We start from the raw sequence: 72089 nt of genomic DNA on the forward strand, positions 1-72089 counted from the left end.
TGGTTTTCATTAAAATACCATTATGAACCATTAGCTTTTTCCATTACAACCACTAAAAAATTCCTTTTTGTAGTGTGTGTTGGACATTATCCTATCCAATAGGACTTAATTGTCTTCTATTTGTTCCCATCTGCCAGATAACATCCTACTACTATACAGTAGTTTCTTTCCTGCTCATTGTCATAAAACCTTTGTATTACAGTAACTTTATCAATACAATCAACACATCCACATGATGTGACCACAATCACCTCCGCCAGTGACTTTCAATGAGAATTGCCACAAACCGCTGTAAAAAGCTCCATTAGGTCTCTCGAGTTCATTGAAGATTGTTGTCAAAAAGGGTGGTGGTTGTGACTGATAATTCATCACATGATGTAATCGTTTTCAATTCAGTTTTTGTTGAATATTTTTTGCGGTTTATCATGTCCGCTTTTATTTTTCTCCTTAAATGTTATACAGTACTTCCGAGAACATGATGAATTGTTCTTTCGACTCGGAGCATATAGCACGGGTGGGATCCTTCCCCTTCCTGTCTCCTGTGAGTCAGTAAGCCAGCCATTTTTTAAGCTGCAAAATTGGATGGAAATTCACAGAGGTATGTGCTGGTCATTTGATTAGCTCATATGATTTATTGACTGTCTGCACAATAACAACAGCACAGCCCTATTAAGGTTAAAGATTGATATGGAGCCTATATATTAGTATTTGTAACAAAGAAACTTTGAAAGTTAAGAGCGTTGGCTGTGTACAATAAATAACCTCTGTAACTCAATTGAAAAGCACTTCTGGATCCCTAAAAAAGTGTTAGTATTCATTGTCTTTTGTTAGATTCATCAAGCAATATTACTTAATCATAGGAAAGGAAAAATATACCTTTGAAGGCAGCTGCAGCATTTTTCGAACAAAGCTATATAGGTTTAAAGCTGCAATCATTAAAGTGATAGTTCACCAAAAAAATGAAAATTCTGTCATCATTTACTCACCCTCTTGTCATTTCAGGGGTGAACATAAAAACAGAACATAAAGAAGATTGTTACTTAACCGGCACCCATTCACTTGCAATGGTTTTGTGTCCATACAATTGAAGTGAACGGGTGCCGGCGCTGTTCGGTTTCCAACTTTTTTCAAAACATCATCGTTAGTGTTCTGCAGAAGAAACTAAGTCATATATGTTTGAAATCACAAGAGGGTGAGTAAATGATGACAGAATTTTCATTTTTGGGTGAACTATCACTTTAACTTTTTCTTTGGTTTACAATAAACAGAAATCAGTTCAAAGCAAGTACATGGTGTGTTAGTGTTCAAAACTGATTCTCAATTGTTGCGGGGAATATCAGTTGTTTTTTAACACACGTGAAAATAAGTACAGAATATGAAGCAACCGGCAAATTTAAATTTCAAACAGAGATGGCGATAGAGAGGCAAAAGTTGCATCTTTAAATAGATATGCCATTGTTGCATCTTTTCTCTCATGTTCATTCCTTTATGTTTTAGTTGCCTTGTGTTTGCTACTGCATGACCCACACTGTTTACTGCTGTTATTTTTTCTGTTCTTCCCTCCAATCCAGTCATCACCGGATTGTTCTTTTATGATTTAAATAATCTGGAAACATATTCTTATCTGGATTATTTTTCAATTCGTTTCAAATCCAGCATTCAAGGTTAGCATCGGTCCGTCTGTGCCATCTGGGTGAATGTGTTCAAAATGCTGAGCCGGTCTCCGGCTGCCAAAACAGGCAACAGATGGAGGGCGCAAACAACCAAGAGCCTGTGTGCTTCAGAGGAGGATTAAGAAAAACCTCAGCGCCTGCACTTTGTATATTCTTACCATTTCCAGCAACATCATCTTGTACGCATTGCAGGTACGGCTGCGCAGACGCACACTTACACGAGTGCCGATGAGCTAATCTGCTGTGGACCCCCCTGATTCCTGAGCTCCACCACCCACCGGGACTTTCCACATTCTCCGCCTCTAAATCAGACAGCCATTGACCAATGAGACAAAAGTCTTTTAATCCCTGAATCAGGCCCGGTTCCTTGTGAATGATTCAATTTCCCTCTCATTGTATCCAAACAAGGGCTCAACGTGTTCCAAGCCCCCGTGTCCTTGTTTCATTGCTGTCGTCTTTCCCAGATTCAGCCGTTGTTTGACAGTGATGCGTTCCCTTAGGGATGGCAGTGTAGGCGCTATTTGGAATCTTGTCATTCCCTGCTCAACGTTATGGACAGGGAAAGAAAAAACCTATGCGCTATGAAAACATATTGGTTTCTGTTTTGATGTTTCTACTTTACAGATTCCAGAACATGATGGTGATGAAAGGCATGATTTATTAAGAAAAGGTCAGAGGTCACATTATGTACTGTAGCATGGACAGCATCTCATGGTGCGCACTTAAGTGAATCCCCTAGCTTTGTCATGTAGAGAACGCTCATATTATGACCTTTCATCTTCTTCATGGACCCTCAGACGGTCTTCACCAGAAGCAATTTTGCAGAGAAGAACCACATGGATACAGGTTCAAAAATAATTGGCCTTGGGCTGACCGTATTGCTGAATTACCTCCCATTACACGGAATCAGCCTTGATGTACGTATGTAAACAGCATATGTCCTACAGATGCTCGCTCACAAACCCTAAAGAACTAAGAAGTCAATGTCAAAAATAATCCCGTGCATATTTTCACACAGTAATTATAACAGTCAAGGAGATACAATGCAAAGGATATGGAGGAAAGAAATCAATTTTACAAGTATTGACTTTCAGGACTTTTTCTAATGTCATGGTGTCTGTGTGAGGGGTTTCCTTTTTCTCGTGCCAAATGCAAAGCAAAACCAACTTGTATAAAAATTTGTCCTATAATTACTGATAAATAATCCATACGTGAAGGTCACTAAAGCAAACTAATCAATTGGGAGTAATTGGCCAGCTGTTTCAGTTTAACCGGGGTAATTTTAGACCTAATTGTTGCCAACACCTATATAACCTTGTGACCTTAAAAACTCAGTAATTGAGCAATTGATGAGAAGAATCAATAGAAGACATGTGCTACCACTCAGGCTAATAGTGCTATCAATTGCTTTCTAAGCATAAAACCATCTGGGACTGCGCAATCCTTGACCGTGGAGATTTTGCTTGAACGTTTCAGACCTTTGACTTCTCGTAACATGATTCATTTGGTTCAAACATGTGAACCTTCCTAATAACTCTACAAAGGCTTTGTCTCTTTCTCTAATGAGCAGCTTCAAGTCAACCCGCAAGCGTTGACTCAAGAATTGCTCTTGGCTGAGGCTGGTTAGAGCTGTACTCACATCAGCATATCTGTGGAGCGTAACAGTAATTTATGGCTTCCTTTAGCCTTCTATAAAAAGCAATAAGGTGTTATTGTATAGATCTGGCGCACAATGTAATGGATTTCTTTTTAGGGATCATACCCACTAAAATCCCCTCTGAACTAAGGTGCACACTCGCATGGCCCATAATAATTTATAGTGGTGCATACTTTATGAGTTTAAGGCAACCTCATTTGTTAGAAGTGAAGTGGGTTGTCTACGTAGCTATCTGAAGCGATTGTATGATAATAATAAAAAAGATTTTCTTGATTTACAGTATCTTTACTTTATAAAATTGATGTTCAACATCTGAGTGAAATGATATGGCAAGTCCTTCCTGAGCCTTCGGTGTCTTCCCACATTTCATTTCCACCCCAATAAACTGATAACACAATATAAGTCAGACTATACAGTATAAATTTAGGTTGCACATTTATTCTGAAAATAAGTTATCAGACCTCAGATTCACAGCTTGTAAGTGGACACCACATGGAATACATTATTACTACAATGAATCTATCTTACTGTATTACATGCAACTCATAATTCATTAAGGAGAATGATGAAACCGTTCAGCTTGGTCATTTGAAAAATATTTTAATCTAAAACATCTGTCGAGGTGTGTCAGCCTTGTACGCTTTCATTGTTTCTCTAAGATGAAAATCTAAGAGGACATGTTAAGACAGGATTTGCAGCAAAATCCGTTGTAAAGTGAAGAGAAATGAACAACATGTTGACTTGTATTATCCATAAAATACATCGTTTCCATTTATATGATGAAAACCAGCTGTTGATCCGACTGACATTTGGCATTGAGACGATTCAACAAATGATTACCTAAATTCCACTTAGACCCCATTCACTGATTGATTTTGTTTGTAGCCCTCTTAAACTAGCATGTAAGTTATGGATGTTGTCAGAGATAATGCATAAGGCTGAGGCACAATTAAAGGGACAGTTCACCCAAAAGTATGAATTCTGTCATTATACTGACCCTTGTGTTATTTCAAAGGCATGCGACGCCAAAGAAAAACTCATGCAATTCTCTTTTGTGAGGTACAGACTAAAAGTTCATTATTTACCGATTGTACTCTTAATTTTATCCTCCATTGAGCTGTTAACTCGAGAACCTCTGCGATCGGAAGTCAGTAAGTTGAACTCGGGAATCGGATGAGTCTGATTTATGAACGAATCACTCTTTGAGCTGGTTCTTTTTAATGAACCGGTTAATAGTTAACAAATCACATTGAACAATACCTTCACAAGTGGTCACTGTGAACTGTCATTGTATGGAAAAGATGGGTTTGGATTTAAATAAGAGAGATTAAAAATGTCCTTTTTGGGTAAACGATGCTTTTAATACTCAGATCAAAAATCATTTTAGACGCTACTGGAATTCCACGCTGTGTTGAGTGGCCTCCAACAGTCAGAGTACCCTATGCCCTATGGTAGTTTTGCCCCAGGTGTAGAACACCACGCTGGGCTGCCGTTGTCAAGGGCGGGCTGCTAGGGAGATGGTAATGATGCCCTTTACTCAGAGGGCCTTGGGAACTCCTGCTCCCTGTTCTTTCAGAGTTCTGCTGAGTTCTTGACCCCTGGTGAGCTTTATGAAACCTTTCTACAAAACACATGCCCTCCCTTCTGGCTAAAGGTAGTCTAAACTTAGCCTGTCTGCCTCCATGAGCCCTGCAACAGCACTCCATATCTCAACATCATCACGGATTGTACAACAAATAAATCAAAAATATATTATTCATAGACGATATCACAACTGAATTATTGCGGCATTAGCACGTTATCAGATGAGATCGGAATGTTCTTTTTGGCTTTTTTAAGCTACAGTATAAGTTTTCTCCCAAGAATGCAAAGCCTCTGTGTCTGGCATGCCGATGAGATAGGGAAATTAGTATTTATGATGTGTTTTGGTGAAATCAACAGCATGGGGTACAAGGATTATTTTAACTCTGATATCAAGCTCTGAGAGACTATTACGACTGAAAATTCAGCAGTATCATTGCATCTACCCCAATGTTTTTTCTTTAGTTAAGATTAGCTCCAAATTGGAATCAAACTATTATAAAAATCAGATGTTTAAATGTTATTTTATTTATTTATTTATTTTTAATTATTAGTGCTGTCCAGTCGATTAAACATGTTGTTAAGATAATATATGTGTGTGTGCGTGCGTGCGTGCGTGGGTGCATGCATGCGCGTGTGTGTGTGTGTGTGTGTGTGTGTGTGTGTGTGTGTGTGTGTGTGTGTGTATAATAAATATTTTATTATACATACACACACATATACTGTATATACAGTATATATATATATATATATATACACACATTATGTATAAATATGAATATATATATATTACTAATATTTCTACAAATATACATGTATGTTTGTGTATTTATTTATATATAAATAAATATACACTACACACACACACATATATATATTACATATACACAAGCATTTATTTTGGAATCACGGTCAATCGATTTGCTAGCATTATTATTTATTAATAAATTTATTTCGCGAAAATGTAATTGCTAATAATAAGGTAGAATGACAATAATTATTGTGAAATTATTATTATAAAACCGGCAAAAGATACGTTTTAAACATTTTTTTAATTGAGTGTGTTTCTGCTAAATGTAAAAGTGAACTTAATAAATAACTCCACCAAAGACACAAAACAGTTTCTTGTGATGGGCTCTTCTCATTTCTTTATTTTAGGTATTATAAAAATGTTATAAATGCAATTTACCAAAGAATGCAACAATTGGGCACCTACTGTAGAGAGTAAGGATGAAAGTAAGCATTTGTTTGTCAGTTAAGCATTAAAGGGATAGTTAATCCAAAAATGAAAACAGTTATAATTTACTCATACCACTATTTCAAATTTCTTTGTTCCATTGAACACAGAGCAATATATTTGGAAGAATGTTAGCAATTTTCAATTCTGGGACAGCATCCACTACCATAGTAGGGAAAAAAATGTATTTTTTGTTCTGTTGAACACATAATGGGATATATTGAAGAGTTCTCGTGCACCTTTGACTACCATTTAATTCTTCCTACTATGGTAGTCAATGATGTCCCGGAACTGAAAATTATTAACATTCTTCCAAATATCTATCTCTGTTTTCTGTAGTCATTTATACAGGTATGAAATTACATGAGGGTGAGTAAATGATGACAGAATTTTCATTTTTGGGTGAACTATCCCTTTAATTTTTAATAGAAATATGATGTTCTCAACGCCTCTGCTCAGTTGTACAGTGCACAACAACCCACCCCAATTCCTCCTGAACAGTGCGATTTACTGCAAAACATGCAAAACCCATGAGAGCTAGTTGAACATGGTCAGAATCAAAGCGCTGATAAGTTAGCCTGTAGACAATAGGGTGCTGATAGCAAGGAGTGTGAGGGGAAAGAAAGAGTGCTAGTGTGTCAGCGGTCCGTACCACTGCACTCCTGAATAGGAGCTTATTCCATAGTGAATGAGCTGTTCGATATGGAATTGAATTAGAGTAAATTGGTGTCTCAGAGACAGAGGCACTCACAGAGAGAGGGTAAATGACAGTGAAAGGAAGTATAAAGCGAACGAAAGAAACATGAAAAGGTATTCAAAGTGAATTTGAGCTATAGAGGAGAGATGGAGAAAGGAAAGGAAGATAGATCGAGCGAGGATCATGATTGGGCTTTTAGGGTTCAAGGAGGTGCTGCGTTGGTCACCAGCGGTAGTTTTATCACGCCGTGACTGTAATGAGATTTGACTAGTGGTTGCTGAGAGAGTCTGTAATTACAGACACTCTTAGCGCACCAGTTTCCAGTAACACCCCCAATCTTTCTCTTTATCTCGCTCACGCTCTAGTAGGCTACTTGGTCTTTTTTTAGTCGGTTTTATCAGTTTGCATGATTATTTGTTTTAATTTCGTGCGGTTGGCCATGCTGTACGCTCTCTGCCTAATTAGAAGCTCATTTGAAATGTCTGTCCTCTGGCTGAGGACCAAACTACTTTGCTTGGTTTTTGGTATCCATTATTTTTGGAAAATTAAATAACTGTCAGCTGTGATTTAGTAAGCTAACACTAGCCTTTAGTCAAGCTAATTACAGCAAATACTTCATGGCCATGCATGTAAACAACATGTGCTATGTGTAAATATAGAAGAAAAGAAAACGGCGCTGTACGAAAGCTGAGGACATCCGAATAAGACTTTTGTTTGGAAACCATTTCAATACCTTTTTTACACAAACACCCCTAAGGCTCTCGATTGACTCCGGTCAGTGATTTCTGAAGCCACAAACTGTGAATGACACATGCGTCGCGCCCGTATGCTAGGCAGTCTTAAAACTTGGTGATTTTATTTCACAAATGGTTTCGAAAGCATTGCTGGTGCCAGAAGTATGAGCTCCCGAGGAGATGATATATAACCTATAAATTAAGCTTAGAAAGTGAAGGCTACTCTCTGTGGGGCTAGTTATTCGCAAGGCATTTCATTTGGCCTGCATTCCATGGTCATTTGAACAGACTCTCCATTTTTTTTCCCGCTTTCTTTCTGGCAACAGCTTTTGTTGTACACTCTGCCTCCTTCTATTGGAAGCAAAGCTTGGCATCGTTTGGAGCCAAAGTGTGCTACCAAGCTAATAAAAAGAATCAAGGTCTTTCAAACAATTGCCTTTCAGAGAATGTGTGTTTGTGAGTAATTGTGTATGTGTATGTGTGTGAGAGAGAGAGAGAGAGAAAGAGAGAGAGAGAGAGAGAGAGAGAAGCAGGAAAAGATAAAGAAAGATAGAACTGACAACCAATCATGAAGATAAGAGGTATATTTGAGCATCCATTTATTTTGCTCATTTATTGTTTTTCATTCAGGCCAATCATAACTCAATCTCAGATTTTCTTCAATTACTTTACTCCTCTGATTATAGAAACCGTGGAAGTGCAGAGTGCAATTTCTGCTTTGTTCTGTTTTGTTTTTGTTTTTTGTGTTTCTCATATCTCGCTCTGCTGATGGGGTCATCTGTGATGCATTTAATTATTGTTCCCACGATAAATCCAGCATCACACGCCAGATGTTTCCTGCGGAGGGATGGCATCAAAACCAGGGCAGAGACAAAAAAACCATGACGCTCATTTTCCCAACATTTCCCAAACCGGCTTTAAATTTTACATTGTGCACAAACAATGTTGCGAGCCTGTTCGGAAACTCTCAGCTCTCAGTAAAACGTCTGACTGATGGTTGCCATTCTGCTCAGATGTCCATTGAGAGGTCCAGTCAGCTTTCATAAGCCTTACTTATATTCCACCTGATCAAAGCTAGAGCTTCTCATTAACCAGAAAACCCTGCCTTTCCATTTTCTTTCCATGTGTTCGGTGCTCGCATTCGGGCGCTGTACCTCAAGAGTTTAATTATGAATGTTTGAATGTGGCAGGGGGGCGAAAACCGTTTTGTAATTGACATGGTCTGAAAATATGTATTGCAGCCTTGAGGAAATGAATTGACAGATGTGAGAGAGGATCATGTGCTGAGCGTAAGCAGTTTAGGCTAACCGGCTCTCAATGAAGACATCTGGTGAGATAGTGAGGGTGCATACTGTATAGTGTACTTACTTATGTTATATATATTCGAAGAAAGAAAATTAATTTTATGTTAACAATATATATTTTTTATTTTTTAAAATGTAGACCATCTACCTGTCTGTCTATAATAGTGAGCCTACACTGTCAACAATGACTGAAATGGTCTAAAACCTGTTTGAATCATAGGACAGAATGTTAAATTAATGGTAAACCTGACGTGAAACAATAACAACAACATCTGTCAATAATGCGACTAGACCTCAAAGGCTCCCCACAGTTTGCGAATAGGGGTGCAAATAAGTGCCATTCCATAGGGAACTCTCCATTTGGGAGCTCGCACAACTTATTAATGCAAACGTCTTGTCTCACGCAGGATTTTAAATGTCATAGTCAATTTAGAGCCAGAGCGAGAGGCAGAATTCATTTCATCATTATACCTTTCCAAGACCCCTGAGCCAAACCCCCATGTTTGTGTGCATATCCGTCTCGACTAAATGCCCTGAGACAGCTGACATGCTCGACAGAATGTATCTTCGCACACCACTCGTGTACAGACAGTAATGGTTCGGTTTGAGACAGGTTGTCTACGATGCCGGCTCCTTCACCTCAACCTCCCTCCCTCCTTCCTTCCTCTGAACAGGCCTGATCAATTCTACTTATTTTTCACCTTCAAAATTGATACCAGGCCTAACCGAGTTGTGTGAGGAAATTGACTTTGGCCGCAATCTCCACGCTGTGGTGTTTTCTTGGGTAGAGGAGAACAGACCACACCAGTGTGCTCTACTGCCGGTCCATACTGTGGATAATGCCGTAATGTGCATGACTGGAACAATGAGATCAGGCAGGTGAGAGCATGAGCACAGAGAAGAAAGTCTAACATTCACCTTCCCAACATGTAGGTCAGTGTCTCTTTGTCGTGTATTTAATATGTTCTTGGTATTTAATAATAAACGTCGCAAACCTAGAACGCTGAGTAATTATGTCCACTTAAAATGAGAAATTTAAAAAAGGTGGATACACAGAGAAGGGCGAAAATCTTTTTGAATATTTAAAAACAAGATGACTAAGGTATTCCCTCACTCATATTTTTTTGCACAACATGATTAATTCATTTCCAATTAAGGTATGTGAGATTCACCTCATTAAGCTTACACGTAAATATATGTTTACACGAAAATTACATTTCTCTCATTGTTTACGTGCCAAACCTGCGTTAGTCTCTTTTTTTGCATTTCTGACTGTCCTAACACATCTGATGTTAGGTTGTTTGCAAAGATCTATGACCTGAACTGAGCGTGTCAGAGCGTAAAAAATAAGGCAACCTGCCATAAGATTTTTGAGTTGTCTCAATTATTGTTTTAACATTTGTTCATTCACGCAATGCGGATTGCTTAATTTTGCTAACCAAGTTGCAAGTTCTCTCAATAAAAAAAGGTTTTATTTAAATTTGTAATATTTTTGGGTTATACACATTCACACTGATTTAACAAATGCCAACAGTGGCAAGCGCAGATGGATGGAACCGATGGAGGTCCAGAGCCACTTTTTGTCCCATTCCAGCCCTGATTATGATGACAATCTTTAAGCATAATTTCATTAAAAAACAACTCTAAATACAACAGGCAGCTAACAATGCATACATAAAGCCATAAAACCCTAAAAACTGTATATGTTTAAAAATATGAACCACCGAATTGGCAATGCTGGAATGCATGGACATTTCAAAGCCCTTGTGTAATGTAAAATGTTTCGTCCAGACAACTAATCTTGTTCAGTAGACGCACAATCTTAAGTTTATTCTCCTACTAAAAAGTCTTTAAGTGACATGTTGGAATCAGATTTTTTAAAGTGTAGAAAATGTCCATATTTGATCCAATATGGGCTAAAGAACCCAACACTTTTTTGAATGATAAACATATAAAATTCCCAGGACTGAGGTTGAGAGCCACTGAGCTATAGTAACAGATTGTCCAAGCTCTTTTATTCTATACAATGAGAGTGAATAGTGACCACGTCTGTAACTACAACATTCATCAGCCCAGGCAGCTCTTACCCAGAAAACCTGTTTTGGCAACAGCTTGTTTAAGCCACTGTGACGGTGGCTGTAATCTAAAAAGATAGACATGGAAATGAAAAAGAGAAGCAAAAATCCAATCAACACATCATTTAGCACCGTATTTCCTCAGTAGTTTCACTTGTCTCATCAGAATTATCACCCTTTAACTCATCTGATATATGACAGCCAGGGCTTAATTTGTGCCGGAATAAGCCAGATCCGGCATCTCCGAATCACCCCATTTGGCAGATCCCCCTCCTCAAGCGCTAATGGAAAACGTTCGCGCTGAGCTGTTGCGCGCATATATTTCATTAAAAGGCATGCATAATAATTATAATGGCAATAATTTTTGTACTTGTATTTGTTGTTGGACAAATGCTGCGAAAAGACGCAGAAGAACTGATGAAATACGGTTAACGGATGATTAAATGCTTAAATGCCTGTTGTGCACGGCAGCATCCTGTACCCGCAGATGTCATTTAAGTTTAACGTTAAACTTCTGAATTCTACACAAATGTTGAGGGCTGCGTTTTATAAGTTTACATGATCAAATATTCACAACATCATCATTATGACAATAAACTGTTTCCATCACATTCCGCGCATTTGAACTAGGTAAAATCCCGTTAAATTTCTTTGATAATTCTGAGATTATCTTCACATGTGCGTTTCCATTTAGGCTTTTTTATGCGCATTTCAATGCATCTAAGTAGTTAGATAGAAAAACCCTCAGAGATTGCACATTCCGTTACTTCTCCCCACTAACTTGCCGGTGTTCTGCCACGCTCGACCTGATTTTGCCAAGTGGTTGATGTCCTCAGGGCAACATATTTTGATGACCTAAGGACAACATTTTTATAAATAAAACCTAAACCCACACCAAACCCCAACCCTAACCATAACTTACCCCTAAAATCAGAGGGAAATGATAAGTGAAAAACAATGGTCTAGAAGCACCTAATCCTGGTTGGAAGATTAACTTTAAAATAAACTGTAAACTTATTTCTGAAATCTGATTGGTTGATTTAAATGTACATGATATCGCCCTAAGGACATCAACCACTTGGCAAAAACAGGAGAGCCGTTCTGCCAAGCCCCCTTATTCCGGCACCTCGGAATTGACAAATTAAGCACTGATGACAGCAGATCTGATGTCGTCCTATTGTTGCAACTGTAACTCCAAAAATGACAAGGAGATAAGTGGAGGTTGGGAGGACATGTTCTCTGCGACCATGTGTCAGAACCTGCATTGTGTGGAGCTTTATCAGCTCCAATGTGATCCCTCTGGCAAGAGAAGACACACAATCACAGAGTACTGACAGTTCAATTTCACACTTCATTATTGGGCTGCAGAGTTCGGAGTCACTCAAAGAACTAGCATTGTTTTGGTTCACTTCTGTGATGCTGTTCATTTTTCTCTCCAAATTGATCTGGAACACAATATTATCCACGAGGCTTTGAAGAATCTATTCCAAAAATAGAGAGGTTGTGCTTTTATTTAGGCTAGATGCTCTCTACATGTCTGCGTTCTGGCATAAACCATAAGGGGGGTTGTGCTTTACGCTCACAAGCAAGGTGAGAACTAATATACGTGTCAGTACTTTTCAACAGGGTTTAAAAAATGCATTCACAAAAGAATGAGAAGATGGTGTGCTGCATAAGCGGTCAGAAAAGTATGGTCACTTTGATGACTGTGTATGAAATGCATGTCATATGTTTCATTTACTGTTGAAGTCATGGTAGTTTATAGGCTGGTTATATAAGTGATTCCTGTAGCTGAACTGGTAACATGCTTCATGGGTTTGATTTCCAGGCAACACGGAAATGTATAAAGTAAGTGTCTGCTATATGTATATGAATGTAAATGTACTGTAGTTTTGTATGTATATTACTGTGACACAAAATGTGTGCTTCCATCCTTTAATGCATGTATTATATAAACATGCAGTAGTATTGTAATAATAATTTGGTCTTATTTTAGAATGACCCCTTTTCCACAAAATAAGAATCTTGTTATTTTCACTGGCCGACTGATGTAAAATATTGACCATAAAATTAACATCAATAAAGTTTCTCTCCTGACAAACAGTTTCCTGAGAGATGTGGCTGATTAAAGCGCACTCTCATTGAACCTTCTTTTTGAAGCTCCTTGAAAGTGCATTTTCCATTTCTGATGCTGTTGGTGATTGGCCAGCAAACCCGGCTTAGATCTACCAGAGCGAGCTAAATCAAACTTGCCGGCGAATACTTTCGCCCAGCTAATCAGACACATCAAGTCAAAAAATCTGCTCCTTGATATGTTCATTCATTAGTTAAAGGTTCATTTGAGTTTAGACGGTTTTATTTACGGGTACAAGAGTGTATGTGCATACTGAGTCAGAGTTGAGAACATAAATCGCGTCTCACCGCAGAACATGAGAGGGCTTTAGATTTTAAATGAAATAGTTGTAATTCATTTTTCTGCATTTATATTAAAGGTCCAGTATATGACATTTATCGGCATTTACACTATGTAAATTTTACTTAATTTTTTTGTGTCAAGTCTCTGCACACAGTTTTTTAAGTAAAATAAAATAACAAAAAAATGTGTAAATCTTACTAGTTGTTTTTAACGGTGTAGTGGTGAGGTTGTGAATGGCAAGCAATGACTCACCACACCCCTCCCTCCTCCCTATCAAAGCATTACGGTGGCTGACCCAGAACCAAGATGTCGTCACGTTTTCGCTTCTTTCCTGATGGAGATAACGTATTTACAAAACATGCTCTGTAGAGCAGTTTGTCCGTTTAGGGCTATACTGTAGAAACACAACCCGTTCACATCGATTTGCGTATAAATAACACGCTGTTGCATTATCGTGAAATACGTACGCCAAAGTTCGATTTTGCGTGCATAAATACGCCAATGTATGCGTGCACCTCGCTGGAGAGCAGCCATTTTGAAACGTACATGAAGAGGAAACACTGAAATAATTACAATAATACTGTTAGGTTTAGGGTTTGGGTTAGGGTAGAGGTTATAATATGCACACACGCTAACATTAGGTTTAGGGTTTGAGTTAGGGGACAGGTTAATAAGACAAATTGCCGGTTAATATGCACGCGCGCTAAATTGGCGTATCATATGCACACAAAAATAGGCGTATTTATGCACGCAAAATCGAACTTTGGCGTACGTATTTCACGATAATGCAACGCGCGTGTTATTTATACGAAATTCATGAGAATGCCCTGAGAAACAACATGGTGAATTCCATGTAAGGGGACCCGTGGTGTATGTAGATAGAAATAGCTCATTCTAAGATAATAAAAACATAAGGCTTCATTGTGTGAGGTCTTTATACACCTCTGAAGACATAGTTATGTATATTATATTGCATTTCTGTCAATAGATCCTCCAGAAAATTACACACAGCCCCTTTAAATAGCAGTTAACAGTAACTCTGACTAAACCTTATTTTTTTGCCAAAAATTGTGGCTATTAGATGAGCATTGCATAGTCAAATATTTAGGTCCTCTTAAGAAAGTTACTGTGTAAATCAAACAGCATTCAAATTTAGCTTAGGATACATTTAGATAGGAAATGTAGCCCCCCGTAGCTCTAACTGTGTATCATCTATCTTATCCACTTTAGTGCTCCATTGTTCAGTCCTCAACAGAAGATAAGTGAAACAATGCTAATCAATGTCACAGAACAAAAGTACACAGACATCAGTACTCCACCACTGATAATGGTGGACATCAGACACACAGCGTCCACGCTCAGCCTGTCTCCCCTTTCTCCGTATCTACGTGTGGAGGTGGAGGAAGACAAGAGGATCTTTCTCTGACCTCTCCAAACCACGTAACAGCAGATTAATCAGCCTGTCTCACCGTGGTGAATAGAAAAATATACTATTTTAAGGTAACATCATGAAAAAGAGAGCATCAGTGATTATCACGGGGGTAAAAGTCCAATGAGTCAAAACTATGTTTCAATACAGCATGATTAGAGGGTCTTGTAATCCCATTATATCCCAGAAGTAAATGAAAGTGTGTAGAGTTCAAACATGAGCAAAACACAAAGAAAACATTGTTTTGCTTATATAAAGCCTCTTAAAAACACTTGGCTTTGTAGCACAATACTGTAGTGTGACTTTACGCCGCCAAACCTCATGACAACCCGAGAAACGCCGGTTTTTCATTTTATGTCTAAAACATAACACCAATATCCCACGATCCCCTCTCTTTCTTTTAAAGGAGGATTGTCAGACGTGTTGTTTCGCTGCAACTGATACTAGTGCTCACTTTTAAAATGGTAAAATATATCTGGCTCGGCATATCTCTCTAATGAGCTGGCAATCAAAGAAGAAATCCTCAAACAGAATTCAACATTTGTAACAAACCTTAAAATGACAATCAAAAGAACTACATTCATATTTAGACATCATATTTAATCCAATATGATGGGTCTCCGAACAGGTTCCCTATAAATAACATTTAGAGGTGTATTTCAGTGCAGAGTTCATTAAACTGAGTTGTGTGGTCGGTCTGCTATAGTCTGTTTAATGATGTCTTGTGGATTAAAGGGGTAGTCCGCCAAAAGATGAAAACAGTTTATTAACCTGTACGTCTTTATTTCTTTCCTCTGGAGAAAGAAATGCTGCTGTTTCCCCATAATGAAAGTGAATGGGATCTGAGGCTCCTGCCTGACATCTCCTTTCATGCTTCACAGAATAAAGAAAGTCATGCGGGTTTGAAGCGGCACGTGGGTTTGTAAATGATGGCCGAAATTTTAACATCAAAAAGGTGTCATTTTACTAAATGCAACTTATTAGTGCCCACAGCATAACTATGATCATACTATATGAACTATAAGCAAGGGTAAGACTAAGTCCAGGTTTATGATAATGAGAACAAAAGATGGACCTGTGAAGATAACAAAGTAAAACACTCAGGCAGCTGACAACATTCTCCTTCAGTGGGGCAATCTCTGCCAAATACGGATGCTTTTAAATTCCAGGAAAGGAAGTCAATTAATTAAAATTAGTTTGCAGCGTTTTAGTTCTGTTAATGCAACTGTTCCTCTTTGAGCTTTCATCTAACATTTTATTGATGCTCATCTTTGAACAAATGAAATGTGTTTTAGATATGAGACATGTTCTACAGATAGCACAGGGCAGTGCGGTTAGTTTCTGTATGGCATCACTGCTGCAGGTCTAGTGGGAGGCTGTTGTTGAAGTGCTGTGGCAAAAGAATTGCAGGGTCGAGTGCTCTCTCCAACCAAAGGTTGCCCCAAAGTTAATTACCGTAGACTGAAGTTATTTTGTGCTCCCTGTGGGATTTCCTTGGTTTGAAAATAAAGCAGTAACTTGCGAATTCATGCCATTTCCTGTAGCCTTCCACCTCATTTTAAAGGAACCATTACTAAAGATTTTCAGCTGTTCCTTTATCTTTATTGTAGCCCTTTCGTTTTATTTTACCTGAAAAGTATTTCTTGACTAATCCCCTGATTATGTTCTCCTCCATCAAGACAAAGGCTCTGCTGGTTGTCACCCCTGGGTTCTTTCATACGTGGTCCTTGCCACTTAGAAAAGGCAGATTCTGGGGCACTTGAAAAAAAAGAGGATTACGCTCCGTGGCTTTGTAAACCGTCAACACCTGAAAGGATCTTTTAACGGGCCGTACTCCGGCTAAAGATTTTCTCATTTTTGCCTTGTTAATTTGAAGATGGATTTAAACATACCTCTTGGATTAATCGACTGAACAGTCTCTAAAGCTTTAAAAATGCCAAGTGCTTAAGGGTAGTCTTCAGACAGCCGGAACCGCACAAGTGTGAAAAGTGATTTTCCTGAGGGACGGGACAGAAATATCCTTATTTGCATTTAGAAAATGCATCAACTTTATGAAATGTTTAGCAACTGTGAAGCAGCGCTTGTGTTGATGTCACACCACAATTTGGCTTTTAATAGGACCGGAGGCTTAAGCAGGGCATTACATCTTTCCTTCCTCTTGAAATTGTCACTCTGTAATCCCTTGGCAAAGAGTAATGCAGCTAGATTAGTGGCTCAACCCCAGATTTCGGAGTGGATCATCAGAGAACCCAGAGAATGCGCTGAGCAGACATTGCGCTCTCTTTGTTTAACTAAAATATAACGAATATTTTTTAAAGTTATGTGTTCGTGTGTTGAGGATGGGGCTGGGAAATGTGTTGATGATCACAAAACGCTTAGGGATTTTATAACAGAGAACAGGCTCTGTCCATCTGGGCCAGCGAGGAGGGGGTATTAATCCTTAGATCTGTGCAGTGCACGAGATGTTAAGAATGGACAATTGAAAGCAGGCCGGTTTAAATACAACGAAAAATGATTTTTGAATTGGCTTATTTTACATTGTATGATTGATTTGATTGCCTTTCGTCCTTAAAATGGTAATTTCCTCAACCCACGTGAGATTCCTATTAAGTATACTGTATAAACAAGACTAGATCTCGTTCAAAATACGACAATAATTGCCTGTTAATTCACTTTTCAAAAGTTGTTAACACCTGTCAGCATCTTCATCACTGAAAGACTGTAATGAGGTACTGTAATTGGCATTAAAACTACATACAAGTCTACCACATTAATAATTAATTAGTGCAAACAACATTACCAGTGACTTAAATTTTGCAATTATTATTACAACTAAAATTGCATATTGTCCCGTGACTGTCGCATTCTGTCGTTTTGCATGCGTATTAAAAAATTGGCTATTTTGCATGAAACAATTTAGTCTTTTATTCTTTTTGTGTGTGTGCATTTTAATTTCGATTTTAAACACATGCACACGCATACTCTTAAAACATCCTTCTGAAACTCTCGAGGCCAGTGTTTGTCTCTTTTGCTCTTGCTTACCCATGACAGTAGGCCTATAAATGCAACATGACAAAGTCTATTGAGAGGCACGTCTAATAAATTTCTTCCCCTGCTGTAGTGATGTTGCCCTGGGTCCTCAGGATCTGCTCTCTTGCTGAGGGTGGAAATCACATTCCAGTGGTGGAGACGGGTTGACCCCTGCGATTTTCCATGCTCAGCAAGAGCACTCGGGACTGCTCTCTTATAGGCCGTGATGACTAAGTCGCGAGTCCTTAGGGAATAGATACTTCACGGCTCATCTCTTACAGGACTTGCAAATAATAAGACACTCTTGAAGTTTTCACATTCATTAAAGAAATTCTGACATTTGCATTGGGAAACGTGAGGGGCTGCGAAGACGGTCATAATTATGCGTGTTATGCAAACCGCTGTTTGTGCACATTTTTCTTTGAAATGGTTAAGGCATTGCATGACATATCTGGACTGCTTATTATTTTACATTGCGCCCATAGCTCCTTGACTCTGTCTTGGGTGGTATAAAGTATAAGCCTGTGCCAATATGCTGTTACTGATTTAAAGCGGATTATCGTTTGCTGTCCTAAGCCTCAGTGAAATCCTTTAAAATATTCATATTGGCAGACCTGGATTAGAAAAGGAAACAAGAGACATTTTTTAGCCGTGTAGATTTTTTTTAATCTCCAAACCCGTTTGAATAAAACTCACCTTCTTTACAATCACCGTGTACCTTCATGGTAGTTTTCGTACTTTATATATGATGGAGAGTGTCTAAGGCATGTTAGATAAGATAGAGCTTAGTCAAGATAAACATAAACATCTGCTGAGTGATTGGCTGTTAACATAAAGCATGTGTGCTGCTGTCTGCCCCTCCTTTATCAACACATTTATACTCATCTTCAATTTTCAGCAACATTCTCTGCTAGCATGAGAACATTTTCAGTTTTATGTATTACTGTGTATTTATTGGCTAGTTTGTAGTGCATGTGTATCATGACAAGGTTCTTTAATTCACATGCATGTAGCCTACAGATTCCTCACTGTGATTGTCATTTTATATGCATGGTAACATTTTAAGGTATTTTGCTCGTTTTTCCACAGTTTTTGCACACGCTGTAGCGTTTGTAGATTTATTCACGCTGACTTGAGCAAGACTTTCTGCTTTGTCAGCAGTCAAGTGGAATGTGCATCAGCCATGTCAAAGAATACATTTAGGTCATGTCAGGATTTCATCATTTACAAGTCAGCCGGGGTGTGCGTAAACGACTGCCATTTCCAGTGTTAAGTGTTAAGCCTGTGAAGCCACGCACATCACATTCCTGGTGAAAATTATCTGTCCTGTGAAGAAATCTCAGTTTGATTTTATTCACTCTTTGGGAAAATGTGAATGTTTAGTGTTTGACAGAGTCTTGTGAGTAAAGCAGTAAGAATTCACCATAAATGCTGAGTTGTAAATCTCTTTAAACAATAACCCCCGCTAACCAGCCCTAAGACATCATCAGGCCTAGAGGAATTTCCATTGTATTGGTGGGTTATTGGAGACAACAGGAAGGGGGTTTGCTTTGTTAAAGTTTCACAGGGTGCCTGTGTGATGAGTGAGCATGGTATGTGGGTTTTAATATTAGTGCTCGACCTTTATCCATTAACTAACTTTTTAAGATATCACCACAAAACCTAGTTCGCAACGTTAATCTAATCCTTTAAAGTGCCAAGGGTTAATAGATTCACTGTAAAACTTTGCTGTAGTTTCGCAGCAGGTTTGCCAGTAACTTACTGTAGATTTAATTTACTATTTTGTTTTAAACATAAACTTACATATTTCATATATTTTCTTTCCTGGAACAAGACTAAATATCTTGGGTCACTATTCTTGTTATGTAAATGTATCGTAATTTAAGAAGTTTCAAATATTTTTACTAAAAAACAAGACAAAAATGCTCAGGAAGAATGTCATTTTTTGTAGTGTTGCTTTGCTAATGCCAGTCTTTTCTTGCTCATTTTGAATATCAAAAGTCAAGGGGTTTTAATTTAGGTTCAAGTAAAGTTTAACTCTAAATGAAAACAGTACCAATAGGAAAGTAATTAAATCTACAGTAAGTTACTGGCAAACCTGCTGCAAAACTACAGCAAAGTTTTACAGTGTTTTGTTTGCTGTCTATAATGAAAGGGCCTGAACTCTACCTGCCCACCTGGACAACTTCTTTACTGAATCGAAATAAACAGAAATAAAGGAATTAATGGGTGGGGGAAGTATTTTCACAGGAGTGAGCTAAGCAACTAATATAAACCCTTGTGTTATGATTGACAGGGATAGATGAAAAGGCTCCTCTCAAACTTAGAGATCAGCTTTATAAATGAAAAAAGTGAGGGAATACAAACATAATAAAATACATCAGTGAAAATAAGAGAATGATGGAATAATTCCTTTATGATGGAAACAGGTGCTTCTTTAATGCATCAGTAAGCCTCGTAACCCCTGTCAGAGAAGTCTAGCACAAACACAGAACTGAAAAGATATGAATGGTAAAACTTCACGAACCACAACAGCTATGCACAGTCAATAGATTTATGACACCATTTATGACACAACCTCCTGAAAAACAGTAGGCTAAAGATTCTAAGGGTTTCAATTACAAATACCAATTACAAGAACCATCAGCTTTTTCCCATTAAAAACATTACAAATTGTATTAATATAGTGTGTTTTGGGCTTTATTTGTGTCAGTGTGATGCTCATTCATTGTAGTGTTTTTAACAAGTGATCTACTGTACATTAGGCTACTTTTTATTGAGTCCATTAAAATGCTATTGTTTTTTTTCTGCAGGGAAGTCAGTGGCTTAACCTGAAAAGCACAATTTTTAAAAATTGAATATTTTATTATTATTTTTAAAGGACCTTAATCATTCAATAGATTCGTAAAAAATGTGAAATAAGTGGAAAGTTAATATGACTGACCCAAATATCTCGACGATATCATAAACGCAGGCTTAATTTTCAAACAACTTTGGCATCGGGTGATGTTCGCGATCCCTCTCAGTCCTCGCGCTGCGAGTGACAGCCAATCAGCGCCCTTGTCCCCTTCAGAGAGCGCTGATGCTGCGCGCGGCGCAGGGGAGGAGAGAGACGGAGGGGCTAGAGAGAGAGGACGAGAGGACTATAGTACAGTCTCTTCACTGCACTCAGCGGATGCGCATAAAAAGCAGGACTACCCCTCTACCCATCAGCACGGAGGTAAGTTAAGTGAAATGGATTTAACTTACCTATTCGTGCGTTTAAATGAGCAGATCGCATTAAATATTTATGCGATGTTTGACCTGTGCGCGGTAGCTGACTTTCGAGGATGCGCGTAGATTGATGCTGTCAGAATTGGCCCGAATACTTTTTAAACTACGAAGCAACACAAGAGGGATGTTTATAATAGCAGAACATGCAAGCAGTATTTACCGAAAATAATTTTTACATGCTAAAGATTTATTGGCACTGTTGGCTTTAGTTTGACAAAGGTCGTAATGATAAACCAAACAGACAGGCCTCCAGTCGACATTGATGTTTTCGTAACTGTTATTTGTTATGCGTTAATTCCTAATGTGACACAATCATCTAAAATGATTGTTTGAAGAAAGTTTGTGCTACTGTAGTTTTAAGCTGTATCTATCCGCGGTCTATCTGTTGAACGGAACGGAATAGCCTATAATGAATGCGCTTACAGTTATTCACATTTCAAATCCGACACGATAACACCGAACAATGTCTTTCTACATAGGCAACACAAACAACATCTGTTATTGGCTATACTGTTTTATCCGTGACAGTCAGTTTAGAGGTTAACTACATGCGACAGAGGCTCAGTGTTGCTTTGTTGAATCCTGTTTCTGTATAGCCTATACGTAGCTTGTTTCAATGTCAGCCCTGTCAAAACTATACGACGATAACTTTCATATTCGTACGTACGACGCTGTTGTGAACAGGTTGTGGCTCTGTATGGGGGTCATCATTTCTGGCACTTGTGGAATTCTAGATGCATTCATTTTTCTTGTGTGTGCGCGCGCGTGTGTGTGTGTGTGTGTGTGTGTGTGTGGTCTAATAAAAAGATTCTGTATGTATTTAATATATTATTAATATAATGCATTTATGTAGTAGCCTAAGAGAAGATAATTTTTCATTTTCACAGACTCTGCAGTAATGCAGTTTAAATCCTGTGAATGACTATAGATTTGGCACACTGTAATATATCTGTCATTTCATATACTGTATATATGATCCTGTGGTGTTGCTTGTGCATTGGTTGGTTGGTTGTGCAGTGGTGGATTTTAGGCCAGATGTAGGCCTGTTAGATATGATTATTTCTAATGATGATTATTATTGATGATATTGTAAAGTCAGTAACACTTTACATAAGGTTGTATTTGTTAACATTAGTTAATGCATTAGTTAACATGAACTAACAATGATCAATAATTCTACAGCATTTATTCATCATAGTTCATGTTCATTTCAGCATTTACTAATACATTTTTTTAATCAAACATTGTAGCTGTTAACATTAGTTAATGCATCATGAACTAACATGAATGATATTAGCTAACATTAGCAAAGATTAATAAACGCTGAAAAACTACACCAGTTAATGTAGCTAATGCATAAACTAATTGTTATCTCATAATACAAAGTGTAAAACAACACTTTGTCAATAGTCTTAGGATGCAAAGATTCAAGACCGTCAGCCAACTGCAAGATATCGTTGAAGTTAAGAACACCTTATTGACAGTCCTTTTAGGAAACTTTCTCATTACAAATTTTACTTTTTATTTTAATTTAAAATAATGCAAATATTGTTGGGTATTTACAGAATCCAGTTTTCAAAAAGGAGTTTATAAAAATACATTTCACACAAACGTAATACTGTATGTGAGAATATTGAGTAAGCTAATAGTCAAATGGTTAGAATTCATTTCAGGTTGTACTTAGTTTTACCAAAGTCTGCACAGATGAACCAAATGGCCTTACTGAAATTCCCTCACAACAAGCCACCTCACGTTTGGAGGGAGAATAAAGTTCATTTTTGATTGTGAAATGCCTTTTATTGCTTTTTATCATGAGCATTTTTGTAACTTAAAGTTGAGGGGTTTTTTTTGTTTTTATCACTCAAATAAAAAAAACCCATAAATGACAATGTTATACCAAGTATGAAGCATATTTAAAATATGATCTTTTAGAAACAAATAGACATTAGTTTCTTTTTTCTCCATCATAAGTTTCACACTGAGTGTCTTGCTTGTATGTAAATGTTTTAGTTGGCTTTGTATGATAATTAGATCTGCGCTATCTGTCACCTAGACAATGGGCCACACTTTGCTGTGTTTGCTTGCAGGAGATGAAGCAGGATAACATTGATTAGCGCATCAATGTGATTAATTTCACCCAAGAGTGATTTATGAACCTCACTTGTGCTTTTAGCCCATTTATGGAAAGCCTCATAAATACTGGATATCCCCAAAATGAAGTGCTTTTTCAGATGGTGACAACCCCAAAAAAACCCACAAAAGCGAAGCAAGAGTTTAAAACTAATTTGCTGTTCTGACGTTAGAACACTTTAAAAATCAATAGAACAGCGTTTATCTACACCTACCTTAGCTGAATACAATGTGATGGATTTTCTTTACCCATTCCTCGCCTGCTATCTGTTTTTAGTTTCCTGGTTAGTTTGTGTTTTGTCGCTGTTTACTAATTTGCAACATTTGGAGCGAGGTTTGTACGTACTACGTGAATCTTTAAATGGCCTCACAAAGGGAAATATGTTCGGTGTCTGTGATAATAAGTTTACATCCAACAGACTGGTGCTGTTGTATTCTTTCATCCGCATTGTCCCTATCAAAAATGGCCTTGATAAATGAAAGCTCGGTGCGTCCTCCATAGCATACCCCTCACATCAGTCAGTACATAAGATGACAGGGCAGATCACAGAGGGTGTGAGAGAATTTGGAGGGGAAAATAGCATTGATAATGAAAAACAAACTTGAAACGGAATTGGAAATTCACAATGAATATTTCCGCCATGAGGGCTGGTGCTTTGGAATAAATAAGGATGGCTTGCTCTTTTTGTGAGCGCGCTGTGTGAAGCGAGACTGCTGATGACATCATGTTGAAGAAGTCCTGCCATGGCTGCATTTATGTAAGATGATTTATTCAGCGAGCGCATGACTGCTTTGCATGTGACCTGCGACTTCCCCAGCTTTAGCTTTTAATCACAGTAACCCCGGCAATTTAAGTCAACTTCACTGAAACTCTCCAGCGGTGTACGGTTCACCAAAGGGAGGGGCAACGTTTAAATCAATCAAACGTTTGTGGATACGTTGGCTTGTGTCATCCAGGTTAATGTTGAGAGGAATGCTTTCACAAAGCATCCTTATTATTAGCCGAAGACCTTTAATCAAAATTTCTCCTCAAAGTTCTTCATGCACGTTTGAAGTGACTTTTGATTCGTGAATTACGAATGAGTAACTTCGCTCAGCTGTCTCGGTTGATGTGATCCGCTGTGGCTGGTACACGTTGAAGCTGAGCTCTCCACTCATGTACGCATGTGATATGTGGAATCATTTTTTATATTTACATGTAAGACAACTCTAACTGTCTCCATATGTCTGCTATGTGACACAAAGTAGCATTTCGCTTTTTGCCATAAATCATTATTAGTCACATTCAAATTTTGACGTCCAAGGTTTGGAAGGAAAGTGACGACTTGCATGGAAATCGTGTGTGGCTAATTATCTGCTGGTTGGTATTTGAGATAAAGCGCGCTGAACACTACAGCCCACTGTGTGGGGATGTATCCTTTAGAGTAGCCTCTTGTAATAGAGTCTAGATTTGCATAACTAAGGACCTTCCCCCTTTAGAACTCGAAACAATGTCCACGGTATCTGGCTGCACCTAATTACTCACCAGAGCTGAGTTGTCAAAGATGTACTTTTTGCACAGGCAGCGTCCAATCATGTATTCCACTTACAAGCACAAATATAGGCTAATATCATTAGTGCCTTTCGGTTGTCATGGTTCTATCAATTGATTGCTTTCTCTTCTTACACGAGCCAGTCCAAATCGACACCAAATCTCTCCAATTTTCACAATCACCCTAGATGTGTGATATCTCTAGCACCTAAAAAGACCATTCTGATGAGCAATTGCAGTTTCAAACCTAGACTGGTGGATATTGCCACATTCTGCTGCAAAGGCAAACTGCATTACAGATACATTTGGCCTTGAAAAGACAAACTATCGTAGCAGAAACACGGCACAAAAGCAAATAGTTATTAGTGCGGAGTCGGAATGTGGTCAAAAGCCCCAAGCACGAAAGGGCAAGAAATACAAGCGTCCTGTTCAAATTTACTGTATGGTTCATGTGTTTTTTTGGTAATTGAGGAACGGTCTACTGTGGAAAGAATAAAGCAATGTCTTTTGTAAAAGAAGAGCACCGACTAATAACCTGGCAGATCCGATGGTGGTTTCAGGCAAAGAGAATAGAAAGAGTTTTAATCAACATCCTTTAACCTTTGCTCCCCGCTCGCCTTGAACAAGCTGGCTTTTAATTCCGAGACATTCCAGTTGCTGCTCGCACGTTGTTTTGGGGTTTTTTGTGGTCACAGAGCGTTTTCAATTTTTATTGCTGCGGTTTGTTAATGTCAATAAATGTCATTATTGATTATTTCAGTTGATATATATTTTTATTTTTTTCTCGCATGGGGCCAAAACAATAATACCAACTTAGATGCAGAATCAAATGTCAAACCATGTTGTGATAGCAATCAAGATGACATGGTGTGACCTTTGGAAATGGAAGCATTGTTACCTTGATTGTAAAACTCCTGTCTCCTACAAAGCGAGGGTTAGAGGCATCAGAAACACAATGAATTAAGACTCGGTCAGGAACTATTTCATTTAGATACCTTCACGTACATCCCGGCCATAAATTGAAACGTAGTCTGGGGTTAAACAACCACACGGCTGCCTGGAGCGCAAGGCAAGGTGCCACACTTACAAGATGTTGTGAATCTACGGATGAGTTAATGGTTTTGTCAAGCTGTAAAAGGGCCTTCGGGATAGAAGAACACACAATAAATATCAACTATGATCCGAGAAACAGACTGTTTGACTATGACAGCCCCGGCAAACTCTATTAACACTGTGTTTGTGATTTGGGTGTTTGTCAGTCGCCGAAGTGACAAGTAAACAAGCACTCGCGTAAACGCGCGCTCGCAAAAAGACGAGACGCAGGGACATTTGCATTGCAATGGGGGCTGCATTCCAGAGTTGAATCACAATGTTGGAGGGAGACTGCTGTCTTGCGGGCTCCCGCCGTGCTCTTTACACCCAGGCCGTAAAACTGCAGTTCCCACGGCTTCTCGCGGCGTTCACGAGGGGAGCCCTAAACAAACACCCCACTATGATGTTATGGGATTACAGGGGAACCTTTCCAGCACCACTGTAAATGCCAATGCCACAGCGACACAAAGGTTAACAGGTGTTTGGCGCTATCTGTTTGAACAGTCTGCATGAATTGACAAGGGAAAGGCAGGCTGCAGCCCGCGACACGCTCGGGTCCACCTCATGAGCAAGTGAATGGCGGGTGGCTAAATGGGGATTTGAGGGACATTTGATTTTAGCAGGTTCGGCTAAATTGCTTTAATTCACCACACAGTACGGTCCACTCCAGGCAATTTGTGTGTCAAAACCACACGCATTCGCCATTATGGTGGCCGAGCAGGAAAAGCAGATTCTGAGTCAGTGGCACAACATTGCTTCCAGATCACATTATGGCCTCTCTCGTTACGTAATTAAGCGGACCCATCTGGTATGGGCAGCACTCCCTGACACTAATTGTGTTGGTGTGCACATGGCCGTCCAATTGAGTAAAAAAGACCTCCAACATTTGAGTCCATTATCGCCTACTGTTGAGATTAGGGCGCACATGTTGCTGAGAAGATTATGGTGGAGGGTCGGGGACACTTGTGTGTTGGAGGGCCGAGGTTTGAGGATTAAGTCTCTTAATGGTGTGGTAACTTTATAGGTTAAGCACCAACAGAAATCCAATCACATGCCTAGTTACTTTTTACCATTGGCATGAACAATTGAGTCATGGATTAAATACTATTGGCTGAAAAACCTTTGAATTATAGTACTTAATTTTTTTATGTAGCACTTTTAGGACAGTATACCCATGGAATTTAAGAATAAAGGAATAAGACAGTGTAAACAAAGTGAGTTTATCCAATTTAGTTTCATTTCTAAATTGCTTTTAACTAGGGGTGTGACGTGCCAGTGACAAGATTTATTGTTGAGGTGAAAAGCTTGTGATATCACATGATGGAGTGTGATGGTGAAATTAGTATTAAAGCTGCCCCCACACTCTGTTTTTTACACAAAATCAACACAAACAGTGTGTTAATATCAACACATCTCTTTTACGCGTGCACCACTTAAATCATATTATAATTCATTAAAATATCACAAGCTGATTTCAAATTCAGCCCAAATTTTTATGCATTTTGTGATTTTCAGTTAAATAAAAGACTATCTTTTCATATATTCTAGGGATGCAACGAATGTTCGGCAACCGAAAATATTAAGTGAAATGGCCGAATACATTTTTCTGAACATGACGTGTGATATGATCAAGCAGCAACCAATGCAGAGAGAGAGAAAGAGAGAGACGCTTTATTAATGCAGCAAAAATATCAGCAGTGTGTGGAGCATTTTTAAGTGTCAGAAAAAGACACAGCACGGAACTTGCCACGCTGGAGTAAATTTCTGAATGTAAGCGTCTTTACCGGTCGGTAACTTGTGTACTTCATGGAACGGGCGGTCTGACAGTAGCCCCGCCGCTCGAGACATCCTTTGACATCATACAGTGGTCGCATGCAGAGGCGGATTAACCATATGGGCAATTGGGCAAGTGCCCAGGGGCACCAAGACTTTAGGGGCACCAAATAAACCCGCAATACAAAATATTTTTTTTATAAATGTACATAAGCATTTGTTTTTTAAAACTTAAGTCACGCATCTGCGCTAAATAGGCGTGGCACCATGTGCGGGAATACCCCCACTTTCAGATAAAAATGGTTCTGTCCTCCGCACTTTATCGACACACCTCCGCCAATATTCCCGCCCATGTTATCTGGTTAGTTACATAGATTTGAGTGAATTAACATTCAGCCAATCACAAGTGAGTGTTATGAGGTGAGTCGTCTTTCGTGTAGCCTACACTTTAATCTTCAAACAGATGGAAGCGGGAACGATGCAGAGCGCATTGTTGTAGCGGCGACTAAAAACGCGGGGATTAGCACTGATTAATAAATGTATATATACATGGCATGCGTCAGAAATAAGATGTTATAGTGCCAATAATGTATGCTAATAGTACGTGGAGGTAAGGCCACTATTTAAGATCCAAACCTGGGTTTTAAAGTGAAAGTGAAAGTGAAGAACGGTCGGTGTCATCACTATAGCAATCAATTCATATGTGTCCTGTTTAGTGGAGTACACTTTTATCTTAGTACTTATGTGATCGTTTAGTAAGAAGAATATACACATACTGTGCTTAAATAGAGCGTTTGAATAGCTGTATAGCAGTTAAAATAGTAACAATAACGTTTCATGTTATTTTTATGAATAACCTTGCTATACATTGTAATCTGGTGAATGCCACTTTGGTGAATTAAAGTCCCAATGTCCTGAAAATCTGTACATTGTTCCATTGTCCCCCTAATGTGAATACATACATGCAAACTATAGTGTGTGTGCGTGTGCGTGTGTGTGTGTGTCGTGGCACGCACAACATTTACACCTGTTAAAAAATGTTAGTGATTTTTTTTCACTACATCAAAACCTGAAATGTAACATTACAACACAAAGCAGGTGCCCCTTAACTACAGTAGGCCTAATTGTTAAAAATGCTTGAAAATCTTTTAATATATAAATCTTTTAATGAGTGGATTCTTTCGTGTGGGTAGGTGGGTTGATGGGGAGGCACCTCTGGGGCTGTTGCCCAGGGGCACCATGAGGTCTTAATACGCCTCTGGTCGCATGCACACAGTTCCCTGTACTAAACATCTTGTCAAAGTATGTTCTGTGCATCCCGGCCACGAGTGCACCTTCTGAGAAAACAGTGACAGTAATCTTTTGTGGGTGGAGTTAGGAGGAGAGACGTGATCTGAAATGGTTGTCAGTCAAAATAGCTTGCAAGGATTTTTTTTAAAATAATTTTGTGTTTTGTTGTAGGGGTACAGAGTACAGTACATTCTTTCAGCAGTCAGTTAAAGGCATAATATATGCTTTTCAAGAAGGGAGAGGGCTACATGTTTTTGTTTTAATTTAGCCTATACTTGTTTTGCTCAATTTTAATTTTAAGTTATATTGTAATTATATTGAAAAGCAAGACAAAATATAAAAAGCACATTTTGACCATTCAGTTTATACAATAGTGAAAAAATAGGCTAAATAAAGAGAAGAAATGCGAAAAGCCATGTTTGGTATTCGGCCAAGTGTTTCATTTTTATTCGGCTTCAGACAAGAATTTTAATTTCGGTGCATCCCTTATATATTCCGTCATTGAGGATTTCTGAAAAATAGTGAAAAAATCTTGTTTTGTTCACGTGAACCAGATCTGGTGTCTCATCTCGTGGGGAAAGTTTTTTGTCACACCCCTACTTTTAAGAATGAGCATTGTTGCAAATCAGCTTTAAGGAAATGGCAATATTTTAGTAGATATAAAGATATTCTAGAACCTTGTTTCCTTTACATAATATTCCCCACTGAGGCGCTAACTAAAACAAGAAGCAAAAATGACCTACAGTCATTTAGCAAATTAATTTATGTACTCTCTAGTCTCTACGTTTTCTAGGTGTTCCAGGTAATGTCATTATTGAGCAAGCCAGTGCATCATCTTACTGTAACTATATGCCATCTTAACTATGTAAATACATTTTATTTATATAATTATGTTACACACGCTGTAGCAACGGAAGCTATACTGTAAAGTATTGTTGTCTCTTTTTTAGTTTAGTAGAGGGATAGTTTAAATTCTGTCATCATTTACTTACCCTCTTGTCATTTCAAACCTGTATGACTTTATTTCTTCTGCAGAAAACTAAAGAAGACACTTTGAAGAATGTTGGTAACTGAACAATGGCGGTACCCATTGACTTCTAGTGTATGGACACAAAACCAATTCAAGTCAATGGGCCCTGCTGTGGTTTGGTTACCACCATTCTTCAAAATATCTACTAAACCTTTAGCTCATGCAATCTAAATGCACCACTTAGAATACTTGTTTAGCACACAACCAATGCAAGTTATTTACCAATCACAAATTTACAGCAGTTCATTAATGTCGTGGTCGTAGGTGGACTCCTTTGACCCGACTGTTCACCACGCTGTGTCCTAACAAATAAACACAACAATATTATGTGCCATTTTACGCTCCAATTCTGTCTACAAAAAACCACAGCATCGGCTCTCCGCTGATTTTGAATCATAGTCCTGTCGCTGCCAGACAAACTTGTTGTTGTATGTAAACCTTAAGCAAAGCGTAAAAATAGCACTGGCAAATGTAGGCTAGGTCAGATATGGGGAAAACTTATGTCTAAAATGAATAAATCAATCGTCACTTACAGCCAAGCAAGACCGTTGCGGGATAAGTGATACCTTAGCATTCGAAAACCCAGCTGTCTAGACAGCCCTTTTCCCCCAAACAGACAAATCAATAAATATCGATTACACGCTATGCCCTGGGGAATGACACCGATATGCTACACGGCTGGCAAGTGCACTGAATGGACCGAAGAGAAGCTTGGATGTGTTTAAGTGTATCACACTGACTGAATTTGTGTTCACCTGATCTCGACTTTTACCTCTCGCGCACTGTTGCTTGGCGGTAGGAAGGGAGCCGCAATCAAACATGGCATATGTCTCCTACCATTTGCTCGAGCGAGATGAAAACTAGCTTGAGATTTTTCTCTTAGCGTTTTCGTTAAGATGCGATGTAGCCCGAAGCGAAAAGACGAGCATTGGTTAGAAAGGCACAAAAAAATATTCATGTAGGAAATCAAACATTTATGCTATCGCTATCATGAGACGTTATATCACGTAGGATGGCTATGCAAACAGGAATGACCTATTTAAGAGCTTTGGAGTCGACTCTTTCTAGTTAATGGCTGGTGGTCCGGTGCCTTATTCATTATAATAGTGAGCCTGGAGACAGTGTGTGGCATTAGCTAGATCTGTGTCTCTCTGCTCTGTTGGTCTGTGTTCTCGCAGCAAGACTTGTTACCTGTCGCCTCCCTCCTTGCTGCCTGTGGCTGACATTCTGCTTCTCTCAGTCCTAATTGCCCCTGTGGGACTTATCAGGGCTGCTGTGGCTGTCTGCAGCGTGGCAGAGCTTACAGTGAGGGCCACGCTTGGGGCCCCGCCTCCCTCTCCCCTCTCTCTCCCTGCGACCGCCACAGGTGTCGGCAGTCTTCCTATTCTTACCTGTCAGTCCCACACCCGGCCCCCACCCTTCCGCTCACGGTCCCTAGGGCCTCGGAGGAGACCGTGTCTTTGAAGCCAAAAAAAAAGTAAAATAAAAAAAATAGGACAACTGATGTCTCAAGGTCAGATTGCTCGGTAAATTGCCTGATCTGAAAATAACAGCAGATAACATTCAGCCAGATACAAGTCAGATGCCTCCGAGGTTAATTTGTTTAGTCTGCGTATTGGATATCAGACTGCCATGGCGTTGTTTATGACAGGCACCTGACGACTTAATTGCTTTAGCGCTGCAGTAATTGCAACATGAAAAAGTTATTAAAAAATTGCACGTAAATCTGTTTAAAATGGGTCTGTTTGCAGTGAAGTCTTAAAGTCTTTGTGAAAATGCTTCTATTTTGTATTTCTCTCCCCCCAAAAATCACAATTTTTTCATTATTATTTTATTTATTTATATGAAGGGACAATGCACATTAATTAATTAATAAATACTTTAAATACGCAAGTACAGTTGGTTAACTACAATAGTTAACATGAAGTAACAATTAACAATATTTATACAGCATTTATTCATCTTAATGTTAATTGCAACATTTATGAACACATTTAAATCAACATACAATGAACAACTGTGTTTGGATAGTTGACAAATAAACCGCAAGCGTCAGTCCTATGGTGTGACATTGCAAAAATTTAGAAAAAAATAACAATAACGATAAATCCCTCTTGTGCTATTTTATATTATAAAATTAATACTATTAAATAATATATTATTAACAGTTTGTTTTCTTTTGCTCTCCCACAATAGGACACATGGTGTCAATTATCTATTTGTATTAACTAACATTAAGGCTAATAAATTCTGTAAAATAAATAGTAATAGTAAGTAAATATTATTTAAAAAAATAACTGGAATGTTTTGATTATTTTGTATTTCCCTCTTTTGGTTGAATGGCATAAAGCATTTTCATTAGCATAAATTCCACAAAGTTGTCTTTTTGACTATACTGACCAACAGTACAGGACCGTAAATATTTCTTATTAATTTTACATTAAACGTTCTGGTTATTTTCAAGATTAAATTATGTTCAGAATTTCAGACTTACTGTACATCCAGATTTTCACTGTGGTAATAGACTTCTGAAGTTCACTGTATATTACTAGGCTCTTAAAGTGACCATGGTGGGGCTTTCAAAAATGACACAACAGTGGGCCTGTTAAATGAAGTGCTGTGTGAAACCGCAGCATCCCATTGAGCTCTCAAAGGTTTGTGCTTGTGTTTAAGTACAGCGGGGGAATTTCCACCCTTCACTATCCATCTCTCTCGCAGCAGGATGGACTTGTAAATGAACGAGCAGACATTTTGTGGCGGAAACTGTGTCTGTTCACCCTGACACACCGTGTAACAAAACCGCTTTAGATCCAGCTGAGTTCCCCCGGCAGGACCGTGTCAAGGGATTTGCCAGGTCACAGAACTGAGCAAAATGGCTGCCTGGGTTTGACTAAAAGACCAGCACGAATAAACTACATTTGTCGGACATGAGAGGGTCTGTGTCGTCCCATTTGTACTGAAATACACAGGTAGAGCCAAACCACTCTCATATTAATACATACATAGAGCTCCCGTGATCATTTCTAGCTCATTGAGTTTGACAGCAAATCAATATTCCCCAGTATCTACAGTATTGTAACCTAATTCAATTAGGCCAATTCATAAAGCAGAGCATAATGGAGCTAATGGAAAGCGCTATTAGGGGAATAGCGGTACCATTTCAGTCATACGTGGAAGTATGAAAGTCAATTCGGCATTACAATTGTGCATTTCCATCTGAATCCATCTGATGTTGACCCGCTGCATTTTTACAGCGAGTCAGAGGCAGTGCGCCGATGTCACGAGCAATATTGTAACTCGAAAACCGAGGTCATAAAATGCAATTCATAGAGAGGCCTGCATCTCCTCTTCGCTCTACGCAATCACATTGGCAATCTGCTTGATAAAGTGTGAGAGGCAGTAAGGGCGGGCGTTCGGTTGCAGAGCGAAAACAGGAAACGTGTTGATTGCTGATTATTATGGGGTGGCAGGATGCTTTTGTCTCTCAGACTGGCGTTCCAGCAGGTCAGTTGAGATCCAGCGGGCTATTGTGACCATGCATGCTGATAAAACCCAGCACGCATCACCGCAACCCTCCCTGCTTTATGTTTGTAGGGCAGCTGAACTCAATAGCGCTGCAAGTGTTTAGATCTTTAAAGTGGGGCATTTAGAGAGCATGCGTATTGATTAATTGATTTCAGATTTGCGAGAGCTCGGCCATCGGCCTGCTTCGCTGTATTTTAGGACACTGGGGTTAATGGCTGGATGCGCAAAAAAAGCTTTTCTGCCTTTTATCACGTAAGTGCTGCTCGGCGCTTTGAATGGCCTCTCATTTTAGACTTGGTAAATGTGGAATGGCAATTATATAGGTATCAGAGCCTCAGCCACTGGTTTTTGCAGAACTGCTATTTTATTGAGTGTGTTCCAGAGATACGTTTAATAAGGGAATGGTTGATGGATGATACAGAAGCTCAGGTTGCCTTTATTAAAATCAAATCAAATCCCTTTATTGTCACTCAACCATATACACAAGTGCAACAGTAGGTGAAAAACTTGGGTGCTGTTCCGACCAACATGGCAGTATGACAGATTACAAGGAAAAAAGAAATACAATTACTTTAATTAGGAGGGAAAAGATTTCTAGCAGCACTTCTTCAGCCAGTACGTGATAGTTTCTCAATTTCCTTTCAGGTACAGCGTGTGGCTGCAGAAAGAACTATGAGGGTGCCCTCCAGAACATTGTAACTTTGGAAGATAGGATCATCATCACTTGTAAGACACCCTAAGAGCAGGAAAGATGAGGACTTGGATTGTGGTTCTTCTGTGGGCGTGCATGCACCTGAGCGTGGATGCAATTTCTCTTTCGAGAGGACCGGTTCGAAGAAAAATCAAAGAACTTGAGGAGGGAAAACACAAAGGCACGGAGGCGCTCAGACGGTCCAAACGAGGTTGGATGTGGAAGCAGTTTTTTCTACAGGAGGAATACACAGGAGCGGACTATCAGTACATCGGCAAGGTAAGGGGATCATGTTTCGATGTAGGTCCGAGCAAAGTTGAAGGAGCAATGTCGTTGGAGACAGATTTGGTTTCATCACTTTTGATTCTGTCTCTGAAGTTATTAAACAGAGAATGATCAAAAGTACAGGTAGGCACATGAAGAAATCTCCAGTGTAGAGCCTTGCTGGATTTAAGATAAGAAACAGAATGAAAACTGACCTCCCTGGTCCATCACAGAGCAGCTCAAGCTCAGAGGTGTGCAGAGGATCAAAGATTAGAATAACAGATAACACCTCAGCACTGTTGATTAGAGCACAAGTTCACACTCTGGCTCCAGATGCTCTGCTACATGACTTAGGAAATTACACTGAACATATGAAGAAAAAACATTTAAATGGGTTTTTTTTTTCCATTTTAAATTGTGTTTACCATTTCTGTTTATTTCAGTGTTTATTGATGCTAATGCATAGCCTACATTATTACTTCAGCAATGAGGGTGTGTCCACACTGATAACACTGAACAGACACAGCAATAATGGCATGACATTATATTAAGTTAGCCCTTAAAGTTTTTTTTGACACAAATTGACATAATTTCACTCACAATTTGTATGCTTGCCTTTAAATATGTCCGTGATGCTGATTAACATTGAAAGCACATTGTGATGTCATGGATGTTCTAATAATGATCAAAGATGGTACTTACCTTCGTCCAGGTGGATGCTGCACATTGGTTGTAGTTGAGGAGATTCCCGCCTTCCCTGTAAAGCGCTTTGAGTACCCAGAAAAGCGCAATATAAATGCGACAAATTATTACCTTGAAGATTTTGAATACCCCTGGCTTACACGTTCGAAAATGATCTGCCATAAGATTCTAGTAGAGTGGTTTTATATGGTTAAAAAGACCTCCTTCAAGGGACAGTTCATCCCCCAAAAAATCTTTCATAGTTTACTCACTCTCATGTCATTCCAAGCCTCTATGACTTTCTTCTGCAGAACGCAAAAGAAGATATTTTGAAGCATGTTGGTCACCAAACAACACCGAAGCCCATTGACTTGCATTGTATGGAAGAAAAAAAACATTTCTAACTTATTTCTAAACGTCTTTAAGACATTTCTAATAAAAATCAAATTTATTTCTAAACATTCTAATACATTTCTAAAATACAATGCACGAGTCATACAGGTTTTAAACAACATGATGGTAAATACATAATGACACAATTTTTATCTTGGGGTCAACTGTCACTGTAAGTGTGGTATAATCATTTTGTGCATTGAGATATGTTGTGTTAATGTCAAAACAATAACAGACAGTATATAATATCATAGTGTGTATGATAAACTGTGTTTATGGTTGCCAAGCTTTAAAACAACGTTAATAGCATAGATGCATTAAACACTGCGGTCAAAGGGTGTGCGGTTTTTTTTCGCATTTTAAAAAGCTTTGAATGAAGCTCATTCAATCAGAATTTCATAATAATCTCATAATAAAGCTTTACAAAGGGTCACCATCCGGTGTAAGCGCAGAATTGATAAAGCTCTCGTTGTTTTGAACAGTTCGTGTCTAGATCATGTACCCGAGAAAGTGGAGTAGAATCAGTCGTTTCTAAAACGTTCACTGGCAAAGTCACCAAGAGCAATGGAGTTATTGTGTTTGAATGGTCTTTTGTATTTTACCACCCTATTTTGCTGTCACAAAGCTGCTCATTCAAGTGGAAAGAAGGATCAAATAACTCATTCAATTCTCAATCAGATGCCATTGTAAAAGTTAATCAAATCAGACCTCTGAAAGGTGACGTTCCTATCAATCAATCCCACCTTTTTTGGAATGGAATGAATTCAGAACTCTTAGGTGTGTTTCAACCGCACACCTTTCGGAGACTAAGAGTAAACAAGTAGGATTTACCTTCCGAATATCATGTGACAGAAGTGTCAGTGTTGGTAATAGGTGTGCATTCACCTTGATTGCACATTCAACTTTCAGTACTTTCATCTGATATGCCATCAAAATTCTATTCCACAAGGACTCATTTTCACATATTTACTACGGAGTACCTGTCTTTTGATACTCCCCCAGTAGAATTTCCTTGTTGTTTCATTCCTTCAAAATCAGCAGATATTGAATACAGCCAGAATATCAAATGCAATACATATTCATGAGCCTTATCAACGGATGAATGAGCGGAGGTGCTGATGAAATGCTTGACTCGCTTGCTCTCAACAGCTTCACTCAGATGTGGATAAAGGAGACGGCACGGTGATGTACGTTCTCGCGGGTGAAGGTGCAGGGACGATCTTTGTGATAGATGCCAACTCAGGAGATCTGCATGCTACCAGGACACTCGATAGGGAGGAGAAACCTTTCTACAGTCTCCGAGCTCAGGCTGTCAGCAAGAAGAACGGCCTTCCCCTAGAGCCGGAGACAGAGTTTATTGTAAAACTACACGACATCAATGACAATGAGCCCAAGTTTGACAAGGAGGTTTATACAGCGTCTGTGCCTGAGAGGTCACACATCGGTGAGTTCTGTCAGCTTGGAAAACATGCGTTTAAAATTGTGTAAGCACACATCAATCATAAATAAATCAAAAACGTTATTTATCCAATATTTGGTATTTTTATCTTTAAGGATCAAAAAGATCAAATGTTTACCCCAAAACTGTGAGGTGGATGCTTTCTCATACAATAGCTTTGAGTAGGGACTATAGCATGAAAGGGTTAGTTCACCCAAAAATTTAAATTCTCTCATCATTTCTCTCGTGTATTCCAAACCTGTATGACTTTCTTTCTTCTGTAAGAACACAAAAGAAGATATTTTGAAGATGGTAAGCAAACAACATTGGCCCCCATTGGCTTGCATTGTATGGATAAAAAACACTGAAACATCTCTCAAAATAAATGATGACAGAATGTTTATTTTTGGGTAAACAATTCCTTTAACAAGCACATGAAAGCCCATAAAAGTGACCCACAAGTGGCCATACTCCATCTTATATATACGAATAGTAGCTTTATGTGAAGTTGAAATTGACCAATTTTAAAACACATTTCTTATTCATTTGCAATTTTTTGTTTTAGGCACATATGTAACTCAAGTCACCGCCCAGGATGCAGACGACGAAATGTTTGGCCTCAGTGCAAAGCTCACCTACAGCATCAGCCAGGGTCACCCATACTTCTCAGTAGAGCCAAATACAGGTCAGTCCACATTGAGCTGTTATATCATCATCAGTCTTCTCAGAGATGGCAATATAGACAGTGAGAGAGTGTGCGTGCGTGTTTGTATATAATTTCATATTGGGCAAGAGTTGCTCTGTGGCTCTCCCGTTCAGCCGAGTAAATTCGCCCGGCGAGTTTAATCATCACTAATGTGTGTCCTGGAACATTTCCCGCGGAGGTCTTTGTTTAAACAAAAGAGAAATTGAAACACAAAAGCTCCCATGGCAGATTAGTATCCAACTTAACACTGATATGCTTTAGCCCAGATGGAATAGGAACGATGATGTACGTGTCACACCAGAGCTCATAAAATCCTAAAACTTAAAAAAGGGATATTCATTAAAGGCGGGGTTAATCCATTCAAAGAAACAGCAGGACCTGTACCACATAAATTAATCTCTGTCAGAGATCAGAATTCATATTTAGAGTCAACATGAAGCTTGCAATAAAATAAGAAAAATGCAGGCATTCGATTGGGCCATGAAAGTGGCCATTTTATACCTGTGTGTTCCTGTAGCTCAACTGGTAAAGCGTGGTGCTACACCAGCGCAAAGGTTGTGGGTTTGGTCTCCAAAGAACAAACATACTAAAAATGTGTATATTGTGAATGCACTTTGGATAAATGTGTCAAATGCATGCATGTCAATGCCATACTAAACTGAAGTAACCTGAATGTAAATTTGCTAAAATAATGCCGTAATGGCCATTTAACTATTGTCCAAAGCGAATAAGTTTAAGTGATGTCAGCAGAGAAGTAATTCCAGAGGATAAAAAGATGCATAAAACAATTTTGAATAAGCAAAATCTGCATGAAGATGGCAAATCGGGTCCATTTTGATTCTATGGTAACTATAATATAAAATGTCCTTTTGTTAACAACAGTCAAAGTTTAAATTAAATGTTAAAATTAATTGTTTACTGTACATTTGTAAATCATGCATGGTAGGATTCATTTTCTGTGCTATGAAAAGAACTTAATTTGCCAAAGGGCTGCTTTCTCCTGTAAGGTCCTCTGTTACTCTAAAAGTGCTTGCGATCAAATTGGTTTAGCTTGTAAAACACCGGTCTTAATAATCCAAGGTCTTGTTTCCTCGGGACCTGCGGCGATCTCTCAATCAGCAGCTGATGTCTTTAATAATCTCTGCGGCAAAATGTCAGTCTGAATACACGTATGCAATTAGTGCACTATACAAAGACAAAAAGGACTCAGCTGCTGTATTCTGCCGTCGTCTTTCTCTCAGCGCATGGAACCGGGCTGGATGATAATGAAAAATACACCAATAAAAATAAACCCTCTTTCCCTCAGGCATAATCCGGACAGCTCTGGGGCCTTCCGACATGGACAGAGAGCAGAGGGAACACTACCAGGTGGTGATCGAAGCCAAAGACATGGCCGGCCAGAAGGGGGGCTTAACAGGCACCACCACGGTCAACATTAGCTTAACTGATGTCAACGATAACCCTCCTCGTTTTACGAAAAGTAAGCATGCATTAACTTGTTTGAAAATCATTTGGGTGCGTAAACTTCAGCAGACTGGTGCGCATGGCGTTTATTCCATATTTCAGATGGATGTGGTTTAATGACAGTATTTCAACACACACCTCAGCAAGTAACAAATCAGACATTCCTTCAAAGCTCAACGAAACAAATATGATACAATTCTTTTGTGACCATTGTGTGAGGGGGAAAAGCGTATGTTGTCGGCTTTAGCAAGAGCATGAGGTCTGTATGTTAATCCTTATTAAATAGACTGAGTGGGCTGAGCTCGGTAACTCTTTTGCGTTTTCCCTTAATAAAATCTATTCTTTTAAATTTTTAAGCCTGCGTGCAAATAGAAATGGCTTTAACAAGATTTTCTGTCAGTTAATCAGAGAAATTTAGGCTGTAAGCACAAAGCAGAATTATAACAGGCAGTACTGCATTTGTCACATTTGCCATTCATTAAAATATAGATGTTGAGAGAACAACAATACAAAGTAAGCATTGCCAGCAATTTAATTGGCCGAAATGTTATATGATGTGATCTGATACAGCAACATAATGATCTGACAGTTCACTGTTAATGTTCATTGATGTCGCAAAGATAAAAAAGATTAGCGTTAATCAGTAAATGTGCGACAGGAGCATAATCCCTAATGTTTTGCAATTGTGTTATATTAGGTATATATCAGTTCAACGTTCCAGAGCTCACTGAAGTGGGAAAACCAGTCAGCACCGTCCGAGCTGTGGATGCCGACGTCGGCAGAAATGCGGAGATGGACTACACCGTGGTTGGTGGAGATGGACTGGACGTGTTTGACATCATCACTGACACAAAGACCCAAGAAGGCATACTTACTGTAAAGAAGGTAAACGATTTCAGGCGATTTTCCAATAAATAACAGTTGTGTTAGTGAGTCGGTTGTTTATCGTTGTGTTTGTATCGCAGCCTCTTGACTATGAGAAGAAAAAGTCGTACACGCTTCAGATCCAGGTGCAAAACACGCATCCGGACCCCCGCTTTCTGAGTCTGAACGATAAAGAGATGGCCACAGTCAGGATCAGCGTTGAAGATGTGGATGAGCCCCCTCAATTTGAAAAATCCAGTTATATATTCAAGGTGAAGGAGGACACAGCTGTGGGAACCTTCATAGGGTCCGTCAGTGCCGTGGACCCTGACATACAGCGCAGTCCGGTCAAGTAAGGAACTTGCATTAACATCATCTCTTTGCATATGTGTGGATCGACAAGTTCACACTCAATCGTTTTCTCTTTTTTTTTACCGTATCTTGCAAACCCCTTGAGCATCTGTCCGTTTCATCCAATGACCTTCTGATAACCGCAAACCCCTGATTTATCAGTGCTACGGCGACACGAGTCTACCCAGACCGATTCCTCAGAGCGCGCTTATTTAATTCACATTTAATTCAAAAGGTCCTTCAATCGCCGACTGTTTATAAGATAATTCTAATAAACTACAGTTATGAGAATAAATGAGGATATTATCACAGTCCGAAGCGCCCTAATGATAAAGCTGATGTTGTGGGGCTTAGGAGGGCAATAAATAGATGTTTTTCCCTCCGGAGAGCGCAGCAAATAAGAACATGGAAAGGAAGCGCAATTAAAAAGCCCTCTGCAGCGGTGAACAGGACTTCAGGGCTGGTAATTATCAGGGACATCAGCAGCGCCAGCTACGCTGTCGTTCTCAACATCAGGAGGCTAATTAGGAAATTGAACAATCCCACTGATTTATTGCATTTGAAAGAGCAATATTGTGAGCTTGAAATAAGAACAAATGGGAAGCGGGCATGTGGAAGCTCTAGGCAGGGGGATCTCATGCAGTTATAGCTCTGATGTGCATCAGGACCGGTTCAAGCATCAGTTTTGTGAAAGGATTATTTGTGTTAAGGGATGAAACTGTGTCAGAGCTCTTTTCAACTGGTTCTGTTGTAATCAACTGAAATTGGCAGTAGCTTTTATGCCAGTAGCTGTATAAAAGGAGCGCAGGCTGATTTGGTTGTTTTTTAGCAGATTGATTAACTGGCCTTAAAAGCGTTTGTGAAAGCGAAGTTGAAAACAGAGATGATTCTCTTTGTAGTATTATACTGTAGATGATAGCATCCAATCCAAACTACAGAGACCATTTCAAAAAGATTTTCTGTTTTTTAACACCGTGTCTATACCAGGTGCGACCAACGCGACATGACAAAAGACATTAGAAACGTATTAGAACCCATTATAAATTTACATTTTGTCCATACTGGATGCGACACGACAAACCCATTAAGAACAAGCAGGTTGACATGTCACGTCGCGCCTGTCGCATCCGGTGTAGACAGGGGCGTGTTTACCATTTTGGGGGCCCTAAGCAAAGTCAAGACCCGGGGCCCCCCACACATGCATACTAACATTTTTTTCTTCGAATTGCACAACAGTAATATTGAGTACATGTAATTAGTGAGACATACAGTATATAACCTGGATTTATTTTGCTTTGAACCGCATAACAGTTTGGTATAAGAATAAACATTCTTTGTTTTGGAATCAAAAATTTGATGTGCGTATGACTGTGTATCTGTGCCAGGGGTGGCACCACTACCCGAAAAAATGTGGGGCAAATTTTGATTCGAGTTATCAATAATAATTTAAACTAAATAGCATGAACACAACTCAAGTAAATTTTATAGCAATTCATTTTATTAAGGAACCCTCAAGATTTCAGTGCTTGCTTTCTAGACTATGGTGAACTGACTCACATTCAACTCATAAATTAAGTGTCAAAAGCAATCATTAAATGATTTAACCGCTTGTGGCCACTAGGGGGCCCTATGCATTTGCGTGGTTTGCGTAGTGGTTAACACCGCTACTGGGTGTAGACACAGTGTAACAGTAATATGTCTACATGTATTTGGGAAAAGTTCAACTATTGTCTTTTTATGTGATAACCTGGATGTTTATCATAGTTTTCACATTGCTGTTGGATGACTTTGTTACTCCTGAGGTTTAATTTTGTTGAAATTCAACAGACACTGGTCTGGAATGGCCACAATACATCTAGATGTACAGTTTTACCGTGGATGTATTTTGGTTAAAACTAAACAAAAATCAGCTATTGAGCGTGTACATAAAAAAGACTTACTCTGATTTACAACAGTAATAATAATAATAATTGTAATATAAGTATAATATTGAAATAATAATAAATATTTCACACAAAATGTCCATTTTAAACTTAAAGTAAAAGTAAGAACTTCTGTAAATATGAGTACGTAAAATAACCTGCAATGCTATGTTTCAAACAGAGATGGCGATATAGAGGCAAATGTTACGGATTGCAGCTAAAAGTGTATGAACAGCAGAGGTGTAAAGAGTACCTGAAAACCATACTTAAGTAAAAGTACAGATACCTTGCAGTGAAAATTACTCCATTACAAGTTACAAGTCACCAATTCCAAAACGACTTCAGTAAAAGTCTCCGAGTATCTGATTTTAACAGTACTTGAGTATTTTACTCATACTGAATGTAGGCTCAAAGAAGCACTAGTCCTCAACACTTAAGAGACACGTCAGTGAAAAACAGTTGATTCGTGAGGAGAGCAATCGCATTTATTTTCTTAAATCATAATAAGACTGAACACCTCAAAATTGCAACAAATCATGGTCGACACCATAACCTACGTCATTACAAACACCCTAAGTCTCATTTAAGCTCAAGTGCTCATAAGTAAACCAAACTCCTTCAAAAGGGTCTCTTCAATATAACAGATAAATAAAATAATGTTAAGTAGAATTAAAAAGTCAAAGCCTTTTTGCACTGGACATGCTGGTTTGGGCCTCATCGCCAGCTGCAGTCATGTCCTCATTTCACATACACTGTTAGCCCTTACCTGCCATTTCTACAGTAATACATTGGCAACACTGTTGCCAGCTAGTTACTGTAGGTGTTTTACAGTAAACTACTGCAATGGCTGTTTGAAGATACATTATTAAAGAATCTATTAACGCACTTAAGTCACACAGTCTTAGATGAACAAGTGTAAATAACAGATGAACACAATAAATCTGTCAAGATTTCACCAGAGGAGAATTAAACACAAACATCAATAACATCTTCACATATTACAGACACCACTTTCACTTTATTTCTGTCATCTGTGTAAGATCTTATTGAGATTTAACTCTAGTTCATAGTGGTTCAATTATGTTTTAAGTCACCATTCTGGCGATCAGTGTTTGCTTTGGTTGGACTCTTTGACTTTCTTGTAGCTTTAAAATGTACACTTATACAATAACACTGAAAGGGACTTTACAGGAACCGCAACTTTATGTTTGCTTAGTAACTGAAGATACATCTGAAAGAATTCAATCATTAAATAATAATAATATAGCATTTAAGATTTATTAAGATATGTTTGGTAAAGTGATTACATGTTATAATGGAAAGATCTCTGTCAGAAAATCTTTCTTTGCAATTGAGACACAGTTAGACACTTGACATACAAACCTCATCAATGGTGACAAACAATCATGAATGAGTTTTGTACTATGTACCCAGCATGCATTGCAGCATGAAGCTGTTCAGTTGATTGTCACCATTGTTGAGATTCATATGTGAATTGTTCATTTCTCTGTGTCCGACTCATTCTATAGGTTAATATTTTGTCTATATAGTGTGAGAGCACTTTTGAAAATTGAAATACTATACATTCTTTTTACTGGTTTACATCACTTCATGGCAATAGTCCCACCATATGGTCAAATTTTGAGCAAACATGTTTAGAGCACATTTAGGAAGAGTTAGTTTTAAAAATAAGAGCTTTTGTAGATGTGTGACCTACAGTAACTAGCTGGCAACAGTGTTGCCAATATATTACTGTAGAAATAGCGGGTAAGGGCTAACCGTGTATAAACCGCCAGCGATTGACATCTACCTGATACTGCACTCATATTCATATAAAGAAGCCATGTTGACAAGTTTTTGTAAGTTAGGGCAAAATCCACAAGATTGTAGTACCTTCAATGCCCTGTGAATGGCAATATTAATTATAAGATAGGTGTCATGCAAAATGTAATGTGTAATTGCATTAGTCATTACAAATGTAGTGGAGTAAAGAGTACATATACTTGTTCAAAAATGTAGTTAAGTAGAGAGTAAAAGTTGCTAATATCTTTAATACTCAGTACAACTACAAAGTAGCCAAAAAGATACTTAAGTAAAGTAACTAAGTACATTTACTCCAATACTTTACACCACTGATGAACAGTAACAAATCAAAAAACATTCGAAACACTTCGAAAATTGTGGCAATTTTGGGCGTCTATAATTTTCAGACAGAAAAACAATTGAGGTCACTAGTTAAAAGATGGATTAACAAAAAAAGAAACAAGGCCATAATTCTACACCCTTTAACTTTTAATTCAATAAAACAGAACAAATCTGTTCCCCGGCCCCTCCTTCAAACACTGCTTTTGATAACATTTGTAAACACATTCAAACTCTGACTTTCACAGGATTATTGACTGTAAGATGTGAATTGCAGGTATACTATTGATCGCCACACCGATGTGGACTGGATTTTCGGCATCTATGCTGGGAATGGATCTATATTCCTGAAAAAGACTCTGGACAGAGAGGAATTTCCCTGGCACAACATCTCTGTCATCGCAACCGAGTTCAGTAAGTATCAGACACTACACTGCCACTCATGAATATACACATCAACTCCAAATGGCATGCGGTTGCGGCTTATTTAGAATGCTCGAGTCATTCAGCATTAAATCTTTCCGGTCCGATTTTCACATTTTCATTGACCGTGACAGTTTATATTGACTAGATATATTAGTTTACTTGTTTAAATCAGAAATCCACTTTCTTCCAGTAATATGAATGTCCAGTGTCCCAGATAGATTAAAATCTCCTGCCACATCTTTTTACCAACACGCTTTTGTTTTTCCACATACTGTAGATGATCCTCAGCAGAGCAGCCGAGTGCCCGTGTACATCCGTGTACTGGACGTCAACGATAACCCCCCCAAGCTCGCGTCATTCTACGAGACCTTCGTCTGTGAAAACGCCAAAGCCGGTCAGGTAAAGAGTGGTTCTAGTATACGTTACCAATTTTATCTGCCACGTTGTCAGTTTCGATGTCAGATAAGGGAAGGAAATAAGTCCACCCCTCCTGTTTGGCCGGTGGATGGATGTGTCGATTTAAAGCAGGGGCGTGTGTTAAACAGCGTGTGACCTCTACAAAAGTCGCACCTCCGGAGTGAGATAGAGATCAGTGATGAGTATTTCTCCTTCATGGATTAGACGGCAGTGTTTTTTTCTGTCAGGCTTGATGAGATTATGTGTCATGGTGGATGACAGGGCCTGTCACATATCACAGGCACTTCATAATAACTGTCCACCTCTCCTCCATTCACTGACTCCTTGTGTATGTCGGGTTGTCTGTCATCACCCACCTCACTGACCCGCCCACCTCAGCGGCCGAAAGAACGGTTTAAACTGGAGTGTGGCATGGTTTGGTTAGTGGGCACACTAGAGAGATTGTAAAACAAACACGGGCTTTCTCAGTAAATTCAGTATGATTATATGAAATAGGCAATAATTCATATCAATGAATTGGTCCAATAAGGTCCAATATTATATTTAAAAAACATAAATTGCCGTTTTGTATACAGTATTCTAACAGACTGCTGTAAAGCCCAAAGGTAAGGGAAGGCAGCCAGTAACACAAGAAATCTGGCCAGTCTCTAAGCCTGAAAACATGAAGCACACAATGGATGATTGCATTTCTGTCACAGCATGTTGCCAGTGCACCCTTGAGAGATGCATTTAACCTAAAATTGCCCTTGGTCACAACTAGAGATAAGCGTGAGCCTCGATCGCTCAGCTAACATCTTTCCTCACAGTAAATATGCTTAGTGTTTGTATGTAAACATGTGTACAGTCTGATGGAGGACTTTGTGAATGACATCTTTCCTGTTATGCGGTATCATTCCAGCTCTGCACCTTGTCTGCATTGTAATTGTAATGTAAAACAAAATTGTATGTAAAATGTTGCACCAGACTTTCATATATCAGCTCGGATCAATGTCCGACACCTAAGTCATTAATATTACATTATTTACACAATAGAGGGACATTAAACATGATGCCTGACAGTATAGAAATAAAATGGTAAAGGTTGTCGACTTCCTAGAGGAAGAATAAGCCACTGTCTTCTGTCTGTTAATGGGAACGCTAACTATAGACAGTTTCATCGACGCGCACGCCTGACCCCCAGTTAACTTACGGTTTGTGTTTGGCTAGTGCCTAATGATATACAGTAACTATTTATATTTTATAGAATTTATGTTAATTTGCATCATTATTTTACTGTATAATAATTGTATTAACTAAACGATTTGTTGAATTTTGTTGTATGTTCATTTTATTAAATAAACAATTTGTTGAATGGGTGCTGTAGTTCAGTCGCATATAGTCTCGCGTAGCTTATCGCCGCTTTCTTTGGAAAGGCCCGCCCAAGAGGCCATATGACTGACATGTAAAGCAACCAATCACGTTTCGTTTTGTGCCGCGTCATGTTTAGAGGCGTGGAAATGTCCCCGCAGACCGATGTACATTCACGAACGTGTCAAAAGTTAACAGCAACAACAATTATTATAAGTTTATGCCATGAACTTCGCATACTCTTAACAATTGAGCGTTTAGTCGATCGTGATGAATTCTTATAGCAACCGTTGTAAACACGACATCTTACTTCTTAGATCAGAAGGCTTTGTTGTTTCCAGGCAGACCGTTAAAGAACGCGGACACGCATGTCTCCCGGAAATCCTGTGAAATTCAACCAATCAGATGACGACTTTGAACGTGCTGAAGTGTTTCCAGAAAAGTGTGCCATATGCATCAGACGTTCAGCCATCGTGGGCGTGACGTCTGAGGCTGAGACTAGGTCGCATATAAACAAACCGTATGGTACATACTAGCGGTTGAGCTTGGTATTTGAGTCTAAATTCAAAATATTGGAGAAACAAGTTTAGCCAAGTAACAGTTATTCTCGGTTTCTTGATAGTTATCAGAAATAATCTACAGGCACTCTATTGTTTGTGAATGTGTACCGGAAGTTAAGCTAGGGTCACAAAAGTGTGCATGCGCAGTAACGTTTGTTTATGTTATTAAGATGAAACTGTCTATAAAGAAAACTGTAATAATTAATATATAAGCATCCACACTAGCAGACAATAATGTTATGTTTATTCTAAGCGTGCACTTTGCAGTTTCACATTTAAAATGTGCAAGCCCATTAAATGTAAATGGATTTTTAATTGGCTGTCGATGTTTTGTTGTTCATTAGGTAGGGGAAAAATTTCTTAAAGTGATCTTAACAATAACATCTTAACTGTTTCTCTGTGTTGTTATCTTTATATAGTAGTTGTGTTGTGGACTCTACTTTTGTCTTAAATGTAAAATAAATGTTGACTTAAATAGTCATAATAATGTTAACAAAGCCTTACAATGTTTAAAGGGGAGGGTAAAAGCAGTTGCATTGACTTCTGTCTTGTCTTTTATTATGATAATTTGTGGGGGGTTTTGTCTTATGAGAAGCTAAAGTACTTCCGCATTGGAAAGTTCTAACTAACTAACTTTATAGTTATCATTCCTGCTGTGTATGGGCACCTGCAAACATTACTTTATTTAAATAATTTAAAATTCACTTACACATTATTTAAAAATCACCTTTGTATTTACTTAATTGCTAATAATAGTAATATTGTGACAACAAGCTAATATGCTTTCCACATTAACATTTTGAGTTCATACAGATGGCAACATGTACTGCATATCAAGAATGGCCCAAATGTTAAATGTAACATTTGCTTTGTTAAAAAAATGTTTGTCCTCTCTGTCACAGAAAATCCAAACAATAAGTGCAGTGGATCGAGATGACCCAGCGGGTGGACATCGGTTCTTCTTCAACTTGGCGCCGGAGAGCTCAGTGCGAGCAAACTTCTCAGTGCGAGATAATGGAGGTGAGTGCCCTCTCAAATTGCCTGGCCTTCCAACAAGCTAACCGTCTCTCCTCATGACATCACAGACCAATCAGATAGGATGACTCTTTAGAACACACCGACTCCTCTCCAGCTGTTTATATTCTGACCAGATCGCACTGCAGTTGTTATAACTTTAGGTCAGACTGAGATTGTCTTGATCTTCCTAAAAGCCAGCTCCTTTGCTTCCCTTTGCTTGCTCCTTGTAAAATCACAGTTGAGTTTTGTGTACTTTGTGTCTGTTAGTTTGAAAAAAACAATTCAAGGGTATTCATTGTTGAGAAAATTAAGCTTTAGTGGATACAGTACACACATTTAAATCGTCTTTTTGGGGGAAATGGACCAAAAAAAGTATTGAGTCATGTCGCACTAATCAAATCTCTCAGCATACCAAAGCATCTCCCCAATACCACCCTTTTCTATCTCAACTCATGAAATGTGATGTCAACTAAAGCCTGTTGGCTGTTTAAAAAAGCAAGAGCCCTTCAATATTTTCTATTTGTCAAAAATTGTACTGGCACATTTAGCTCAAGATACAACACAATATACAACACTGGTTTCACAATATGTTGAACGAAATGTAAAAAAAATATGTATTTCAAATAACAAATTAATTTTAAAAAATTCAATAATATTTCTTGTTGTAGAATTGACACAGTTTAATTTTCAATTGATATTTAAATGAATGGTAACTGAACAGGCCTGTCACAAAAAGATTAACATTAAGGGCCCAGTTCACCCAAAAATAAAAATTCTGTCATCATTTGCTCACCCTCAAGTTGTTCCAAATCTTTAAAAATGTCTTTGTTCTGATGAACACAGAGAAAGATATTTGGAAGAATGTTTGTAACCAAACAGTTCTTGGCCAAAACAGTCAAAAGTGCCCCAGAACTGTTTGCTTTCCCCACATTCTTCAAAATGTCTTCTGTGTTTAACAGAACAAAGACATTTACAAAGCAAGTTTTATACTGAAATAAATGAAGACAGAATTTTCATTTTTGGGTAAAGGATTCCGAATTAAGAAAGCTAAGAGAGAGCTTCTTAAAGCGGCCCTAACACACGCGGTTTCTGCCAATCTCATATTAATCTTGAGTACCTATAGAGTAGTATTGCATACTTCATATCTTCGAAGAGTATTTAGTTTGGTTACATTTATAAAAGATAATACTGTATATACAGTAGCTGAACTAAAGCACGTGCGCACCCATTGCAAACAAAACACAGACATCAGTTTCACTCACCGCATGCGGTTCATGTCCGGCATCTTTTAGCGCTGGGACGGCTCCATATATCAGTTTCAAACGATCTCCAAATCCAGCCTTATATCCACCGTTTATATAACATTCATCACCCAAATGCAGTGAACAAACACTTCGCGAACGTATGCTCTCTCTCTCTCTCTCTCCTGCGCACAAGTGAAAGTGACGTCTGCGCATGCTCCTTCCCCTGCTCTCCTTGCTGCCGCGTGGATGTGCCACGTGCTTTTCAGGGAGAATTGTCCAATAAGGGACTAAGAAAAATTGTTACGAAACAGTTTTATATGTTCTAAAAAACTTTCCGAAACCTGTACGGTCGCTGGGGGAGTGTATCGAGCACAGAAATACTACGCCCAACTCGTTTTTTGACAAGTTGACCATGTAAAGCATGAGAAGACAGCGCGCTTAACATTGTAAAGAAGTCAGAATGCATGACACACCGTTGCACCACCCCTTTAACAGAAATATACAGTATGTTAATGTAGGTCATGTGCTTTTAGCTTAATAACCAATAGAATTAAACTTTATATAGTAAAATAATCGCCATTGATCCTGAATGCACATTATCATTCTTGTATTGCAATAACGTGACACACCCAACACAGCAAACCATACTCATCATGAAATTTAATGAAATTAATTTTAATGAAAATTAAATTTAATGAAATTTAATGAAAATTATAATCTGAGGATTTAACTCTTTACAGATAACACAGCTGGGATCTTAACACGACGGAGCGGATTTGCCCGAATGCACAAAAACACCCATCTAGTGCACTTGGTGATTTCAGACGGTGAACTTCCCATCCAGAGCAGCACCGGCACGCTCACGATTCGGGTGTGCACGTGCGATCGAGACGGCAACATGGAGATGTGTAATGCCGAGGCTCTGACCAGCACCGCGGGACTCAGCACGGGGGCGCTGGTGGCCATCCTCCTCTGCATCCTTATACTGCTATGTAAGTTCTACCTTCACATTCCTCCTCTTGTGATTTTAACAATCAGGTCACTCGCTCCCCATCCATCTATCTGATCACCGCTGCCTCCATCTGTCTGTCTGACTGTGAGTCTGACCGTTCATCTTTCAAAGCCTTTGTTAGAGAGAGCTTTCATTTTCCCACCTGTCTTCCTGTCAGTTAGCGCTTTTGTCTGCGCTACTATTTGATTAATTGCGATTCCAGTGGTCTGAAGTGCGAGCGCCTGATCTGCATGTAAAATGATTTGCAATTCAGAAAAAAAGGAAATAAAAAAGTATTTCTGACATGCTCAGATGGCTGCACCGATAAAGCTCAGTTCTTAGTTATTTAATCAGGATATTGAAAAACAAGGGCTGGATTTCAATTAAATGTAAATTGATTCAATCTTGATTTCATTCAACCAAAAACAATCATATGTTTGACTTCAAGGCTAAATTTAGTCAAAGCATGTGTATATTTATATAACTAAACTGCTCATGTTATTGGTTAATTTAATTAGAATCCTTTCTTTCTTTCTTTCTTTCTTCATTTGAATAGTGTTAAAAAGAGGGCTGAGTTTTTTGAGCATGATGTTATTCAAGTTGTGAAAGCTGTTTGGAAACATAAGGCAGATCTCACATGTGAGTTGCATGTAACAACAGATGTTAGCTGCAGTGTTGAAGCATGCATCATGTATGGACCGCCGCTGCAGTGAAAGATCAATGATAAAAGCAACCAAGCAATACTAAATATATCTTTAGCATTCACACATACACTGTCAGTCAGAAGTCTGGAGTTTTTCAGACTGCAATGTTATTTTTTACTTCAATTACCTTCAGTAATGGGTGAGCTGGACTGGAGAGTGAAGGAAAAGCTGTAAACAAGTGTCCAAGCATATATGGAGACTCCTTCGATACTTTATAACAACACTCATGTCGGCACTGCTTGAGAATGTTGAGAGAAAGTTGTGTTGCGTTGTTTCTAGGCAAAGCATGGCCACTTTTACGAAGATTCAATGAAAGATCGGACACTTCATAGTTAAAGGGAAAAATGAAAATTCATTCAAATCATTTACTCACCCTCTAAGTGTTCCAAATCTGTATAAATGTCTTTGTTCTGATGAGCACAGAGAAAGATATTTGGAAGAATGTGAGCAACTGACATTTCTGGGACATCATTGACCACCATGTAGGAAAAATGATTGTGTTCTGTTGAACAAAGATATTTTGAAGAATTTAGGAAGGCAAACAGTTCTGGGGCGCCTTGTATTTCCTCGGAATTGTCAGTTGCAAACAGTCTTCTAAATATCTGGGTGGTCTATCCTTCCTGTTACCTCTTAGATTTTTGAGTTGCTGTCCTGCTTTCAATTATACCTGCCATTCACATTTTATGTTTCTCTCGTTCCATAGTGATCGTGGTGCTATTTGCTGCGCTGAAACGTCAAAAGAAGAAGGAGCCCCTGATCATCTCCAAGGAGGATGTGAGAGACAACGTGGTCAGCTACAACGACGAGGGCGGCGGCGAGGAAGACACCCAGGCTTTCGACATCGGAGCGCTCCGCCACCCGGAAGTGATGGAGGACAACAAACTAAGGCGGGACATCCTGCCGTCCGAGTCGCTATACCCCCCGCCGCCGCTCCGCAGGACCGTCATTCCGTCTCGAGACAACGCAGACGTGCGGGAATTCATCAACCAGCGCGTGCAGGAAAACGACGGAAACCCTACCGCTCCCCCTTATGACTCTCTGGCCACCTACGCGTACGAAGGTAACGGGTCGGTGGCGGAGTCGCTGAGCTCTCTGGGGTCCATATCCTCGGATGGGAAGCAGGACTACAATTACCTCAGCGAGTGGGGGCCGCGCTTTAGGAAGTTAGCGGACATGTACGGTGGGGAGGACAGCGACTGGGACTCCTAATGAACATGTGGCGTCACACAGAGCGAGACTCACTTGCCGATCTGCCTGTAACTGAAGACTGCCGGGTCAGAATGAGGCAGCCCAATTTCTTTGACAAAGTGCCCTTTTATCCTTTTCTTCATTCTACAATCAGGCGGTCGGTTTCTCTGTCCTGATTATCTGTGCATTTTCTCTGCGAGGCAGATGCGTAAAAGCAGAACTTTAAATGTTGTGCGTGGGACATATACGTACGCAGAGTGCTCGCATGCTCTCTTGCACTCATCAGAACGCAATGACATCTTTCGGCATAATCCTAGATTCTTCTCGAGATGTCTGCACTATGTGTTCGCATCTGTAACCGTCACTGAAGCGTTCTTTTGAAAAGCCCATAATCTGTCACAGAACTGCTTATCAGACACTGCTGCAAAGAGAACAGTTTATCAGACTCGAACACTTAAAATGTGAACTTCAGCAGGCATGGATAAAACTTCAAGGCCAGGATTTACTTTTTGAAAGTAATAAAACAAAGGCCGAACTTCAGCCTGTTAGCTCATCATCAGACCTCAATGTGAAGCGCGGCGGCCGTGCAGCTCAGAATCAAAAAGTTCAAGATCACAGGAGTTGTCTAATAACTGGAAGGGAATTCTGAAACCCTTATTATTATAAATTTCGCATAATTTTACTAATCTACTTACGCACTCAAGAAAGGATGCGTTGTCCTGTAGTCAGAATGAAGACAGATTGTTTGAAGCCCATGTAGACCGTCTAGAAAATGGGTCAGAGAACGTTTCATGGTTGGCACTGATTTTCATCATCCACATGAAAAAGAAATGCCAGAAGCTTACAATTATCTGCGATGTCATTGGACCTAAATGTGTTTTGCTTGATTTCTGGCACACGTTTTGTTGGTCTCGGAACGATTTAGTATTACCTTCTCATGAGAGCCGCATATTCACACAGCCCCTTAATGGTATGCTGCAAAACTAACATTCCATACAATTAGTTGCGTAAGCGTTTTTTTTAAACATTTTATTTTCTCGCATTTCATCCTGCAGAATCTTGAGATCAAATGTAATGCATTTAAAGAGAGAATAGACTGAAGTCTATTTGAACACCTATATATAGCATTTGTGATTTAGTCTGTAAACTGGAGGAGGAAAACTGTAAATTAATCAACAGTTTTAAGGTTTAATTTTCACCTCAGTCAACCTTCTTTCAATAGAGAGCATCAAAAACCTATAAAGGCTCAGTTGATTTATTCCTCGGCTGTCTGATAACCTAACCACAACAGTGTTGTATTGAGGTATGAGTCAAACCTAAAGTAAATCATTTCGCCATGATTGCGCCCTCTCCTCAAACCACAAAATGAGTCTGAGATTCCATTCACCTCTTTGGAAAGGAGGGGGTGTGAGAAGAGCCTGTTTCTTAAGCGTGCATAGTGCTTGAGCTGGTAAATATTTGTGTTTTAGGAGCAGAATTCTGATTTCTCTGTCACTGATATGCTGTACAAAAAAAGGTGGTTACTCGTGCTGTAAAAACTTGGTTTAATGAACAGTGCTTTGTACCAGTGGCTTGGGAGAGTAGATGACGTCCATGTACTACTTTGCTTTCTATCTTGTGATATTTTTTACCAAATATTTATATACTACAACGATGACTAAATATTCTTGAAATCTGTACATTCATGTTTTTGTGTGTTTTCAACGTGTAAAACTGTAAATGTGAGCAGGTTGCAGTTCATTTGATGACGTGCAAATGGTTTCAAACTTTGATCAAAATAAATGTTGTCTTTTACAGAAAACCTGAACCTTGTGGTATCTTTCAAAAGTCTCTTTAAAAAAGCGCTTTAGAATGGATTGCATTGTGCTATTTATGTCTTAACCAATTTGTATTTATTTTTCAAATTACTGAATCTCACAGGAATTCGTAACTATTTCACAAAGTGGCTAATAGGGCTGTCACGATTATGAATTTTTGCTGACGATTAACTGTCTAATAAATCATTGTGATTATGACGATTAATTGTCTGTTTTAGGGCTTTGACATTTAATTCTCATATATTTTTTATTTGGCTTTGAAATGACCACATTGTTCTGAATATAAGATTGTTTTTTTTCTTGGAAATACATTGGAAAAAATGGGGTCACCATTTACAAGGTGTGGGCCTTTACGTGTCAATAATACAACCGCCACATATTTATATTGAGTGAATTGTTCAGGGGTGAATTGAAGCCACCATTAAAATGCTATCAGTCATAGAAAAGCTTCTAGCCGTTTTTTTTCTCACTTGCAAGATTACAATAAAATTTTACTTCTGTTAATGAAATTTTGGTAGGCTGGTTTTCACACTGAAATTAACTTAAATAATATTAATTTGTACTACAGGTTATTTTTATGGTATATGCTTTTTAAAAAAATTTAAGTGATGGTGTTGTGGTGGTACGTTTTACCAGTATTACCATACTTTAGTACCTATACAGTATACACTATATATACACCATAATAAGCAATGTGCAGGTACTACAGCTCCCCTTGTGTCTTCTATAGAGATGTGCAATAATTGGGATGATCTGAAACCATTGCGATGAGGTCAAACAATCGCGATGAGACCATTATTTAATAATCGTGACAGCCCTAGTGGCTAAGAGTACATTTACACGATGAAAAACGTTAACGTTTTTCCTTTGCATTTTTGAAAGTTTCACGTACATACGACAGCGATATCATAACGATCTGCATTTACAAAGATCCAGGAAAACGAATAAAAATGCTGTATTATGCATGCCAGGCCAGTGAATGGCGATGTTGCGCTGTAAAGAAACACTACGTACTTTGTCGGTGTAAGTGTGTTTATAGTTTGTGTATATAAATACTGTCTCCGCTGGTCATAGTGGTGCAGTAAATCTACTTTTTGCATGTCACGCAGCAAAAAACATAGAGCATGGAGGCCACCGTAATTGTTTTGGGAATGCTCACGCACGCCTACAGACTGAACGCGTAACATACATGCGTATGACGTCATGTTTTTTGGGAAATGTCGCCTCAGAGTGTACATGGAGATGATAATGCCATCATTTTCAAAAACTTGCACTATGAGACCCGTTTTCAAAAGTTTGCATTTTCAGTCCGCATAACGCTGTTGCCGTGTAAATGAACAGCCAAAATGCATAAAAAGTTTTCACTTTTTAGTTGATAACTGTCTCGTGTAAATGGCCTCTAATTCGTATGAATTTGTACGATGTGAATTGCACAAAAAAATTACAATTATCAGAAAAAAGCAACACTGAAGCAGGGCGTCTACATTTTTCTTAGGCCCCTCTAAAAATATTGAAAATTTTTAAATACTTACTAAATACTTATTTGTATCATCTAATAATTAATGATCTGTCAATTTAATCATAGAAAATTTTAATAATTATGCATGCAGTGAACTCTGTTTATATATCTGCCCAACCAGAATATTATGTAATCCCCCCCAGACAAGCCAGCCTAATACCGGGCCTGTACTGAAGCCCCTCCCCTAACCCCACCCTTATTGCTAACTCAGGTCAAACATTTAGCTAAGTACACTTTATTTAAGTACACTTACATTTATGTACGTAAGTGCTCTATTGTCACACATAAAATGTGTACTTAATATACTAAACATGTCATTTTTGTAATTCGATTTATGGCGTCTCAAAATATCATTGGAGTAGACTAACTGCAAGAAAATAGAGCACTTTAAGTACATACAAGTGTATTATAGTGCACTTTTTGCACCTGGGAACCGTCGCCGTCAAATCCTACTAAAACATCAGGATAAGATCGTACAAATTCATACAAATATGCCACCTTGTAAAATAGCTACGAATTCCAGTGAGATTGTGTTGAATAATTTCCTTACTGATATGATGGTATGTATCGCCAATGCATATTGAAACTGTAATATTTGCTCTTTTGAGTCTCATTCAAGATTGTACGATTCATTGACATGACCTTAAAATGATTCTCACCGGCCAAATGTCACGATTGCTATCGGAAAATTTCCAGTGCCTTCCCCAGATCATCAGCTCATTTGGCCGATCTATAATGAAGATTCGGAAGAATTGTTGCTGGATTTGGTGGAGAGTGGAACGGGGATTCATTTTAAATTGATCGGGGATCAGCAGTTGTGAGGCAGATGGTGCCATTTCAAATGATGCCCATGTTAGCTCAATCATACTGACATCCAGCGCTCTCTGCAAATATGTACACAGACAGTAGTCTCATCTGGTGTCTCTGTGTGTCTGAACAAGACCATTAAGGGCTTAAATAGAAAGCAACATTCCAGGTTTCAGGTGAGCAACATTGTACTGCAAAAAAAGTGCCAGACAAAACTTGATAACTTAATATATCCTCAGGTCAAAAGATTTTGTGATCTAAAAAGATGTTTTACCAAAATAATGTAATAAAGGAGATTAAAATTATGTAAATATAAAGACAGATACAGTTGATTGGCCTTCAGCACTACTTCTGCATATAGTGCACCATTTTCATGTTTATTCAATAACCTTTAGCGTTTCATAAATTCTGAGCGTCTTATAAGAATTTGTGTATTGTTATGATTTCATAATTAAATGTCTTGGAGCTATTGTGTTGGGAACAGTCAATGTGGGTCCACTTTGCACATCTAATGCAACAAATCTATTCCCTCCCAATTATGGAAAACAATTTGCTGCAGTACAGGCATTCTGCCTCTTCCTCCTCTGTCAACCTAACAGTGTTTTGGTTGTCCTTCTTACATAGCCTCCTTTTACCCCCAAAAACCTTTTATTTAATTTCCAGTTGTTATATTTTTTTATTTACTTTGTTAACTGTCACCAAATCTATTGAGAATACAAATGCACAATGCAAACTTCACGGTTGTAATTCATAAATGCTTTGGAATACACACCTGAAGTTGGTCTCTTATAAAAGAAGAAAGATTATTGCTGACCAAAAAAATCACTTAAAAAATAATTATGAGAGCGTTGTTTTATAGACGGTTTCGGCGGCAACAGCATAGACCAACGTTATGTGGCCCAAATTTAACTTCCGGTAGGTCTCCGCAAAGAATCAATAGCTGTTAAATAGTTTTAATTTAATATAATTAACATGCAATAAAATATTAATATTAATAGAAATTAAATATAAAATATATTGCTATTTTATAACCAAACACTGACCGGAAGTGCATAGCAAACGTGCTGTGATTCTTTATGGTGCTTCGTAATGTTTTGGTTGTACCTACACTATAGTTGTTTTACTCTGATGTCGCCAGCTCCCCTTAGATTTTCATTACAAGTGTACATCTCGAATCAAATACAGCTGGTAATCATAGCATAAGCCCTAAAACACGATTACTGTACATGAACTGTGCCGTAATGAGAGCGAGGACGGCACAAAGCATAAGAAAAATGTACACTTAAGAGTGTTTTAATCCCTGTAATGTTAAGCCGACTGAGGTTTAGTTGCGCTAAACTAGCCCGTGCCTGATGTGTGCTGGGAATCAGCGACGCTCACGGCTGACTCAAGAAGACCAGTCAAGATGTCACCAGAGCCGAGCGGCTGCTGAGGGTTGTAACTCATCACGGCCGAGGCTTAAAACGCTGTGTCGCTTCCCATTAGCCTCGGCTGTCTCTTTAGCCTTAATCTTTAATGGGCACGTCATGTTAGGAGAAATGCTAAACAGCAATCTACCTCATTTTAGCCTTTGATTGGCTTCATTTTCTACCCCCGCTCTCGTGGTGCTCACCGCGGCTGTCATCAGTGACAGGCCAAGTTTTTATTGTTATTCACGAAAACATGTAAAATTGTTTGGATTCAACTTTACTCTTGAGGGTAAACCGCGCTCGCTTCCGAAGCATTGTTCCAGTGTTCTTTTGTGCCAAAAGTGATGTTTATATTCAATCTGTCAAGCTGCAAATGTGATGAGGAGAAATGAAAAGTCTGTCTTCTGTGTTATCTAAGAGCTCCTGGTGTTGTTTTGAATGCGTCGTGTCATGGCCTATTTTCCAGTCATTCACAGAATGAGTCCCATTCACTCGTGCACTCATTTTGATTACTTGTTGTTGTTCTAAGTCATTTAGCGAGCAATAGACTATTTATTTGCCATACAAAAGGCATTTAGCTATGGCTAGAAATAATCTCCTGAACAGCATGTTTAGTGATACATACTCTATCATTCTACTTTTTAAGTAACAGTGATGTAGTCTGGTTGGCCTCATTAAAACTTTACATGGCTATCATTAGACTCTGATACAGTGAATGCTTTTGATGGATTATTCTAATTAATGTGAACTCCTATGCTTTTCGTCGAGTGCTACAGACGGTACTGATGAAGTTTCCTACACATCCTGTGTTTCAGACAAACTTTTTGAAGTTTTTGTTCTTTTGGTTAGGAAACACTTCAAAAAACACAAAATCTTCGGTCAAAAAATCCAATTTTATATCATTTTCATTATTATCTGACATGCAAAACTACTACAAATTAAAGGCTAGTGGGGTGAATTACAAGAAACTAAACATGATTCTAATCAATAGGAAACAAATTAAACCATTCGACCACCCGGGGTGTTGCACAGCTTTTAATCCTTAAAGTGAGGTCATCACCGTCTAGCGTTTATTACAATATCACCAGAACAATAATTATATTGTTTCATCAAGTTTCTTGAAAGCAGATCGTTTTCACAATTTCTTTGAATGTGAAGTTAAAATGCAAGTAGCCGTGCCATCACTTCTCACACCAGGTCGATTGTCCACGCTTTATTTTTTTCTGTTTTTAATACTCTCTGGCATTTCTTTGTATCCAAACCCTTGTAAAATGGACTGGAAGTACTTTACTGCCATTTTTAGGAAAATGTCACATCCAGCTCTATCAGATCAGAGTAAATAAATACAGCCGTGGAAAAAGAATTAGAGATCATTTCTAGATGTATTGTGGTCATTCCAGTCCAGTGTCTGTTGAATTTCAACTAAATCAAACCTCAGGAATGATATTAAGTCATCTAACAGCAATGTGAAAGACTGACCGCATGACAACACAAGAAACATGAAAACTGTGATAAAAATCCAGGTTGTCACATAAAAATTGTTTTTTGAACATTTCCTAAATACATGTACAAATATTGCTGTTGTGTTGTTTAAAAGTGAATATCAACTTGTTTTCTTTGTAGTATTTGAGGTATGAAAAAATACAGAGCATCTTTTCTGTTATTTTCACCTGTTTCTCCAGTTTTCATTTTCTGCAAGTAAATGCAAATAGAAACATTATTTGAAATTTGGGAGAAATATTGTTAGTAGTTAACAGAGTGAAACAAAAATGATCACTTTACCTATAAGCACATACTTATAAATAGTACCTTTTAAAAAACTTTAACTGAAATGGTCAGTGGCTGTCTCTCATTTGATTGTATCTTGCCTTCTAAATAATGAAAATGCTAGAAATGTTTAGAAAGCACTGGCATTTTACATTTATACGCATGTAGATTTGTTTTACCACAGACACATTTATTTTTACAGTTGGTTATGAATTGCAGACTTCCACGAAACGGAATACTGAAATTTTGGTCGCATTACATGAGATTCTTTTTTGTCCTTTCGCTGCACTTATCTAGATACATGACAGGTATTTGGTAATCACTGTCTGCCCATCAGAACAACACAGTGCTGTCAAGAGTGATGTCGTGTGGGAGACAACTGATGTCAAAAAGGCCAGCAAAAATTCATTAGAGCTTGAAATATTGAACCTGTAAGGCACCAAGTAACAATCTCCCACTGGGTTTCATGTCTAGTTTCAAGTTTGTAGTGAGTGTGAAGCCATGCACAGAGGATCCAAATGTGAATGGACACCCCCCTCCACCCTCCGAAAATGTGCGGAAAGAGCCAAATAGTCACATTGGTTATCTTCTGAACTTCTGAACCTTTGCAGGCACATTAGGTAAACGCTGTTTCCTGTTAGAGGGGACATGAAAGCTTCAAAACAACGCACACGTGGTGCAAACATTTCTCTCCAATGGACCGGAAAATGCAGCCTCATAGCACACAATAGCAGAAGACAGGAACATTTATTGGCCACACAGTGTCCATCTCCATGGACAAATCACCCATACATTTGTGTGAGCAAAGGAGCCATTAAAGTTTTACCCCAAGAGTTCCCATTTCCTACAACTTATCGCTTGTTTGCCCCGGTGCGACCCTAAAAAGTCTGCCTATCGCATTGTCATCAGATGGCAGATTATCATTGGAAATATGAAGCTGTTGTCAAATTTAGATTTTCTAATGTGCCACTCTTTGCCAATTCTATGACTTTATGTTTACTTGAGGGGGTTTGAAGGAGACGAAATGAAAGATCATGGGGTCCGCCGCATCTCATCCTCATCTCTACATTTCATTTCACCCTCAGTATTCATTTTCCTGCCCCTAAAATGATCAGAATAATTCATGTGCTTCGGCGTTGCCTGTAGAATGTGATTTCCACTTCTCGGGCCTCTCAGCCGAACAACCCCACAGAGGCTTTGGACTTTGAGGTCACTCGGCTCCAGCATAGATGATGCCCATATCTATAATTCAATGGACAGGAAAAAAAGGACGAGTACAGATCACAGACTACTTAGAAGACATACGGTGGTGTGGAATCTCCCCTGCGTCCGCAAGATTGGACCCGCCTTCCGAAGGAGGCATCTAAAAGCAAAGTCCATTAGCAAGAACCTGGCGAAATGGCCTTTTCTTTAAAATATTTCTGCCCTCTGAAATGTTTGTTTTGCCCGTTTTAACTGAAGAGTTAGCTTTGGTCTATTTTGGGGTCTTGTGCATTTGTAGATATTTTTTTCAAATGTACTGTAAGTGTATCTTGGTTTTCAATTCGATCACCCAAATGTCGCTGAGTGGCCAACACATGGCAATATGAAAATGGGTCCATTTTCGTCTTGGCTGCACTTCGCTTTACCAAGTTTACAACTCTGTTCTAAACAGGCTTTTTGCTCAAAAGTAGGAGGCATAAAAATTGCACTAGTTCAAACAGAATCACGGTTCTTTTCATGTGGAGTGCTGGTCCTTTCAAATTCGATCACAAGTGGCCATTAGGTCTTCTTGCATAGCTTCCCTCTCAAGCACTTCATTGATTTAGCTCAAGGGCCTCTCTTAACCAGTCCAGTTACCTATTAATAATTTTCATTGCAAATGGATAGAGATGTACGTGCTATTGCTAAGGCCTAAACTTATTGTAAAATGCCTTGCGTGACACGATTGTGAAGAAATAAAAACATCAATTACGTATATATTTTACCGAACATACTTAGCTAGGTTTCCTGCCCTTGAACTGCAAGGAACCAGAATTGGAAAAAAAGCATTTAACTTAAAAGCAAGATATCAACAATATTATTCTTCACTCTGTGACATCCTCATCTATGTGCATTCCTTGTGGATTAACAGTTTAACACTGTGATAATTCCTGGGAATGCATCTTAATGCTTTTCAAAATCCATCACTGTAAAAAATTCTTTGCGGCCTTAAATTTTTCAAGTACAATCAAGTTGTACAACCTATTTTTTGGAGTAACTACATTTTTTTGTCATATCAACTCATCGATGGCCAAAACTTAAAATAGTAAGTTGAAATGACTTGGAAAATGATTGGTCCAATGTGTCATTTTTGGAGGATCTATTGACAGAAATGCAAAATAATATACATAACTTTGTCTTCAGAGGTGCATAAACAGCTTAACTAATGAAGCCTTATGTTTTTATTACCTTAGAATGAGCTATTTCTATCTACATACACCGTTGGTCCCCTTACATGGAATTCAACATGTTGTTTCTAGCCCTAAATAGACAAACTGTTCTACAGAGCGCGTTTCATAAACACGTTATCTCCTTTGGCAAAGAAGCAAAAACTTTGTTCTGTGTCAGCCACCGTAGTGCTTCGAAATGGAGGTGCTCACCGCTAGAGGCCGCTAAACTTCAACACTGGACCTTTAAGGCATGGTATTTTGTACAGGCAGAAATGTTGACAATCATATGAACTAATTAACCTATGCCGTGTTGTTTCAACCCAAAATGCTGGGTTGTTTTAACCCATTGTTGTTGGATCAAATGTAAACATAATTTAACCCAGGTGGCTGAAATTATAACACATTCTCACTCCCGACTCGTCACATATTGACCATCGGTTAGCGCCCCTCGGCATCACTTTTTAACGCACAGGTTACCCCTTTGGCGTCATTTTTCGATGTGCAAGGCACGCTAATTTTACATCGTTATGAAATTTTATATTGGATATAATATGCAATGATGATGTTTCGGGGTTTGATTGAAGTTTACCGGTCAGGATAATTGCGCTTACATGACGGTATTCAGGCAGTTTGAGCAAGTAATGCAGGGGCGTTGCTAGACCTAAAGCTCTACTGGGGCACAGGCCCCCATTACTTTTGCTTACATTTATGTATTTAAAAATATTAAAGTATCTTCAACATACTTAACATAAACTTTATTAACATGTTTGCATGCACTGTACGGAAATAATGAAAGCAGAGATTTTTTTTCTTGCACATCTGCATTCATTACACAATGGTAACAATGAATAATTTCATATTTTCAAGAATTTACAATTACAATATTTCAAGAAACCAGTCGTTTTATGGCTCCAACTAATATGAAGAGCATATTTTATCTTAAAAAAACAATATTTTCTGGTTTAACATCATCAATCATTTTTTAACCAACTGTACTGCCTATAATATCACATAGTTATCTCAGCCTATACTGTACATCCCCAGCCAGGTTCTACCAGCTTTTTATGTAATGTCCTAAACTAGAGCTACTAAATTCAATATTAATTTCATTTCTTAAACTACAGATCACAAATTTCTAAGCAACAATGCAAATTTACAGACCTGACAAAGAGACATTTTCCTCTAATATCTGAGACCTGACTGGCTGGGGATGTACAGTAGTTTGTTTATTAAGTCACCTCCCTCAAACTCATCATCTCCTGTCTGCTTCCATTTCCCTGCTTTCCACAAACAAATTCTGATGTCCATCTACAGGAGCTATTAATGATCGAGTCAAAATAAGATGATCGATATTATTTAGAAACTTACTTCAGTTTCGTCATGTTTTTTTTTAATAGCAAATAAACAAGTGTACATACAAAATAGGCATTGAACAAACAATATTAACAATTAACAATTCTCAAAGCAGACATAGTTGAAATTACAATATGTAACAGTGAAGTTTTACATTAAATGTACAATCAGGAAGGGCAATGAAGAACAAAATAATAATAATAATAATAATTTTAAAAAATTGTTTCATCATGTTTTCATAGCCTACCCCAGTCGCGTGTCGTCACCCTTGCGCGCCTGTAGGTTGTGACTAGAAGGTAAAGGTCGCGGGACCCAATACGGATTCTTTCGGCACGGGATTCAATTTTTAGGATAGAAAACTCTGGTAATATGGACGGGAGCCCACTCCCGACATCCTTCTAGCTGACCACATGTAGAGCCTGATCTGAGGACTGTTTTATGCATGTGCTGCGCGCGTGGACCAGTTCTTACTCTGTTTTAAGTTTAATTTGCACACATCAGCCCCCAGACAGTGCGGGCAGGTTCCCGAGTGCACCTTAAGCCGAGCTGACACTACGGGACTGTGAGACAACTTGAATTGCTATGGCGCTTACACTACGCAACAAAGTTCCTTCTCATCTGTCGTCATCTTGTCATAGCTGCGCGCATACTACACAACACACCGCTGACGAGGTGCACACACCACAAAACATTCGGTGAAGAGGCGGTCCCAACCATCAGCAAAAATACGTTTAATTTCATCTTCTTTCCTCCATTTATATCATCTGCACTGTGATTGGCTGGATTAGTTCCACGTGGTCGTTCAATTGCGCACACAACAAGATCACTAGGCGATAATATCAAACAGGTTTGAAAATATCGTAGCATCTGGGATAGCTCGAGACAGGTCCAGATCACGTTGGACACCTGCTTATACTTAACGAGCTTCGGCGACTGAAACTAGGGCTGTCACGATTCTGAAATTTGACTGACGATTAATTGTCTTATAAATCATTGCGATTATGACGATTAATTGTCTGTTTTAGGGCTTTGACGATTATGCCGATTAATTGTCTGTTTTTGAGCTTTGACATTTAATTCTCATTAATTTTTGATTCAGCGATTGAAACGACCATATTGTTCTGAATACAAGACTGTTTTTTTCTTGGAAATACATCGGAAAACATTGGGTCATCATATATTTAAGGTTTAGGCTTTTACCTGTCAATAATACAACCGCCAAATACTTGTATATTAAGTAAATTGATCAGGTGTGAATTGAAGCCACCATTAAAATACTATCAGTCATAGAAAAGCTTCTAGTCTGTTTTTTTACCTGTTAATGAAATTTTGGTAGACTGGTTTTCACACTGAGATTCGCTTAAATAATATTAAATTGTACTGCAGGTAATTTGTATATGTTTTAGTTTTTTTAAGTGATTGTGTTGTGGTGGTACATTTTACAAGTATTACCATGCTTTAGTAACAATATATACACTAAAATATGCAATATGCAGATGCACTACAGCTCCCCCTAGTGTCTTCTATAGAGATGTGCAATAATTGCGATGATCTGAAACTATCGCGATGAGGTCAAACAATCGCGATGAGACGGTTATTTAATAATCGTGACAGCCCTAACTGAAACAAGCACCGATTTGGTCACGATCTGAAGGTTTTGTCGCAGACCTTGGAAATCTGTCCGCGACAGCAAAATCCAGCCCAAAGTCACGTAGTGTGAGCTTGCCATTACTGTGCGTTCACACCGCCGCCGCCGAGAGCGTCAAAGTGGCTGGAAGTCATTCATTTTCAATGTGAGCAGGCAGCGAGCAGCGGCGCGTCTTGGCCGTTGAGGGCGTCAAGGAGAGTTGAAATCAGGTCAACTTTATGGTAATGAGCTATGACGCGGTTCGGCGGCAACCAATCGGAACGTAGAAGTCCACCGCTTGAAAAGATTCCAGAGAACGCAGCTCTGTAAACTTTGATCTACGTCAGAGCACCAGAGCTTCCACGAATCTTTCTACAGCGTTGTTGGCAGAGCGGCCAGAGCGATTTTTGACGCTCTCAACGGCGGCGGTGTGACCGTACAGTTAGAGAACAAAGAGAGAGCGTTCGTGTTTTTTAGAGAGGAGACGGTCATCAGGACATTTCTTGCATGGATGTTAAATAGTTCAGTTAAAAAAAAGTGATTTCATTTTGCACGAGCGCTAGCTAGATATATATAGCTATATAAGCCAAGGGGTTTCATTTATTCATATTTTAGTTTGAGTGAAAGACGTTGTATTTAATGTATTTTTTCTCTGTTACATTTTGTCTACTGTATTGACATTAAAATGTAAGAACAATGTTGTATGTTGACAAGACGATAAAAAAATAACTTGTATGTTTTTTGTATAGCGTATTTTATATTTGTTATTGAGAAATTTAAATGCGAGATCTTAAATGTGAGATCTGGACACATGATCTAGGGATCCGTCGGGTCGGGACGAAAATCATTCTAAGCAGATAGCGGTTGAACACGAGTGAATTTTCAGCATGAGCGGGTGGGTGCGGAATGAAATTTAGCAGGCGGGAGTGGGACGAAAAAACAGTCCCGCGCAGACCTCTACTAGAAGGGATACAGCTATCTCCACTGGGCATGCGCATAATTTTTGTCACGCTGAAAACAGTTGATTAATTTTTTTATTATTGTAAGGTTAGGTTTAGGGTTGGGGTAGGTGTAGACGTTAGCTAATGTAATTTATTGTAATTATATGGCAAGATTTTTGACCACTTCCGGCCGTAGCTGTATCCCTTCTAGCAACAACCGCAGATGCGTGCTACAGTTGTTGCAAGGAAACACACAGACACGCGCGAACATGGATTTCTGCTCGAAAGTAGGCTACGGCACGAGTTTGTGTTTTCGGATAAAATGAGCTACTGCTTCGCTTTTACCAGCGTGAATTAGGTTACTACATTGCATATAGATCAGTTTTTTGCCGCTATTATCATTGTAAGTCATTACACTCGCGAATAGAAAGAATTGTTAAAACTTAAACTTGAAATTTATACTGGGGCACGTGCTCAAGTAAAAGGGGTCTAGCAACGCCCCTGAAGTAATGTAACAGTTTATTTATCGTAAATTAAAACAAGATACAAGCAGTCACAATGTTGTTAAAAAATACAGATATGGGTACCAACGCGAAATGATCGATTTGTACGAGGAGGAACAGATGCTAAAGCGATCACCGTCCGCCGCAAATCTCAGATCCGGTGAGCCGAACAACAGACGTTCAAAATTGCCACCGGAAGAAGAGTTACGTCAGCTTCGATGCCATTGGCTCTCCCGTGTCTCGTGACCGATCGCGTCATTTCGTTGGCTTTGAACGTAAAACGGTATTGGCTCCCGAGATCTAGCATCTAGCTAATGTTCCGGTTTATTTTTTGAGTGGGAACCAATTGCGTGCGTTCACGGTAGGGCTGTAGTCAAGTCCACCATTGTCGAGTCCAAGACAAGTCCAAGACCAGGACTAGTCGAGACCGAGTCAAGTCCGAGTCCAAAGAGGTTCGAGTCCAAGTCCAGAGAGGTTCGATTCCAAGTCAAGACCGAGTCCAATTGAGACAGTCAAGAGAGACAGAAAAAAATCATGACTACAAGACCACATACTTAACTATTGATAATTTATGTGATGCAAGAGACAGCATATCTTCTATTCTAAGATAATCATTTTCATTATTGTTTGTAATGATCAAAAAGCAGATAAAATAAGGTCATTTTATTTTTACTATATAGGTATAGCACTAAAGTCACAAAGCCGAAGTGTAACTGTTTATTACTTTTTTAAGGAACTTTTTAATCAGCCCTCCTAACAGCAAGGTTGTGCAGCAATGAACACTTTTGTGCGTGTGTGTGCGTGCGTGCGCCTGCCCGTGCACGTGCGCGTTCGATAGAGGAGCCGCTAGAAAGAGCAGAGGCTCCACGGCTCGTTTATAAGCATATTTATAAGCACGTCGGTGCCCATCCTTAAATAACATGTTCATCACAATGACAATAAAAATACGATCAATCTTATCTTTAAGCCCTACTTTCCAAACTGTCTAAAATACTCAAATGCAATGCTAACTCTGAAACATGGCATTAACTTACCTCTCTTTGTGATGCCTTTGCAGGTGTCTTACGAAATTGGATGTTGTCCCACATGTTTCGGGGAAAGTTTTGTTGCAAAAAGTTTCCTTTTAAGCGCACTGTCGATACATTGATTATGGTTGTAAAACCAATCTGTATTATGCCGCTGCTCGCTGACATCGTGCCTGATGAATGATTGATGCTGGTTCGCGCCGCGGACGATTCATTCATTCGAACCGGTTCTTTCTTTTTAGTGAACCGGTCGAACCAGTTCAGCTGAATCGTTCCCGTTTAGCGTCTCCCGTAAACACTTAATATTATCCACAAATTAATTCAGTTCTTCACTTTCTGGCGTGCATGACAGTCCCGCGAACTTGAACCAATATACCGGAGTTATTTAGTTACAACAACAGCACACACTGAATTGAACTGCTGTGTGAAAAGAGAACTTATGAGCATGCGCAGCTCTCGTTCTAGAGTCGAGAGTCGGCAACAGTTTTCGGATCACAAGAATATTGCTCTATCAATGTTTTGTTTTGAAGGAGAAAATAAAACATATATCGCTGGACTCGGACGAGACCGACTAGAACATTTGCGAGACCAATGACCAAGTCCGAGACAAGTCCGAGTTCAAATACCAACGAGTCCAAGACAAGTCCGAGACGATAAAAAAACGTCTCGAGTCCGAGACCGAACTCGAGTACTACAGCACTAGTTCACGGACTCGGCATCTTCACACATAAAGTTATCGTACAGCTTCAATGCAAAAAGGTCTGCTACACGAGTTGTTTGCAATACTTTAACACTGCTTTTATTCACGTGTTGTGTTTTATAAGGCTGAGAAGTGGTTAGGTTTAGGGTGGGGTGGGGTTAGGTGCTCCAAAATATTAAAACCACAAATAATTATGAAATTCTAATAATTGCACGCATCTCGGTCTGGAGCATTTAGTGAACAGCAACGCAGTTCTCTGCTCTTCGATAAACGACGGCAAAGGGGTACCCTGTACGTTCAAAAGTGACGCCAAGGGGTGCTGACCGAGTGTCAATATGTGACGAGTCGGGAGTGAGAACGGGTTGGAAATTAAGATGGCTAATTTGATTGAATTTGTACGATTTGCATTTGATTGGTACATTCTGCTTTGAGGCCAGTGATGGTTAGGTTTGGGGATGTGGTTAGGGATTATGCCTTCATTATTAGGCTTTTTTTTCTAATTAGTGATGTTTCCTTCGTGAACGAATCGTTCTTTTTGAACGAATCTTTTAAGTGAACGAATCGTTCTCGTTCATGAACTGCAATAACTCATATTTCTCGTTCACTGAAATCTCTCCCTCGAGCACAGAGCGTCTTGGCTTAAAAGAGTGTGGTGTTCGAGAGTGAGCTTTGACAGAGCGTATGATTGGTTGAATGTACTGAACGAATACGCCCTTCACTGAACGAACGAGCCTGTGTTGGAGTCTGAACGAGACCCGCTGATTCTCGTTCATGAACGACATGAACGATCAGTCATCTCGTTCATCTCGTTCATAAGTGAACGAAAGGACCCGCTGATTCTCGTTCGTGAACGAGCTGTTACTTCTCACTCGTAAACGAAATGAAAGATGAGGTCTCTTGTTCACGTCTTTACATTTAACATAATCCCAGATTTATGAATGTGTAAATGACCAAACAATTAACTTTTAAATTATGCAGAAAAACCTTGTGCGTTGGTCATCTGAACACTTATTTAGACTTATTTTATTTATTTAATGAGTAGATCAGAGACGCACATTTTAATAAAGCCTGTAATCAGTTTATAAGTCCATTAATACGTTCGTTGACATGAACGAATCAGTGAACGAATCTGAACGAATCATTTTGGTGAACGAACTGAAAAAGAACGAATCACTCAAATGAATCATAATTCCCATCACTATTTCTAATGATCATGCGTTTTTGTACGATTCACTTCACTATGAATTCATACGACATAGTAAAATAGTTACGAATTACTGTGAGATCAGGCTGGTAACTGAGCAGCGAATGTAATGAAATGAAATAATAAAAGAAATTATTTTCTGATTTACTACATGAAGTACTTCTTTTAATAATGGCTATTAAATATAATATGGTTGTGAGTTCCCTGTTGATAATGATTACAAACTTGATCATCGTGAAATCTAATTTACGAAACCGCACTGAAAGTCAAATGGTAACAGTTCAACACGGAAAGCAACCCAAACTCAAAGTGTAGCACTAAACATCTGAAGGATTTAGTAACTGTAGATTTACTGAATAGAAAGTGCTGATTATGTGAACTGCATGCGGACATTGCATCAATCCTGACGGACATCTTTTTTCAAACAATGGATGAGCAGTTTGATCCAATATTTTATGTTCCCTCAAAAAGCCTATATTGCAAAAGACTGTTGATAAATAGGTTTAACAGTTTTTTTCTGCTGAGTTCAGCAAACTACACACGGCAAAAAGTGTCAGTGTCGAAGCTCTACTCGCACACGCACATCTGTAAGTCTCCCGCCACTCTGTTTAAATATAAAGTGCTCATGCCACAACCTCTTAATATGGCCACTGAAATATTCTCTGGCTTTGCATGTGGTGAAAAACAAGCCTGAGGCGATTAGGTTCCCGTCCCATATTTCGAGCAACTGCAGCTTAAAACACTTCTAGAGTTGAATGCAATGCTGCAGTTGCTCGAAATATGAATCACCAGCCAGCTCTTCACATCTGCCTGTGGTTATTTCATGATTATTTCAGATATTGAGGACCCTCTAAATCATCCACGGTACTTCAACCACTACTGCTTTAGTCTGGAAGAGAGGTGTTCCTTCCATTCTTCTCCACACCTCTCATTCTCTGAGCTCTCAGACGTGGGGCCACGGGCCCTGCACGCATCACACCCTTCTTTGTCTTAAGGGCTTTTAGGAATGAAAGAGATTTTTTTGTTCCGTGTTCAAAGAGCGCAGGCTAAATTGTATTGTGTCATACATCAAAAACAGACTGAGATGATCACATGGTTCCACGAATGATTGTCCATTTTTCTTCAGCAATTAGTATAAATGGATAATATATCACCTTTAGGAAATATCCGCAGCAGTTTGACAATAACAACACGGCGGACGGGCAGTGTAAAAGTAGGCATGCACTTCAAAACCATATCACATTTTATCAAGAAAGGCCAGCAAAGAAAAAGACTCAAACTGGCTCCCATGAAGCATCACTGTCCCACTTTCTTGGGCACATTGTGTTAGTCTCCACATTTGAATTTTCAACTCTCGAAAGGCACACACCTCATTAGCCATGCTGTGATGCCAAGAAAAGGAATGAATCGAATAACTCTGCTAATACATGAAAACTCCCTTGATAAAACAGCATCATTAGATAACTTACAAAAATACTTCATATTAGAGGAAGGCTTGTATGATTATTTAAGCGAGGAGCCAAACACTGAAGCCGTCTAGGATCCTCGATATACTGCAGATATCTATTTCTATATATTTAACAGAACAAAGAACTCCACAGTCTCTGCAAATGGATGATTGCGTCCTGTTGAATTATATACACTATACAAACCGGTTTGATAGCTTGGCAGCTGTTTGTATTTGCTGTTAGCCACACCACCTAACAAAAATTTGACTTTGCATTCCGGAGTGACTGCGCCATAAATCCAGAACAATTGAAAAAATGTTTCCCAAGGGTTGATGAACGGGTGAAAGACAGCCAGAGCCCCGAGGGGAAATCAAGATAAATCAAGTTTACCTTCCTCTAGTTAAAGTGCATCAAGAACAATCCATGAAGCTGTCAGCAACCCCTCAGCAACACCAGGTTGGACCATCATAAATTTCAATGTTGGTAATATCTAGTTAAGGGATAGTTCACCCGAAAAAAGTGTTCTTTTGTGTTCTGCAGAATAAGAAAAAGTCATACAGGTTTGGAATGACATAAAGGTGAGGATATCATGAAAGAATTTTCATTTTTGGGTGAACTATGCCGTTAATGTCTATCTGATGTTCACCAGCAACAAAGGCAGGCCAACCTACTCAGCACTTAACTTACTGCTTGACTTTTCACAATGTCTGTGAATAAAGGAACACATGTATTTGTAGAAACTTGAATGAGGATCTAGCTGCAAGCTCTTAAGGAAAATTAAGACATTTCAAACATACAACTACTGTACACTGTTAACATAAGCACAGTGAAAAAAACAACGGACCAAGACTAAAACAACTGAACAGTGTCGCTATGAATACACATAGTGATGAACCTGAACTAAAAACAAGTGATGGAGAAATTTTAACCCATGAAATGTCCTCCAATCTATACGACAAGAAAAGTTGTTTGTTCCTTACCTCAAATATGGCGAATTGGATCGTTCACAGAATTACAGCCTCAACAGGAGACACGTCTATGGTCATTATAAAATTATATATTGCTCTATTTTTATACATTGCAAAACGTACAAATATGCCAAGTGTACCGAGATCAAACGATCGATTCTATGGTAGAGAAGTGTTTAGGTTTAGGGTGGGGTTAGGGGTTCCAAAATATCTTTAAGTCTCAGAAATGTGTGATTATGGCAACACAGAAAGTAGGGGCCGCCATGTTCACTCCAAACCTAAACGTGGACATGCTGATATTTC

The 72089-nt window shown here is 38.9% G+C and overlaps 1 protein-coding gene across 1 annotated transcript; it reads left to right on the plus strand.

Moving 5' to 3' along the window:
- The first annotated feature begins 20947 nt into the window (after positions 1 to 20947).
- Positions 20948 to 54572, plus strand: cdh6 (cadherin 6). The gene is made up of 12 exons (XM_057334480.1): positions 20948 to 21053; positions 34123 to 34447; positions 36656 to 36950; positions 37510 to 37629; positions 38957 to 39130; positions 39812 to 39999; positions 40080 to 40330; positions 44671 to 44807; positions 45097 to 45218; positions 48046 to 48163; positions 50145 to 50396; positions 51803 to 54572. The coding sequence occupies exons 2-12, from the start codon at positions 34229 to 34231 to the stop codon at positions 52306 to 52308; spliced, it is 2382 nt and encodes a 793-aa protein (XP_057190463.1). The 5' UTR covers positions 20948 to 21053; positions 34123 to 34228; the 3' UTR covers positions 52309 to 54572.
- Positions 54573 to 72089: the final 17517 nt, after the last annotated feature.

This window comes from Triplophysa rosa, linkage group LG5, assembly GCF_024868665.1.
Source record: "Triplophysa rosa linkage group LG5, Trosa_1v2, whole genome shotgun sequence".
Lineage (NCBI taxonomy): Eukaryota > Metazoa > Chordata > Actinopteri > Cypriniformes > Nemacheilidae > Triplophysa > Triplophysa rosa.

Excerpts from the sequence above, each read along its gene's own strand:
- cdh6 (XM_057334480.1), top strand. The coding sequence starts at position 34,229 with ATGAGGACTTGGATTGTGGTTCTTCTGTGGGCGTGCATGCACCTGAGC. Across the intron at positions 40,000-40,079 it reads GCATACTTACTGTAAAGAAG|CCTCTTGACTATGAGAAGAA; the intron begins GTAAACGATTTC and ends TTTGTATCGCAG. Across the intron at positions 44,808-45,096 it reads TGTCATCGCAACCGAGTTCA|ATGATCCTCAGCAGAGCAGC; the intron begins GTAAGTATCAGA and ends CACATACTGTAG.